A 72,089-nucleotide genomic window follows, 5' to 3' on the forward strand; every position below is an offset into this window, starting at 1 on the left:
AAGCGCTATATATATTCAATTTATTATTATTATTATTATTGTCGTTGTGCCATTTCAATATACAATCAAAGCACAACAACTAATACCATTAGACACTGACTTTTGTGGGGATGATAAAATATTGTAAAATCCACTCAATTCATCCAGCTCAATGAAATATTAGATTCATCATAGAAATTTGAACTTCTCCACTTGACAAAGTCTAAAGTGGTCATTGGATTCCCCTAAAATGTGCCATGTGGAGTTTTCTTGTGAACAAGGAAAAGTTATGCTTAAAATAATTAAAACTAAAAATTTGCAAAGCTGATTTTTTTTTAAACCAGCACTGTTTACATCCATGCTAGTAGTCTTCTTCTTCCCTGTCTTTGTTGGTGCATCACCACCACCTCTGGGTCAGAGACCATGGGCAAGGGTGTGCATTTGCGTCTTTGTGACAAACAAAACGTTAGTTTGACACACTCATTAAGAAAACTTAATAAAACATAAAAATATATAATCGTATTTGTGTTTCCAAAACCAACCAATGATTATGAATGCAACATAATAATAATAATAATAATAGTATTCCCTGTGAGTCAGAATACAGGTCTACTAACGTGATGTCTGATAAGAAGACTACATATACACACACACAGAAGGGGGTAGGGGTGGGAATCACCCAACGATACGATATTATCATCATCACTTATTTCACGATAGTATTGTGATTTTAAACATACTGCCAATATTCTGCAATATAATGCAATTTATTACCTTTTTCAAACTTCAAATTATGTCCCCAAAAGGAAAACTTTGTCAACATCTGTTTTTTCCTCTCACTTCAACTTTATTGTCCAGTCCATCTAGTGGATATATTATTAATATTATTATATTACTAAAAAGTTAAATTGTCATGTGCCTGAGGAAGACCCAGCAGGGTGGAAATGTTGCAGCACAATAAAAGTATGGGAAAATTAGCAGAGTGCGGGCATCTCGTTCTTTTCAGTTGTATCCAGCCCCTTTTTGCCCTGCACCTCACCAGTGGGAATGTGCACACTCCCACTACTGCTCCATGTGCAATTTATATAATAATAAAAGTTTGATACTTGGCATCCGTGAATCGATACTGTATTGCCACCGATAATATCCCAATACTATGCTTTATCAATATTCCCCCCCACCTCTAGAAGGGGGTGGACCACCCTGTATGTGCAGGCATGAGGAGCACAGCAGAGTGTATAAACATGGAAATGCATGTGTTCACCCACACCCATGTACAAATTGCATGGGCTTAAAAACATAAAAATACACATACTGTACACATAGAGTACACGCAGGCACACAAATAGACAGGCAAAACACAAGTGCACATATTCACGCTGGCACTGAGGAGTGACAGTGAAGTGTAAGCACAGTGATTATAGTCTTAGAAGATGAGAGGAGCGAGGCGGAGAAAGAAGTGGAGGAGTGTTGAAGGAGGGACAGAAGAGGGGGGAGGAAGGAGAACAAAATGCAAGGGTGATTAATATGCATAAAGCCTGGTTGCTGTCTTTCTGTTTAAAGAATAATACATTGCTGATTGCAACTGTTGTTTCACCAATCACCATAGCCCTGCGCTCTCTCTTTCTTTCACTCTATTGATTTTGGTTTTGAAAGAGGCTATGGACAAATAATAATAAAAAAACAACAGATGTATCTCTTTGCATTTTATCAGTAACTATGTTCACATATTTGTTAATCATTGGAGAAGAGGTGTCATGAATTGGCACTCCAAATACGGCTATTGTCCACAGAGGATCCCATGTTTACAGTTTCCTCACTAAACACTAAGCATATGCTTTCCCTCCAGCTGAACTCACCCTGACTGGCTTAATCCCGCGTTTTCAAAATTACCAACTGTGACACACGCTTGTGTTGAACACTCCCAGATATGTTATCCATCACACACTACAATGTCAAATGGTGGAAAACATGTCATAAGCACAAGCATCACATTTCATTCTGTCAGTGGCATCTGCTGACATTACTCTGAAAGTACAGAATTGGATCCGAGTAAGCGTGATGGTTGATCTTAGCTTAGTCTACCAGATGGCCAGACTGGGCCTTTGTTTTCTACGTGTCTGTAGGACTGCATGAAGGCTGCAGTCTTAAAATGTGTCTGGTGGTAATCTTTAAATTAGGAAAATTGTATAGTTTTATACTGCATCTGGATATAGCAGTCAACAATTGTACATTAGCCAGATTTTTTTAAAAGAGATTATTTAAAAAGTAAACCTGTTCAAAATGCCCCATCTCTTAAGGTAAAAAAAAAAAAGTTAGTCAGATACCAAGCCAATGCTTCTTATGAAGCAGGGGAAATAACAAATGAGAGGAGAGGGCAGGGAAATGAAGGAGGATGAGGAATGGACCTGAGTGGAAGGAGAGAGGAAGTGAAGATAAGAGGACAAGCAGGACGAGATAGGTTGCAGAGAAGAACATAAGCACTGAGTGTTCACAGAGTGAGATAACCCAAGGAAAGCAATCAGTCTGTAAGAATCTAAAAAAATGTGTTTAGGGAGCAGAGGAGAGGAATAAATTTGGGTTAATCATCACCAGTAAGGACTTAATTCTTAAGAAGGGAGGAGATGTCAAAAGACAGCCAGATATAACCATTGTTCAGAACATCTGACTTGCAACATATGCCCCCTGCCAATTGGGAAACGTTGAGAATGAACTACATTGTGGTAAGAGAAGTCAGGAGGTATCCTTCTATCTCCTGTACATTTTACAGTAATGGCAGGACAGAGGAACATAGTGCCATAATGCAGCCTCTTAATTTAAGATAAAGCTTGACCATTGGGAAGAAATTATACAGTATCTATCAAAATAAAATGTGATAGGATTCAGTCGACAAATGAGCAATAGATTAAGCAACCAAAAAAACTAAATTCTCTGAGCCTGTTCAAGGCATCGTTGTGTGTCATCAGCCAAATTAACCTTAAATATGCAGATAACGTAGCTCATGGAATTTTTATGTCATAAAAATGAAAAAAAATGCTTTAACATACAGGCAGACTGTGTACTGGTATTAGAAAAATATGGATAACTAACAAATCATGATTTACTGATATGTGTATTTACAACTAAATGGATTTGACTTTATAATAAGGCTCAATACTAAAGGTTTAATACGCACTCGACTGAGTTGACTACATCTGTCCTGGTTATTTGACATTGACACAAAGCTGGCTGGCCAAAACCAGGTCAGTTCACTGCTACTGCATTGCAGGTGAATCTCAAACACTACACACACGTACACACGCACACACGCACACACACACACACACACACACACACATACACACATATATACATATGTATATGTATATGTATATGTATATATATATATATATATGTATATATACACATACACACATACAAGCACAACTACTCTCATGATAAATTACAAGGCCATACAGCAACCTCCATGTCCAGAGATCACTGCCAACAAACAAGCTCTGTGATTGGCTGGAAGCCTTGCTCAACAGACCAGTCCTACATTTCCTATTGACATGTGTTGGCTTGGCATTAACCTTTTTGCAGCTGCAAGACTGTGGGATGATTTGAAGATGTTACACACAGAGGAGCCTGGCTGTGTGTTAGTACGTAATATTATCTGCAACGAACAATAAATCCTTACTCTTTTCTTGTAGCTGTAATTGATTATTGATAGAGTTCACTGTGCAGTTGACTGAGTGCATCACAGCCTCATCTCCACTGCTATGGCTGTCTGAATATTGGTTTGAAGAGTGAGTGTGTGTGTGTGTGTGTGTGTGTGTGTGTGTGTGTGTGTGTGTGTGTGTGTGTGTGTGTGTGTGTGTGTGTGTGTGTGTGTGTGTGTGTTTGTGTGTTTGTGTGTGCGTGCGTGTGTGTCAGAGAGAAAGAGAGAGTCAGATGAGAGTCCCGTGCTAAAGGCATGTAGGCGTAGAGGCGCATGGCCCTCAGCTGCCAAGTGCCTGGGGTGCCTTCTCTCGCATGACCCCTCCCTCCCCTTGGCTTCCATCTCCATCTGCCAGTCCGAAGCTAACGCTCCTCTTAAGTTGCTGCAAACAGGGCTCTAAGATCAACGCCCTACCTGCTGCCTGAGAAACAGCACAACAACAAAATGTAGTAAACCAAATCCCACTTCTAAAGTGGAGCAGCAAGCCATCATGACTGCAATAAAAAACCTGGCTGTAGCAGCCCATGTCAGATAGGTCATGGATAGCTATGAATAGGACCTGGAGTAGAAGTAGTATGCAGCAGCTCTGCCGGCTCTCACATTGGTCTGCTGTTTCATAGAACGTGGCTCATCCATTAGTAAGGAGCGCAGTGCAAGCCTCGCGCACCACCCAGTCAGGGCAGGTCAGATCAGTGCTCCTATCAAATGTAGAAGCAGGGAGATTATGCTGTGCCTCAGAAATATGGTGGAAAGCTGCAAACAGCTGCACTCCTTGATAAAGCTGCTAGAGTGAAATGTATAGGTTCAATGATAGCACAATGTATACATGAATTATTTATTCTATGTGTGTCTGTGTCTGGCATCAAGGCAACTGCTAGGATTAACGGTTAGCCTTCTACTAATAGCAACAGGATAACCTATCTCATTAAAAGCAGACATATAGGACAAGAATGACCTAACTGCTGCCCAGGATGATGGGACACAGCACTCAAATAACAATTTAGATTTTACAAATGGTTGTTTGTCATCTTTTTTTTACTCTTTTATTTCTTTGCTTTGGTATAAAGTAAAATTAAAATATAAGCGCTCACTGTCTTGTTTTTTCCCATAGGTTGTGGACGCACATACATTCATACACTGAAAATATTATGTGACAGTAGCACAAAAATAAAAACGTAACTTGCGACACATTCACCTAAAAAAGGTTAACTGATGGATTAATTTGGGAAAGCTGAACGATTTAAACCTGCAATAATTGATTTAATGGCATTGATACGGCAAACTTTTTAGCATACGTTGCTATGTACAAATCCAGTCATTACGGAGCAACTTTAGCATTCACGTGGGAGTCGTGTTTCTGCCCATTTGGCGAATGTAAGTCCAATATTAAGTCTCTTTTAGCTCTCTTTTTGGTCTCTACCAACTCCCCAAGGAAAATATCTGTCTCTTAAACTGCTACATTCACTCTGTCTGCAGTTTAATGTTAAACCTACACTGTGTAATTTTTTAAGTTGATTCTTAGCAAAAAACCTTTGTTATTTCACAAATATGTGCTCATTCATGTGTAATTAATTCCACCAACTAATCAAAGTATTCTCGTAGAATCTGCCATTTAGAATACATACGAGCGAGTCCCTCGAATGACAGCCGTCATGTTGCACCTCCGTCTTTAAAATACATTAGCCAAAGAGGGACATACTTCCGCCTTTCGCGCTTTTACACTCAGTGGCAATGTGACGAATGCCAGGGAGATTACTCGCCAGGGAAGCGAAAAAGAGAATTGAAACGACAACGCGACAGGCAAAGCAACAACACCAAAGTTAATATTGGATTGGCTAGAACAGCTGCGTGTAAACGATGGAGATACTAACTCCTTATTTCCACCAACTGCGGAATGTCTGCGGATTGGCTCCACTGCGTGTCGGCTGGTGCTCCGCCGTCCTTCAATAGCCACCAGGTCCGAATTAGTTGCGCAACGGCTGCGGCCATGACTGACAGCTGAAGTCACGAGGACCCACGAGATCTCACGAATTCACGTATGATCGCGCGATATAACAGGATGTAGTTTCTATAAACAGAACCACAAAACCAACAACAGTTTGTTTCCATCCATTATGACGTTTTCAAGGTGTAGTTCAGGGAAATATGATCCCCCATGAGCACGGTGTATTTCATTTAGAAAATTAACCGGATGTTTAATTTTGTTTCTGTGCTCGACTTCCTGTCCCGTACTATCTACCGTATGCTGAATTGCTGCGGAGCTCTCCGGCATCCGTCAAAAATAGAAGCTCTGCGTATCTGGGACGGAGTCGGAACGCAGCCGTTCCGCAGTCAGTGAAAATACACACACTGACTTTAATGGAAACCTAATGACTCCGCTGCCGTTCCGGAGCGGATCCGCAGACGTTCCGCAGTTGGTGGAAATTGGGGGTAAGAGTTAATTTCAGGTTCGGCCACCATAGGAGTTAAAACGCGCTCGGAAAGGGAAGGGCTAGAAAGTAATACTCAGTTGGGCGTCAATACAATTTCACTGCTAGATGGGAGAAATTCTTACACAATGTAGCTTTAAGCAGATAGTGTACAGTCAGTTTTTAGAGCTTTGTCCACTGAAAACAGCTGCCTGCTGAGGCCAATAAAAAAACCAAAAAAACAATAACAATGCAATGAGAGTGATGAGAGTGAACCAAAACAGTAAAGTTGAGGGCAGGACAGTTAAGCAATGAGTTGAAACTTGTTTGTAATTTCACTGTATTTTTTCTAAATAAAATTGAGTGAAGGTAGCAATGTTCTTTCTTTTTTTAGGTCTGCTGTAGCTGGAAATCATATGTTGAATACAATGCCAAAAGTGTGTTACAACATCACCTAATTTGTTTTATTAATTACACTGTTTCAAGTGTCTGCATTCTCTAGTCTAACATTTACAAACAACTTTGCTTGTGCAGTTTGTCTCCAGCATGTAAATCCTTGAAAACTTCCCTGTACCCCATCATATCATCACAACATCCAAGGCAGTATTTCATAAATGGTCTGCATACAGTACTGATTTCTTTAAAAAATGATTTCATAAGAAAGTATTACAGACACAAAAAAGGTTAATTGACAAACAATGCAGTCCTGATTGAGACTAACACTTATGAGGGACACAAGACAGATATGACCAGACATTGTAGGTTGATGCCCTCTGCTAATGCCTGTTAAAATGCCTGTTCCACCACACTCCACATTTTTGTGTTGTGTGTGTGTGTGTGTGTGTGTGTGTGTGTGTGTGTGTGTGTGTGTGTGTGTGTGTGTGTGTGTGTGTGTGTGTGTGTGCAGGGTAACAGTCAAGTGTTAAGTGCGGTGCCACCTGGCATGGCCTCGGGAGTAGGGCTCGTGTTACGAGGCTGGAGGGCAGCAGGAGATTTACACTGGGCAAGTGGTGGTGTGTAGAGCCACAGCGACCACTGTGGTGCCCGATTGGTCTTCATGGTCATGGCATTTAGCCTTGGCTTTGGCTTAAACCGTTACCAGCTGCACAGCATGTGACACTAATTAAGGTGTTCAAAAGATATTTTTGTTATTTAAAAACATTATTATATGATTATATAAAGTAAAACATTATATTACAACAGTGGTAGGAACTTAACTTCCTATCATCAAATCCACAAGCAATCACTATTAAAGAACTTAGTGTTTTTACAATATCCCTCTCTCCACAAAGTGATCATTTAATGGCAAAGTGCCATAAAAAGCAATAAAGATTAATTTTTGCTACAGGATGCTTCGGAGGACAAAATCTTTCAGTCACGTAATTTGGGAGACATTTAAATTTAATTCTATCGACTTTAACTTGATGAAATGAAAAGAGGGATTTTTCAAGAATATGACTTTTACCATCTTGCTTTGGTCGAATTTAGGGCTGTGACTACTTAACTAACAATCATTTTCATCACTGATTATTTTCTTGATTACTGTAATGGTTTAATCTATCCCCACCAGTTCCACCACACACTCTGCAGGAACTCCAACCAGCCAGTACAGGTTGTAAGAACACACTTACACAGAAACAAGAGCAATTGGGAGGTATCACTAATGGGAATTTGGATCCAAGGTAGGCATGGGCCGGTTACCGGTTTTAAGGTATACCACGGTATGAAAAAGTAACCGTTTCAAAACCATCACAAAAATATGATTGTATTATTTATTTGAACTTAATATGGTAATATTCTATATGTTGCTTAAAATAATGCTTTTTTTTTTTTTTTTACCCAGACATTTCAAAATAATACATTTTAGAGCTGTAATTGCAATACCGCAATACCGTGAAACCATGGTATTTTTGCTGAAGGTTATCATACCGTCAGAATCTAATACCGGCCCATGCCTAATCCAAGGTGGGCGATCCAACGTGAATACTTTGAGAGCCCCTTCGAAATGGGAACCTTTCATGCATGACACAAGATTAAAACCAATGAATCCATCAATCAGAATGATTAGTATAACTCAGAAACAGGGCAGTGTAAAAGGCTGCCAACGCAGTATAGTACTAGCTGTGATTCTACTTTTCAGTCACAAGCTTCTGTAACTGCTCCATTGTCCTCCTTTTCTCATACACACACACCCAATGTGATAAAAATGATGTCCTACGCAGCACCATCTGAGAGGGTGATTGCTGTTAGATATCACTTATATAACTGTCTACACTGTAGGTGGGGAGGTGACCACTGGGACAGAGAAACTATGAACAAATTAGTCATTCTTGTATGGTTACACATTGTACTTTTAGTAGGTTAAAATAATAGTAAAATGTAACTATGGTCTTGTTTTAGACCCAGTTTTACAAACCACAAGGTATACAGCACATTGGTCTAGCTTCCTGAAATATGGATGTGCTTACCTCTTGCAGATAACTTTTTGGTGTTGATTATTTTGGCGGCATACTCCTGTCCTGTACACAGCTTAACACATCTGCGCACCACTGAAAAGGCTCCCCTGTAAAAACACAGAAAAACAACATTGACTAAGCTTTGGCGCATTGCCATCAGTTGTAATAATATATCTGTGCTTCTCTAATTGCATTATTCATTATCATTTAATGGAATGGTATCATCAGCAGCACACCTGCAACATAATGACAAAGAGAGTGTTGAAGGAACTCAGCTCAACTTAATAACTAAGGTTTTGCAGAGAACATTTTCTGCACAGCATTTTTCCAGCCCCGACACAGATGAGACGGATGTCAACTGCTCATATGTTAACTACGGCTAGCTACATTACAATACTATACTGCTAGGATTTGTCTGCTTAGTAGCCTCCCACAAGGTTCCCCATACACAGTTATCATATTCTAAAGAACATGCACACATGTGGCGTGTAAGAGACAGGGCTAAAATGGGCTCTTAAACACAAACCCAGAATTAGATGGATCGTTCACCCTGAAAAACCTGTCATGATGCAAAAACGCTTGCATCAGGCAAAGGCAATTTTCGCCATTGCTGCCATGAGGCTTCACAGACTATAACTTAAAATTTTAAATAAAAATTTGGACTGGAAACACGGAATATCTGGATGCATTTGGCCATAAAAAATTTTCGGCAGCCTCAACTGGGGCTGAACAATACATTCAGATATTAGAGAGAATGATCATTTTCACATCATGATTCTCATTTTTATTAAAAAAATACATTAAAATGATTATGGTGTGTTTTTTGCGAGGACCTGTACCAAACAAAGATGTTTTCTTAAGTCCGTTGAATAGGATGTGTGTACGCCAGGACATCTTTGCAGCACGACAATATTTAATTTAATAACAAACACTGAGCCTTGGCCATGTTGCGATTTCAATAAAAATGTAATTCAGCCCTAGCCTCAACACAAAAAAGCATCAGTATTTCCCTTCAAAAACAGACTGCAGAGGAACCCTAACAGAAAACAATCTCCAAAGCACAAGCCCCACTCTTCAAAGAACTGGCTTCACAGCATTGGCCAGCCAGTTAGATCTGCCCCAGATCTGAGTCTTACTGCCACTGTTGACAGCGAAAGGTTGACTGGTGCCACTGGTCTGCCTCCACACTGAGGTAGTTACAGACAACGAACAAGGTCAGGGTCAAAGGTGAAAGTTGTGAGATCAGCTGACCTGAGACCTAGATGAGCAGACAGACGCTCAGGGAAATGTCTATGTGGAGACAAAACATCCAGCAGACCTGACACGAGATACGAACCAAATGTAAGAAACTCACTCACAAACAGTTGTGTATAAGCACTGCATGCGCGACACCAGCCACAGCCACACACACACACACAAACAAATTACTGACACCAAACTCCACAGCTGTGCCTGGAAAGTTCACACTGCGTGAGGTAAGTATCCATCGTCAAGGCTAAATATGCTTTAACACACATACACGGTTAAATGGGGTAACAGGTCATGAATCATTGCTTTTCAAAGTCTGGTTTGACACCAATAGAAATGGATACGGAGAGACTTAAATTGATCTCAAATTATTTTTGAAAAAAAATTGGTGCCTTCGGCAGTCAAGGATTTTGTAACCGGCTAACTCTGAGCTACTGGTGTGCTGCTAGTCTCTGCCCATGGTTTAAAAGACTTAAATCTATACTCTAAAGCTTTAAGGGCGTTTCTCAATCTGTGTTCTTCTATTGACTTGTGTTCTTGTGTCCCTGTAAAACGTCTTCTCGTGTTGCCAAAGTACTGTCCCAATACACAAGTTCGCATTTCACCAAGAACAGTTAAGATTCCCGGAAATGTTGCCGAGGATGCATTGGTTGGTAACTTGTATGAACTTGGCAGCACCCGTATCCCAACATTCATTTCGGCATTTAACGAGGGTCGGGTTTCCGGTACATAGACAGAACAACAACGGGACAATTTTAACAATTTTCTTATTCATCACTAAAATTCACTTCTGCGAATGTTTTAGATGAGAAATGAACGGTTTAGATTTCGAATATAGGCAGTCTTGCGAAAATCGTTGCCAAATTGACAATTTGCTTTGCTTGTTTTCGGAGTTGAGAAGCTCCATAAAGTGACGCGACAGCCAGCTTGCGCCTGCCGCAGGGATCACCTTCCACTCTTTTGAATAAGTAAGGGGTGTTTGAGCTAAACCATAAACAATCAAATTAAAGCTCAATAAGTTTTATTTTTCATTTTTATTGCAATAGTTTTAACTAGGGCTGGGCAATATGGAGGAAATCAAATATCACAGTATGTTTTACCAAATACCTTGATATCAATACCGCAACGATATTGTAGTGTTGACTAGTGGTGCTTTCACAAAATATTTACACAATGAGATTTTTGATAAATAATCATCAGTAATGTGGATATAATGACTAAGTGGGTAAAGGCAAATAATAGAACAGTTACAACAGTCTGGTAAATTCAGAAAATGACATCACTCTACTGTAATGCAGCCTTTAAAACCAGGAAAAGAGAACATGTATGCCATATAACGATATCCAGAATCTAAGACGATATCTAGTCTCATATCACAATATCGATATAAAATCAATATATTGCCCAGCTCTAGTTGTAACATTGTGAGGTTTTCTTGTCTGGAGATTGTTTAAATATAAAGTGGTTACATTGTTGTGTTTTTTATTTCTAGCTGTTATTTTGGAGCCCTGCAGGTAGCCTCTGTGCTGGGGGTGTTGCGCAAAACCAGCAAGAATGCATCGTCTCAAACTGTTCACAGTGTTTTCTGTGCTTGTGAACTTGCGAGTTCATTCTTCCAAGAACAACCAGCAAGAACGTTCTCCCCAAGAACACAAGTCCGTTCTTTGCATTCTTGAGATTGAGAAACGCCCTAAGTCTACCTTAAATGAAAAAAGGTTATCAAAAACACAGAAAAACAATGACGTTTTTCACAAGCTCTACTTGCTGTTTTTCTTTTTAGCAGCTGAGCAAGATAAGGACAGACTTTTGAGTGGTGCCCTTTTATGTGTTACGTTCTCAGTGAGTGACTGTGACAGGAAGTTACATTCAAGGCTGTGTGACTGTTCATTTCATTGTGAAAATCTTCCAGAACGCATGGTTTACAGGTTGTTTGTATTATAATTAAATATTTAGAATCACATTTTTGAGGCTTGCATTATGTAAGCATAAGAAGATACTAGGGCTGCACGATATGAGGAACACATCTACAGTATCTACATACTTTTTGTATCATTATTCTCATTTTCATGGAAAAATATTCAAATTAAAAATATTAAAATGATTGTTATTATGTGATTTTTGTGAGCATCTGTACCAAACAAAGATTTGTTTTTCTTTAGTATGTAGGATACAATTTGTAGGCTAGGAAATCTCTGCAGGACCACAATACTTAATTCAGAATGGTTTGACGCCTATTTTGCCTTTAACAAATATTGCGGCCCCCTGCGATTAGGATGTTGCACCAGTCCATATTGTGATTAGGATAAAATTGCGATTCATTGTGCAGCCCTAGAAGATACTGATATGTTGTATAAAGACAAAAAAAGTTTGAAATAAGCCCTTACCCGTGTTTCAGCCTACTTCAGCCCATTTACTATACAAACTATGTTATTAACATTGTTGCCAACCATTTTTCAAAGCATGCTGTGGTGTTTGTAGTTAAATATGGCAGAGATGGTTCGCAATAAAAGAGCGAAACATACTTAAGCAAAGGCACGAAGCTTAAATGTCACAAGCCCTGCTAAGAAAGTCACACCATTAGAGAGTGAGCATGGCAACAATTAGCTCTCGTCAGATGTTGGATTATTATTACAAAGTCAGAGAGAGCGTTATCATGAGGATGCCAAGCTATTCACACCTGCGCTCTTTCCTTCAAGCTTTATGTGACTGGTGAATAATGAGATTGGTCTATTGAATATGTTTTGCAGTGCAGGATGTACAGATTAGTCTCTCTCTCTCTCTCTCTCTCTCTCTCTCTCTCTCTCTCTCTTACACAGAGAGCTTCAAAGCCAGCGCTTCTGACTGGAGTGTATTGGGTGGAAGCTAAAATTTATTCATGAATACAGCCAGGCATACACATGTGATCAGTTGCATTCTTCACAATTTTCTTCAATCAAGAGTCAGTCATGAAGTCTGTCTTAGAGATGTATTGGAGTTAGGGATGCTAACAATATTTATTACTTATGGGATGAAACGAGCACGGCTGGGATCCACTGTGGTACATCAGTCTGGTCCCTGTGTCTACTACAGCAATCAGTTTGGTAAAAGGCCAACCATTTATGGTTGACCACAGCCAAATTTATTAGAGATGCACCGATAGACCGGCCGGTGACCAGAATTGGCCGGTTTTCACGTGCTCGGCCATGACCGGCGACCGGCAGGTCAGTCTGACATATGCCGGTCAATGCTACAATTAACTGACAACATAAGTTATATGAGTTACAGTTCTCAAGGACGTACGCACACACGGATGCGACAACACAGTCTCTTTTTCCTTTCTCTCAACTCAAAATGAAATCGGAATCGGCTAAAATCGGTATTGGCTGGTCTAACTCAATGAAAATCGGAATCGCGCCTAGAAAGTTGTAATCGGTGCATCTCTAAAATGTATCATACTGGGCTTTTTCCAAATATCTGGTTAAAGGGATACCCCACCAAAAACATCTGTTTTAAATATCAAACACCTCCTGTAGGCCTGAAAGGTGGCTCTGAATGTGAGTGAACTGAAATGGTGACCCAGTTTCATGACGAAAAAAACATTCATATAAACTTCTCAATTCATTACTCTGCCTAACTCACCTTTCTGCTATGTATTGTTATGTTCAGAATATTTAATATGTTCAGTATATAATGCTAAATGCATAGCCCTCGTCTGTTTCTAGGGCAGTGAGCTGTTTGTTGCTCATAATAACTAATGAGCAAACATAGTTGATTACAACTTTATCCTGTTTCAAGCTCACTACAGTTATTTTCTTCCATTTAGCAAGTTACAATCTTTTCAGAGCCATTTTTAAGCCAACAGGGGCTGAGTGCCCACGGATGGTCTGGCTGCCGTTTCAGAGGCTTTTCAACCCTACAAATAGGGGTGTGCAAAAAAAAATCGATTCACATTCAAATCGCGATTCAAGCTCTACCTATTCATTTGTTGTTTTTTTATTGTATGTCTACTGCAATCACATGGGAAAAGTAACCACATTTACATACTGTGAATCGTTTTTTGTTTTTTTTAAATCGAGAATCGTTTTAGAATCGAAAATCGATTTTGAATCGAATTGTGAGCCTAAAAATCGATCTTGAATCGAATCGTGACATTTTCTGAATCGTGCACCCCTACCTACAAATTATAAAATTCTAGAGCAACACTTAACGCAAGCAGTTTTAGGGCATGAATATGCAAAAAAATTACATAACAACAACTTTAAGTAATTATTAAAGTGAAATTAGTTAAATTTTTTTCTATTGAGAGCTTTAAACCGACAACGAATCAAGCAAAAAATGTATGTTCGTTCTCCAGCAGTTGTCGAAAAACTTGGGAATCACAGCACATCCCTGATTTAAACAGAAGTAGATAAGGAATGTTGAAGGGAAGTGCGTATACAGAAAAGAAACAAAGAAATAAACAAAAAACATGACTTCGTCATCATGCATTAAATATCTCTTGTATTGAGAAGCAAGTTTGGTGCCCGTACTGTCCTTTTTTGTTGATTTATCTTATGATATCACTATAATTATCCTAAACATTGTGTGGGAAGCTCTAACATTACTGAACTTGTTTTGTTGGTTTCCCTCTACTATAGTATTATTATAATGCCGTTACAGTTGTTAGTTTATTATGAACAGAGCGAGGCCTGAGTGAGTTTATGACATTCAAACTCCATCTTGCTACCTTTCTCCCGGGGCACTACAACAGATTTTGTCTGCAGAATAATTACAATTGTTTGACGACAACGATGGTAATATCAATAGTGAGTGACCATACAATTTAACAACAATTAGTTATATCTTTTTTATATATATATATATATATATATATATATATATATATATATATATATATATATATATATATATATGTTGCTGGAATATTTGCATGGTGTCCTTTAACTGATGACTGATATGGTTCTTTGTTAGGAAAAATTGTGTCTGTTTCAAGTCGTTAGATACCCTCTAACAAAGACAAGTACAGTTAATATAGCTTTATGAACCGAGATGGATGGGAGTTGTTTTGCCTGGTGCCAGTGCAGAATGTCATATCTTGTGTTATCTGCCACCACAATGCCGCAAAAGAGCTTCCTAATGAAGCGAGAGTTGTCACTCCATAATGTGCAATGTAGCTGTAGAGCTACTTGTGTTTATACAAAACGTGTACATCTAGAGGGCATTAATACAGAACTTTACACACACACACACACACACACACACACACATATATATATATAATATATATATATATATATATATATATATATATATATATATAATGTAAAGAAAAAAAGAGGTCAAAGGCAAGTAAGATATTCAAAAGACAACAACATAGTGGTTTTCAGCCTTTGCAGATGACAATTAATTCTTCAAGAGGACATAAAGATCACACCACTCAGAAACTGTCATGTGTGCAACCCAACCATAAAATAGGCTACCTAATTGTGATGCACAGTCACTGCATTCACCACATCTGTAGCTCTAGGAATCTCCGCTCTGTATAGGCCATACAACTGTTAGCCTACTTGTGGTGCAAATGGTTGCACCACAGAACATTTCTGACACCCCACGTTTTTCTGTATTTTAACGTGAAGCAAATGCACATCACGTAACTGCAAATATAGTCAATATTGATGCATATTACGTCAGTTTTGTGACTATATTGAAACATAAATGACAACATGTTCTGAAAAGAGCAATTAATCTTAACGTCAACAAATCTGTTGACAGACATGAACTTAAACAGAGAGAGAGGCAAAGAGAGAGAGAGGCAAGAGAGAGAGAGAAAAAAAAAAAAAAAAAAAAAAAAAACAGCGTATTTTGAGAGCTGTCATCCCAAAAAAGCACTCACACACAAACGCTGTCAGCACACACACACACACACACACACACACACACACACACACACACACACACTGTACTGCTGGCCTGCAGAGTCGCTCAGCTCTGCAATGCCTGTAAACCTGCCTTCCAAATTACTTTACAAATCAATACCAGAAGCAAGCAACCCGACACAAACACATTAAAAACAACTGGTACTCACTTCCCCAGCTCCTCGTATAGCTGATATTCGTCTGTGAATCGCGTACAGGTTGTCGTGGCCATGTCTCTCCCCTGTCTCTCGCTTCTTTTACTTTGTCAGTTCCGAAAAACAATGCGGTTATTTGCGCTAAATTTGCGTTTGAAATACAGGTCCGCCCAGCAGCTAGACGGCCGTTGGAGCGGTGGAATGCCTTTCTGGAGGCGCCTGTTGAAGGAGGGTTTGATATAGAAAGACGAAGCGACCAAAGTGGGTGTTCTCTCTCCGTCTGTCTCCGCTATCTGACAGCTACCGCGCTCAAAGAGACCCGAAATCAAGCCAGCTGGCCAAAGTAAAGAGACTTCCTGCTACGATTTCCAGAATAAAACGCAGCTTTACAACTATTAAAAACTTTAGTATGCACAATAATACATTGTGAAAATTGTTTGTGTTATTGTGTGTGCACCAAAAATATGTTTTGTTGTTGTTGGGACATTAACTTGCTATAATGTTCAGAAATTGCTATTTTTATCTGTCTGAATATACCTGTATTCACCCTCTGTCTGAAACGCTTCGTTTTTGCACTTGTCTGTGCTCTCGTGTCATTGCAGCCGGGTAATGGCTGTAATGGCACTGTAGTGGCCTTTCCACCAAAGCACGTGAAATCACAACTGTATGGAAGTCCTGATGGCGCGTTTAAAGGCACCATTTCTAAATACGGGCTGCATGTATTTCTCTGTGGATTGAGCGTTTTGATACTTTCACAGTATTGATGTAACACATCAACCTGCTTTATAATCAAGATATGGAAATCAAACTTTTTACAATATGGGAACTTTAAACAATGGTATGGCTTACCTGGTTTGTTGCCCTGGGAGTAGTTCAGCTAGGGGAAAGATCAGGAAAAAGACTTCCAAGACTGCTTGATTATAATTATTGAACACTTTTAGCAACATTTTAGCAAATCGTCTACAGGTCGCTGCCCCTGCATTTCACAATGTTGAGCTATATGAATATTTGACAAATAAATCATTGTACTCTGAATCTTGTGTAGCCTACATTTTCTTCAGGAAAATCGAGATCACCCTTCTGCGCAGACATTAACCATGTTGTTATTCATCAATGATTCATGATACTTTATTGTTGTTTTGGTAGAATATATGAATGTGTTGTGCATATAGGCTGGATATACATAAGTAACCTTATATACAGTGCGTTTTTTTTGTTTTGTTTTTTTTTTACATATCCGCCCTTTCTGACCGAGAACATCTGTGCAGTTTATATTGAAGGCAAAAATCAACCGTCTTCCGGTGGTGTGCTAATACGTCTGGCTAACTTGACACAGTCCGCTTGATTTTACTGTCTATGTATGGTTGCAGCCAATGCAGTTTCACTAATGGGCGGCGGAGAAGGAGTCGCTCTCTGCCGCCCACTGGTGGACAACGCGTGAAACGGCAAAGCGCGGAGCAGCAATCGAACACACCTCCCGCCTTGCACAGCGCGTATTTGCGAATAGGAGCAAATATGAGAGAGCTGGTTTGTGCCTTCAAAACATGCCGCCATGTGTGTTGTAAATGCATGTGTATATTTGGATATAAACTGGACGATGTGTTATGCTTCACGGTTTAATCCACAAAACGTTACAGAAAGATTTATATTAACCCTGAAATTACAATTCAGACATCACAGCAATGGACTGGTTTTTGAAGCTATGGATATAGCTCTGTAGATAATAAAGTAAAATCTGGGACGCAGAGACATAATTCATTGTAGCAATATTATAGAAATACATTAGTTGTTAATGAAGACAACGCATTTGGCTTTCATTGCATGATAAATATAGAGTTGCATGTGACAATGACTGTATATATTACAGTCTATGCATGTTAACTGCATTTAGTGCATCGCAAATTTCAGTTTGTAAAAGGTGTTTCACAATGCTTTTTTTTTAACTATTTAAAAGTAAACTCAGGGCTATAGCAAAAATAAAAATATTGAAATCACCTTGCAACTTGTTTACTAGCCACCAACCAAACTCTGTAAAACTCACTTAATTTTAAACTTTTTTTATTTAACTTCTCACATAATTGTCTAAATGTCGTTCCCAAGCTTACATTACACTTCTTTACAGGTAGTCTATGTAGTGCTGCAAAGTATACTGTAAATCACTTTTTATTTAAATGTAGGCTATGCCATTTTTGTCAAATGTGTTATTTTAGTTAGTATCAAAATATCTCCTTTAAACAACTCACCATGTTTAATATGTGTGTAATTGTAGGCTGCAAACTCCTCTTTGTGTCATTAAACCTCCAAAATGTACCTGAATACAACACCTGGTGAAAAAGAAATGTATATCTTTGCTTCAAGATAAAGTGTGAAATATGGAGCGCTTGCAGTTTAACTTGCACTCCAGCAATCCACATCCTCTCAGTAAGTGTGAACCCAGAACACTGGACTGCATCCAAAATGCAATTCACCAAAGTAGGACGGCCTAAACGCTGCCAATAAAAAGCACATACTGTGTATTAAGTGGTTAGCAAATTTCTGGGAGGAAACACAAAGAATTTGAATGTTCTGTGTTGGTCTCTTTCTTCAGAGTGGCAATAAAGCTGTGATGTAGTGCTGGATTCAAAAACTGGACAAAAGACATCATGTCACTTCCACTTGGTCGTTATTGAGGGGTGTCTAACTGCGTGTCAATCACTGCTCATGCACAGACATTCATTCTCCCTTGTGGGGAGTTTTGGGTTTTAGCAGCAAGTGGGGAGGGACTGAGAAGTTTTCGATGTTCAAATTTTTTGGCTAAGTCCTGGATCTTCGCAGTCCTACCTACAGCACCTTTAATTATCTCAGAAACTCTGTGTAGCACTTTTGTCAAAAACAACACATTTACTTACAAGAACATCCATTGACATTTCAGGCAATATTTTTTTGATGCATCAACAATGAACTACAACCAACCTTTATGAGGGTTTCTTTTTCACCCTACACACGTTTAACAGCAGCCCCACAGGCTCATTTCAACTATTTGAAAGAGTATTAACTGGTTTGAACAGTGTGAGGTGTTTGTTTTTAGCCGTTCTAGCAATGTTGCTCCAAGGATGGCAAAATGCTGGTCAGTCAGTCCAACACTTTCGTCTAGATTGAAATATTTCAACAATTATTGGATGGATGAAGAACATTTTCATTCAGACATTCATGGTTCCCAGAGGACGAACCCTAATGGTGATTCCTTGACTTTACCTGTAGCGCCAACATAAAATCCACATTTGTGGTTTTGAGTGAAATATCTCAACAACTGGCTGGATTACCATGACATTTGGCACAGACATACGTTGACAGACATATGTTCCCCAAAGGACAACTTTGGTGTTCCCATAACATTTTATCTAGAGCCATCAACTGGTCAAAATATCAGTTTGGATGACGTCTAAGACACAATTGCACTGCTCCGCCATTAAAAAAAAAGTGCCATTGATGTTCATGAAACACTGACAAATCTCCAGAGTTTAACTATACTGAAGAAACTTCAGTCAAGTTTCAATTAAAGCCTTTATTTTTTATATATATATATACACACACACACACAAATAGATAATTGCCATGACACAGGAATAAATTAACATAATAAACACATTTTTAGAACAGCACGGATCACATTCAACACAGCACACATCACACATATCATATCACAGCAGTCTTAAAATACTCCCATGCACCGCCTGATTCTCTGACAACAGGTCTTTGATGTTTCCACATTATAATAATGTCTATTGATACTTCTGTTCCCATCCTTCTGTTTTCTTTCTTTTTTTTGAGGCAAATATGCTACAGTGTCATCTTTAGAATAGAAGTTAATGCACCCAGAGAGGTCGGAAAATTTGTGTGCGCGTTTAAAGTCACTGCACAAGCCGGACAGAGTTGACGTGGAGATGGTAGAGGAAGTCTGCGTAGGACGCCCCTCCGTTGGGACTCTTGTCCTCCACCAGGAGGCGCTGCAGGGTCTCCTCGCAGGTGTCGCCCTGCTTCACCAGCCACAGCTGAGACAGAAAAAAAAAAGAAAGACTTATCAGTGGCTACGAGTGGTGTTATCATCGGTCAACACCCACGGTGAGTAATTTATCCTCATATGACTTTGGTGTGGATGTGACAAGAGGAGGTTACACGTCCCGCTTCTCAAAGTGCACAGCCTTCCTCAGCGACTTTACTTCTCTTTTTTGGGAGTCCCATCATGAATCTGTACAAGCATGACTTGAATATGTTGCATGGAAATGCCAAAACACCATGTCTGCACCAGAACATTTTCAACTGTTCACTTTCATTCATAAGACAGTAGCCACATGCAAGCCACATGATAAAACATTTGGCACCTCAAACAAATGGACAAAAACTGAAAAAGTGGCACGCTAATGGTCCCGCTAGGAGCATATGTCGGTGCTCAACTTTGTTGTGTTAAGCATCATTTGACTGTTGAGAAAAAAAAAAAAACTGTCCAACTTGAAATGAACACTAGGAGGATGAGGTCAACATTATTTTTTCTTTTACCGTTTCCCCAGGTGGCAGCTCAACTTTACACTAAATCTGACATGACATGATGAACGCAGCATTAGGAGAAGCACCTGACAAGGCAACCGAGGAGATATTAATCAACTTCACATCAAATTGAGACAGGAACTGTGTTGTACTGGTGCTTATTTTAGCATAATTTTAGTTTATTTATTTAGTATTTTTATTTATGAGCTTAGAATTTTAAAGTCTTCTGTCTTGGACTGACTTTTTTTATTGACTAGTGGATGTGTTAAACACAATTTCGTTTCTATGTCATGTATAAAAATGACGAATCTTCAGCAGCTCACCTTGCGGGCACAGGGTGCCTGGGAGCTCAGGGTGTTGATGAGGGAGCGAACACTGATGGACAGAGGGCTTTCAAGAGCTGGCAGCTTGGTCTGAAGAGAAACACAAAACATCAGAAATGGACAGGAATCCTTCCTATGTTGCAGTGTGCTTCATGGACTGTCAGAAAAGCAATATTTTTTTTTGTCTTTAGTGCCATAGAGAGCCGAAGTCACGCCCTTCTACTTCCGTTCCACGGGACCTGTCTTTCATATGAACGGGAGTGAATGGGGAAAGACAAATTATTTTTTGATCCCGTTTGAATTGAGCCATGAATTACAAATATGATGTTCATCAGTTTAATAGATAATTTCGCAAGTCAGGAAAGTCTCAGTTTATTGTTAAACTGTTGCAGTATAAGACTGTGAAAATAAATGATTAGAAAGACTACACACTTCAAAGTTGCATGGATGACATCTCGCTGAAGCTACTATGTCTGTGTGTATCGTACCGGGGATGTAACGTTACTCTTAAATGAGCAGAGGATCTCGCTTGTTCTTTTGCTTATCTGCTGAAAACACTTCAGTGGATAAAACACAGCAGGTAAGATAACATTACATGTGTTGTGGAACAGAGCTAAGCTAGCTAGCTAGCTAGCGAGCAAGTTGAGCATCAAGCTCGGTGACGTAAATTGTGTGAGACGAGAGATGTAGTTCACTGAGCGGTTTCACACTAAACTAAGTGGTCATATGACAAACCTACGGCTAACTGAGACTTTCTGCGGTTGAAAAATGATCTTTTAAATTGATGAACATCATATTTGTAATCCATGGCTCAATTCAAACGGGATCAAAAAATGATTTGCCTCTCCCCGTTCACTACCGTTCATATTTTTTCCGAATTAAGGTCCCGTGAGGTCCACCGGAAGGGGAGGGACTTCGCCTCTCTATTTGGGTTTAAAAAAAACTGCAAGATCCACCACACTACTGTTTTCTTTTTTAAACAGCATTTTAAAACAGACAAAAACGATCTTGGTCCACACAAGTGTTCTGAAAACAGATATCTCATGACCATTTGCATACACTGGGCACGCACGTGATGGTGTGAAAAGAAAGCAGATTGTCTTCATGGTTGAAAATCATGAAAATACAGAAAATTCTTTCACAGTGGTGAAAAATAAGACCAGGGATTTATTCGCGACAACGAGGCTTTTCAAGGTATGTAAGCCTACCTAACTTTAATCAATTAGACTGAGTGACGTGCGTCGTCATTTCCAAAGGTCTCCGCTTCTGCCCGTCCAGACTACAACGAGTTCTCAAACTTAAACGGGGTCGACAGTGTAGTAGTGTAGACGTAAAGCGTAAACGTAGCAAAACCCAGCATTTTTAAAGAAAAACGTGTGCTCAGTGCGGGCAGGCATCACCAGTCTTCTTCATATCAAACTAGTTATTTTATTTTTTTTATCATCACCTTCACCCATGCCCAACTCCTTGCTTTCCTGTTGTGAGTTTCTCTTAAAATTACTTCACACTTTATAAAATACTGTTTCTAGCTGGCATTTAACAGGTTTATGTGCTTTTTTTGTTATTGTTGCCACAAGCATCTACTGATGTGTGAAGGTATGTTTTTTTTTATAACTGAATGGTTCAAACCAACACCCTACATCCGTCTAATCTCTTACCTCTCCAGAGGGCAGGGAGGAGAAGCAGCTGGTGTTGAAGAGCTCGACCAGGGTGCATGTTGGGACTTGGTTGCCCACCCAGAGCAGCAGGGTGAGGGGTGAATGAACCAAATACAGACATCTGGGCTCCAGGCTGGCAGCACAGCAGCGCAGTGCCTCCTCTGGGTTTGGAGAGCTGGAGCTGTCCACTGACAGCGCCTGCAGGGGACACATTGATGTGTGTCAATGTGTGAAAGCTACAAAGGCAAAAACTAAAGTAATGCCAAGATTGCAGAAAGTGACAATGTTAATATCTTCAGAGAGAAATTACTCAAATACTCCATCCACAAACTGGTCAGTGGAAATACCGGTCACAGGCATTGCTTAAGAAACGTTGTTTTGCCATTGAAAAAGAACTGCTCTGACATCAGCAGCCGGGTCTGTGCAGTTTGCCTGTTTCTGAAATATGTTTTTAAAATGAAAAGAAAGTTTCTTTTTCAATTGGCCACATGTTCACTGGATGAAATGCCATAAGATCCATACTTGATTTAAAATGACACTAAACATAGCACAGTATAAAAATAAAAACAAGACATTTCTCAGATGTAACTAATAATGGTTTACAACCATTTAAAAGCTCAAAAAGCGACAATAACACACATCAAGAATCAGCCCAGTGTGTCTCTCAAACAGTATGAACCTGATGCTCTTCCTATTAAGAACCATTTTAAAGTAGTAGCTGACAGTCAGCTAAAACTAGTTTTAATAATTGATGCTAGAGTGCCTAAAATATGAGATACTGGGATCTCTACATTAAATGCCAAGAGTCAATATTCTGTCCCTAAGCTCTGTAGTGCAGAATTTTAGCCTGATACATCAGCCTCACTCTGATCCGGACCAACTCTGTGGTGTTGATGCCACTGACCAGAGGCAGCAGCAGAGGGTAGAAGTGTGTGGAGGTGCAGCAGGTGTCCATGCTGAGCACCCGGCAGCGCTGCTGCAGCCGCTGGTGGATGGAGCTCCTCAGGCCCGGCAGCAGCACCTCGCTCTTCCTCAGACTGTTGATGTAAACAGGAAGTGCTCGCAGGTACTGAGGGAGGACCAGCTACACACACACACACACACGCACGCACGATCAAAAATATTTAAATGAACTCATGCCGTAGTTCTGCACAGTGAATATGAAGACGGGGATATAGAAGAAAAAGATGATGCCTGAGGGTAAAAACTTGGTTTGTAATGTGAAAACTAATAGAGGTGTAGGGCTGCAAAGAAAACTAAATAAATAAATAAATGAAGGATTAAAGTTAAGACCAAACATTTGTCATTCAGATTTTTCTCTACAATAACTGAAACAACATTAACACTTTTTAGACATTGAGAACAATGCATTCTCATTGTTTTAAGTGTAAAAAGAACCTTTTATACTTCCAGAAAAACTTGAAACTATGAAGTGTATTTTATGTTTCCAAACCTCACCTGTCCAGCAGACACAGAAGCGGAGCAGCAGTGTTTGCGGTAGGACGCCAACGCTTCGGTTACCTCCATCTGCAGCTCCTCCCTCAGCTCCTGTAGAGGGCGCTCCAACACGGCACAGTAAACTGCACAGAAAACACCAAAACACAAATGAATGTTTGTCTGATGTGACATTTTTAAGAATTACTGTTAGGAATTACTGTAAACAAATCATACCATGGCTATACCATAACTAAGAAGGCAGCTTCTAATACTTGTATACTTCTAATTCTTATTTTGCAGTATTTTACAGTAAGACCGGTGGGACCGGCCCGTTCTGGGAAACGGCAAGGATTGGTGGATTATGTGTATAGAGCAACGGCTTATACATTGTCCCATACTAGCAGCCTAAAATGTTGGATTTTATCTGCTTTTATATTTTGAATTGCTTTTAACTGCTCTTTAATGTTTAATTTCTTATACTGCACTGTAACTTCTATTCTCGTATATTATCTGTTTTTAATTTTTCTCTTTAATGTTTTATGTAAAGCACTTTGAGTTGCCCTGTTGCTGAAATGTGCTATACAAATAAAGCTGCCTTGCCTTGCCTTACAGAGTACATACAAGGTTGAAATGAAATAAGTTCACTAATTACAACAAAGTGTGAATTTCAAATCAATAGGGTTTCGGATTGAGATGAGATCACCAATTACAACAAAGTGTGAATTTCAACTGGTTGACATGAGATCACTAATCAAAATCTAATTACAAAAGTGTGAATTCAACCAAAAGGGTTTTGCGAAGTTTTTCCTTTCCAAATAGAGAAACAAAGACTTATAGTGGCCACTATATTTTAAAATAAAACTACTTTTTCCACGCCAGAATGGGTGTCAAACAGAGTAAGACATACGTCCCAGTGGGACCAATAGTGGAATGTAAAAGGAGAGTAAAAGTAATCTCGTATTTTATCTGCTTTTATATGTTTAACTGTTTTTAACTGCTCTTCAATGTTTAATATATTATACTGCACTGTAACTTTTATTCTCGTATTTAAAAATTTTTTTTTATCGTTTTTATGTAAAGCACTTTGAATTACCCTGTTGTTGAAATGTGCTATACAAATAAAGCTGCCTTGCCTTGCCTACATGCATTGCATTCTACATTATATTTACTATTCAGATTTAGAGGTGAATCTACTGGGCTGTTGTATAACTAAACAGCAAGGTTTTAAATTGTGAAAAATCTTCTAATATTTATAGAAATGTTGTGCACTTGTTTTTAAGAATGAACATAATAACAATATCTCAGATATGAGGGAATCTATAAACTTCTCTAATGTTGATCATGGTCTCATTTGTTTACGGATTGCATAATAAAGGCATCAATATTAATTTCACATTGGCAAATTAATGCTGAACAGGGCTGGATTTATCACTTCAATTACATAATATTGATACTTTGCAAACTTGTGCCCATATAATAAACACAGAGGACAGTTTATTAATTTCCAAGCATTCATGCTATTTTGCCTACATATCAATTTGCTAATTACAACAATGAATGCTGCTGTTAGTAAGCGTTGCATTTTATTTTTATTTATTTGTTTACAGTATAATGAATATATAACTTATATGCACTTATATCCAGTACAAGATCCTCACCTTTTTTGCAGTAGAAGGTGAGTAGTGTTTGGGCCTGGTACTGACGGAAAGTGTCCTGTAGGTGGCGAGAGCATCGCAGGGTCAGAGTGTGAACCCTGGTCCTCCTGTCTCCTGTCTGGGTGCTGTAAGACAATACCGTCTGACAAACAGGAGGGGAGAGAGGAGGATTATTCTGTAGTCAAACTGCAAAATGAAGTGCCTTTATAGAGTATCAACAGATTGCAGTCTGCACTGAGTGACTGTTTTATTAAGGTCTGATAAAAGTAAAAAGTCTGTGTTGGCAGAGATGTTGTCTCGTTTATAAAATGATATATCGAAATGTATCAAAATGATGTAGCAATTCAATTACATCTCAACTAACAGACGGATTTGGATGACAAAAAGACAACAAAAGTGACAGGTGTTTTTTAACCCATTTCTGATCTAAATTGATGACCATGAACATACAGTAAACCCACCTGTATGGCTACGCCTCTCGTCTCATCCAGAGCTCTGCTGTGTGCGAGCTCCATAGCCAGCGTTGTCCTCCAATCAAGAGTCGCCATGGGGACCTGGCTGGGGCTTGGCCCAGGGATGAAAAGTCCATAACAGCCGGACACACGCATATCTGGTGAAAAAGGTCATATCATATAGTGGAATCACTGGAATGCGTGCGTAATAAAAAAATAAATAAAACCTTAACCCTTGTGTTGTCTTCCCGTCCACCATGAACTTGTTGTCCTTCCGGGTCAAAATTGAAAATGAACTTTATCTTATGCTTTTTCTGACGTTTTATTAGCTTTTTCCGATTTATTCACGGTCAATAAACCTAATTCAACGTCAGTTTTTTGTTTAAAAAAAAAAAATGCAGAAATTATGAATTATTTTGACTAATCGTTAAGATCAGAAGATGTTGAGTAAATCACAGACTGGTATATGTCAAAGTTTGATCAGGATACTGTTTTAAAACCATTAAACTTTTTTTCAAATGCTATAAAATTTAATAAAACACCCAAAATTCAATGAAAGTAATCATGAATTTTACCTGCGAAGAATGTTGTATGGGTTCCATACAACATACATACATGCATCCATGTTATTTTTGGTCAATCTGGTTAAAAGAAACCTATATTTCTGATAGAAAAAACTTTTAAAACGGGTCAAATTTGACCCAAGGACAACACAAGGGTTAATACATATGTTGTGGGACTGCCCTCAAAACCAAAGATCTTTGGTTTGGTAAGACAAAGCAATCAATGATACACGCTAATATAACCATTCCACTAATGCCGCAAAAAAATGTATTCTGGGGGATCTGCATAACTTCAGTAAAGTATCATCAAAAGTAAAAACATATTTCTTTCACTATGTATGGTCACAAAGACGGTAATTGTTAACAACTGGATTGCTGATAATACACCGACACAGAAAGAATAGGTTACTCAAGCATAAAAATGATTAACTTAGAAAAGATTTCCTTTAAACAAGATAATGAGATGGAATATGCTGAAACATGGACACCAGTTGAAGCATTCTTACAGTCACTATAAGAGAAAAAAGTGGAAAATTGATGAAAATTGAAAAGGCAAATATGATTTTGTATGAGGGTGCACAGGTAATAAGGGTATGGTTTTGAATTGTAAATGTGTTGTAGTGTTTGTTTGGTTTGATATCCAGTATGCAATGTATGTAGGTATGTAATTTATTTAGCTGAAATAAAATAATTAATAAAAAAAACCTCTCACCTTTGCTGACAAAAATCCTGAGCTCAGCCTTGTAGCCGGTGTCCGTGTCTACAATACTCTTTAGATCAGTGCGGAAACGCTCTCTGTCCAATTCTCCCTGTAGTGGGAATTACAAAAAAATACCAGTCTCAAATGGAACTTCCTCATCTCCTCATTTAACCAACAGTGATCATTTCACCAAAATACAACTAAAAACACTACGTGTGCATTGCTCAATCTGGCGCTTCAAAGTGCTAATAGCTGAATATTTTGCCATATGTTTGGTATAGGTAAACAGCGCATTTTTACTTTGTGCTAAGTTAACTGGCTGCTGGCTGTAGCCTTACATTTAGCAGACAATAATGAAAGTGGTCTTCTCATCCAACTCTAGGCAAGAAAGCGAATAAACATATTTCCCAAAACGTCAAACTATTTAACAAAAGATCACAACAGATTTTTTCTCTTTGTGTAGTTAATTGTGTGCCAATGGGAGGAGCTGTTATATGTGATATACCTGGAGGTGGCTGTAGGTGTACAGAGCTCCACCTGTTAGATATGGTATGTGCCCTGGCCAAGCCCCGCCCACGTCCTGCTGGGAGAGGACAAACATGTGAACGCCGCAGCCCTGACTGACGCACTCCTTGGCCAATGAGATGGTTGGCTCTGACGGCTGGAAGATGGACTGGGAAGAACAAAGGAGGAGGGAATTAATGCAAACATGCAACCATGAAACCCTCTTCATACTTGCACACAATTCTTCTGTTGCTTTATCCTCACACACCGCCAACTGTGTGTGTGCGTGTGTTACGTACCTTTGATTTGTTGGAGCCAAAGAACCCTGAGGATGAGTTTGTGTGTTCCATCTCTATTAGAGGGGCAGTATGGAAGATCAGCAGCTTGCCGGGACAAGTCAGGGCCTAAAAACAAAGAAAATCATATCATGATGCTGACAATAGTGAAGTTGATGAGAGAGGATGCCGTTAATGTGGTAACATCTCTCAACACTAATCAGTTTACAAAATAATCAGGATTATTATTATTATCCTTGTGCAGCCACAATAAATACAGGATATACTTTCAATAAACAGTTAATAAAATTCATCAAACCCCATCTGAGCTTACTGACCTGCAGTACCGCTAGCCCTGTTTTGACAGGCAGTTCCATGGGAACTCCACTCGAGTCATCACACTCTGAACTAAACTGAGGAATAAGCTGCAACACACTAGACACACACAAAACAGAGAGATTGATGTATGCCACTTTCATTTGCAGGGAAATATTTATTTTATGGGCACAGACAACATTTTCTGTGTTTCGGTGTTTAGTGACCATACTAAACACCTCCTTTATATATGGGCAAAAGATGTCAACCAACAGTACAAAGTCACTAGCTTCATAAAAATCAGCCCATGAACTATCCCCTTTTTATATAATTAAATCCACAATGGCTGGTTTTAACAGTTCAGTTAAGATGTTGGTGTTTCAAAATGTACAGTATAAAGTGTCCTCATCTACTACACCACTGCCCAGTTTGCTGATCGGTACTATCGGAACTAAAATCTAAAAGACAAAACTGAGCTTGGCAGATTTAGGCTGGCTTTGTAAAGCTCATACATGAACATGAAATTACAATATTACTTATAAGAGTGATGTATGAAACTATGTTTGTTTGGTTATTTATTTGATTAGGACAATGCACATTAATGAACATTTCTGTAAATGCGCCAGTCTTAGCCAGTCGGCAAATTTTCAACTGTAGTTGCCTAGCATGCATGTCTTTATGGTGGGAAACGGGAGCACCCGAAGGAAACCCACACAAGCACGGGGAGAACATGCAAACTCCACACAGAAAGACCTGAGACTGCCCGGGTTCAAACCCAGAACCTTCTTGCTGTGAGGTAGAAGTGCTAACCACTGAGCCACCGTGCTATGAGGAGACTCACGTGCACAATGTAGTACTTCTACTATTTTAGTTCAGCATACAGACTCAAAATGCAAAACTTATCCGACAAAATGCAACGGTCAACACATGTGTTACCTGTCGATACTGTCTATACAGTCTTTCAGGGACACCAGAAGCCCCTCCCTCACAGGTAGCTGCAGGTCGTCTGTCTCTGTGATGACCAGCATGTGTGGGCGGGACAGGGCGGGGCTGAGATCGTACAGGTGGATCCTACTGTCGTACGTCATCAAACCAACGCGGACGTCTGACGAGGCATCACCATCCTCCCTAAACAAAGAAGATACATTTTTAACCCTTGTGTTGTCCTCGGGTCAAATTGACCCATTTTCAAAGTTTCTATATTAGAAATGTGGGTATTGGGTTAACAATAATAAAATCACAATAATTGCAAAAAAAGAGCGACAAAAATGTCGGGAAAAGCGACAAAAATGTCGGGAAAAGCGACAAGTGTCAAAAAAAGATGATCATTTTACATTTTGACCCAAAAAAAACTAAAAGTTGAATGGACGACGGGAAGACAATACAAGGGCTAAAGACTGCTGACTGGAAACCAGAGCATGGATTACTGTCCCCATTTTCCCAGTAAACCTGCATTGGGATACTAATGTGCAGGCTGTGAAAGGTCTGTGTGCGTGTGTGTGTGTGTGTGTGTGTGTGTGTGTGTGTGTGTGTGTGTGTGTGTGTGTGTGTGTGTGTGTGTGTTTATGTATAGTAGTTAGGAGGTAAAGTGTTTTACCTCTTCAGGGAGGTGAGCAAAGTAAGTATTTGTTGTGTTGCAAACGCCAAATGTCCTCCTCTCACCGCTGACGCAGACACATCTATGGCTAGAAGCAGCGCAGCAGGTTCACCCTGAGAGAAAGTACAACAGTTTACACATACATGGCATCTTTCTCCACAAAAACAAATAAATGTCACTTATTCCCCAGTTACAGTATGCACACTTGTCCTTCCCTAAGATTATTTTTTTAATTAAATTTGGTCTACAGAATGTCAGAAAAGAGCAAAAACAAGTTCCCAAGTTCCCAGAGCCCTGTGTGACATGTCAAAATATAATACTTGTTTCCTCTATCAACAGCCCAAAATGAACACCCAAATAAAACAGAAAAGCAACACATCCTCACATTTGAGAAGCAAATAATTGTTATTACTGCTTGATAAATGTCCTATTAATGAATTAATAATTGAATGATATCAGGTTGCAGAAATCCTCACAAATAGGGGTGTCCCATTTAAAACTAATGGTCCAAAGTTTTTCTATTTTGGATGTTTTCGCATTCTGTATTAGGAAGTGAAACATTCTTCATACACATTATCCAGACTGCCGCTTCCCATCACACACAGATGCACACGTTTGACAAATCCCATATTAAACAGCGGGTAACGATAACTAAAAACCAGCAACCAAAACTAAGAATGTGAAACTAACCTTCTGCGAATGAAGTATCTCATATGACCCCATACTGAGTTCAGGTCTCTTGTCTTTATCCACCCGAACCCCCTCCACCCCTTTGGTGGGCTGGTAGTGTTGCCACGGCACTGAGACACAAAAGAGGAGAGAAAAACGGATGCTGCATGCAAAGGAAGCAACAAACTCAGGAAAGTACCTTCAAGGGAAGGTGCAGCAGTTCAACACATTGAAAACGGCTTTGATCACTGAAGTAGAATGGACTTTTTTTGACCAGGAAATGATATTACCGTAACTGTACTGGAAGCACAGCTACAGTATCTTATAGGAATAACGCTGAACTTTAACTAGAGTTTGGGCATGATCATTACCTACATATATTGATGCTCAATGTTAAATCTTACCTTCACTGAGTTTACCACAGAAGGGGCAGTAAAACCTCTGACCACAGTCCTGCCAGCCCATCGCAGGGCACATGGAGGCTCCGCAACCACCACAACCCGTAAGACACTCTGGCTCGTTGCACACTGGCAGGGGCTTCTAGAGGCAACAAACACGGACACATTCACATTGTCTATATCTCCACAGAAACCGTACTCTACGCGGGTTAATTGTAGCATTACAAAATGGCTTCAACTCCATGCAAACATCTCTCCTAGATATTGTGTGTTTTACTACTACTAACTACTAAGTCCTTGTTTCGTTATTGCCGTTATTTTTCCTAACGTATTTTTAATAGATAATAGAATCAGGCAAAGTAGCTAAAATCTGACCTCTCCAGCATTTTGTTTTGCCAGTGGGGTGAGCAGAGCTCCCAGCGGCAGCCGGCTGAGCAGGGCAGTCGGACCGTCACAGGGCACACAGTACGAGGCGGAGCGGATGGCGAACGGACTCACGTTACCTAAAGGTTTAGCAGAGACCAGGTCAGGAATGACATCAAGGTTGGCTTGAAGTACAGTGAAACTCAAAATGGTGACAGGAAGAGCTAGAGGGGGGAAACTGACACATTAACAAATCAAATTATTATTTTTGAGTTTTACCACAGCACAGAAAAAAAAAACCCGTAATCTGACTATAAGACACTAATTGAACAATTTCAGTGCAGACAGGAGTTGTCATAATCCTTTCCTCGGTCTGAACCATACAGTAGACTGTGGGTCCAAACAGTAATCTTACAAACTAATCTTGATCTTTAGAAAAAAGCAGCTACATTACAAATTTTGCTGTGAAACATAACATGGGTGTTTTCCAAGATAGGTCTCCATTTCTCTCACATTAAATATGCTTGTGTCAGATGTGGTCGTCTTGTTTTACCCATGTCTGTTTTACCTCTGTCGATAATGCATGTCATAATTTTTCACAGTGCTAAAAGTGCATTCATGTGCAAGAAATACAAATTGCTTACATTTCAGCCATATTGGCGCAATGTTAAGTATGTCACCAGGACCCATAGCACTGGATGAGTGTGCATCTCTGTGACACAGATACAGACAGTGTTGTGTGCGTTTACCCTTGTCCTCTACGATACAGGAGGTAGTTGCCAGAGGAGGAAGACGGGAAAAAGGCTCGGAGACGAAGACCTTGCCCTCCCACTCTGCCCTGTCCTCGGCAATCACCTTCACCTGAGGCAGACCGAGAGTGACAAAGGTGTAACCTTTTCAATCAGCAAGAGGATGGTAACGTTTCACTATATATTTAGAGGCAGGGTCTATCATAACATATCTATATTCATACAATAGACATAATGTAGGTCATCTCTTTGTTTAAAGAAACACAGTATATTAGTAGTTTTCTAGTATTTCTAGTTAAAAATGCCAAGCTGCATATTAGAAATCACTAATACAAGTACTGGACCGTTACTTTCCACACATCGTTGGCACACGTCAATTGATTCTATATTGTTATGCTTGGTGATGCCGTGAATGTGTGTCACACCTAAGGGTAAAAGCCTGAAACAAGCTGAGCAGGAAATAGTCTTTTATTGTCAGGGGAGCTGCAGATGTCAGCCAAGAGAATATGTGAAGAGAGAGAATACCGACAGAACTAAGGAACATCACATCTATCAAATCCTTCTCCAAATCCATAAAACATTGGTTATTAACTAATCATATATGCTGCCATAATACAGAATAATGTGTTTGTCTTTATCGCTATAGTAGTGTCTCTGTGTGTGCTTATATGTTGTTGATGCTTTCTAATGTGTGTCTATGCGCGTTTACCTGTGTCTACTGTGTATGATGCTTGTGGTGTGTTTTTCTCATGCCATCAACCTGCCAGTTGTCATGATCTGGTATAGTGGTTGTTTCATTTTACTTGTCTGTGCTTATGTCTTTCTTGTTGTATGTGTATTTGTTGTATTGTTGTACCGTATCTATTGTTTTAAGCCATCAACCTGCTAGGGACTGCAGATGAAAATCTGGCCACATTTACATGTTGGACTCTGTACTCATGTTGATTAATGTGCTTTGTCCCTTTTAAAAAAAGAAATCTGAATCTGAGAATGAAAGAACTTACAACACTGGGCAGGAGCTCTGGGTCCAGGCCATAACGAGACTCCGAGTTAGGAGACTAAAGAGAGAGAGAGAATGTATTCTATACATTATTTTAGCACACGGACACGTTTTTGGTAAGATTTTGTTGTCCCAGAATGTATATTCAATACGATATGCAGCAATATTCAGTCTAGAAAGACAGCCTTTGACTCTGTAAATAGATAAAAATGCATGTTAATGCAGGCTAAAAGGAAAATATCTACAAATCAAATTGACACTGTTACCTTAGATACATTGTCATGCACTAAATAAACAAGAATACATAACTGAACAATTGTAAGTGTAATTGCAAGGTACATGGTCAGTTACTGTTTTAACAGCTTTCAAAGTTTAGAGTGAATCTCTATAAGAGCTGAAATAATTAACAGATTGACAGAAAATAAATCAACAATTTTGTTAATTTTAATCTATATAACAATAAAAAAATTAAAAAACAAAATCATTCTCTGATTCTAGCTTCTCTTGTGTGGGGATTAGCTGTGTTTGTATCTTCTTTTTTTGTGTGTAAACTGAATATCTTCAGGTTTTGGACTCTTGTTTGAGCAAAACAACACATTTGAGGATTTCAACTTGGAACCTGGGAAACCGTGATTAGCATGTCTCTTTATTTTATAACACTTATAATTCGATCAATTGAGAAAAAGGAGTTTTAAAACTGTTTCTGTATTTTCCCCACCTGTGGCGTGATGTTCCTGTCCTGTCCTCCCGCATTGGGTACAAACTCGTTTATTGCTCCTTAGGAGAAAACAGAGAAGTTACACAATGGAGGAGAGATCCTATATTATTATTAGAGTATTATATTCTGAACTAAGTGGGCTGTTTTCATTCAGACTGCAACACTTGTTTGAGAGAGTTAAAGCTGTACTTTGATGGCTGTAGTATACACCCTGGATGATGGGGCTAACCCGTGGGAGGCTCTGCAACATACATACAAGCATGTCATGTACACATTCCAAATGAACTTACCTTTTGAGTGTGCTGCAGGTGTCCACTGAGGCTGTTGTTGGATGGGAGAGGTGGGCGAGGCATGATTGTGTGTGTATCCAACAGAGGACTCAACATTTGGACTCTCAAATGCAGGCTGAGGTGTACACTGTGGACTCCGGTTTACACCAAATGATGGAGGGCTAATTGGCAGATGTTTTTGATGCGGTGACTGAGGTCCAATTAGTGAACCCTGCTGTGTGCACGGAGACTGGAAAGGGGAAGATATTCCTTGGTAAGGGCTGTAAGGAGAGTAAAATGGCATTTGTTGGAGCTTGCAAGGTGGCATCCCTTCCCTCATAAGAGGGAGAGAACAAGGAGGTATGTTTCTTCCTTGACTTGCAGCTGAAGCCACGGCTGAAACATGAGCATCAGGAATGATTCGATGCTCACTCTGGTCAGCATTATCAGCATACAGCGTGCTTCTGTATGAAAAGGTGGTGGAGTCGCTCTGGCAGCTGTGGTCGGATGCCTGCAGGTGCTCATAGCAAGGTCTCTGGTCAGAAGGCGAGCTCAGACTAAGGTGCTGAAAGCTGGGCAGAGGGTTGCAGGAGGGTCCTTGAGGTGAAGCTGGGGACCAGCCGTTCTGGCCCGCCCACGGCTGACAGGGTGTCTGGCTCTGTTTGGCTGTGGGGACATCCATCATTCTCCATAACCATCACTGATAGGTGTGTTTCTCATTGGAGGCGGGATCCAGCTGGGCAACACAATCGTGCAAAATTGATGATCAGGGACAGGTAACATAACCTACATCCATGGGACAGGGTCGTGATGTGATTCTCAGCTGTCTCCTCAGACAGGCCAACATGTCTCACTGACAGTTAATGCAGATAGCTTTAGGCTAACGTTACTTGCCGCTAATAACAAGCACAATTTAGCAGATTAACCGTTAGCTACATCTTTGCAAACAATGTAGCAGTTGACCTAGCTCTGTCATACCACAACGTATGATTTAAAAAAAAACATAAATAGCTTATTTGAGGAATGGGCTAACGATATTCTAGCTAATAAGCCCTACAACACAGATGTGCTCTCGTTGATGCCTGGATGCTGGATAACAATCTTACTTTAAGTAATTAAATATTAGATACCTTTGGACATCAACGGAAACAGGAGGCTTTGCGTGCGTTCTTTCCTGCCTTTAACGTTAGCTTATTTATTCCCCCATCTGCGGCGGAAGCGATACACTTCATAGAGGTTAAAATTATTTTTTTGCTCCTATTTCCATCATATTAAAATTAAATTCCATGACAAGAAACTGCTGAATGATGATGAACTCTTAGATGTATTAAAAGAACTTCACGATTTTAGCCACACACAACCGGCTACATTCATAAACCTGCCTTTGGTGTAACGTTAGCGTCAAGTTAGCAACAATCACAACAAGGCATTTCCGTGTTTTTCCCTTTCAAAATACAAGCCTGTGAAACTTAGGTACAAGCAATACTTAATTAGAATTAAAAATATATAAATCAAAAAGCTATAAACTATCATAGCAGTAAATGAATTATCCTGAGTTTCTTCAATGGGTGCATGTATGCATTTTTGGACGATTGAAGAATAAGCACAATTTTGAGGTATTGTACTTAGTTATTCCTTTCATGCTACCTTATAGTGGGCTACTAATATTTCAGAAAATAAATTGTGTAACTTTAACTCCACTACAGCTATAGTTTAGAAAACCTGAGTTCATGAAATAATACACTGTTAAGGATTACTACCTAACTACCCTACATACTTTACTACCACATGCTTCACTTTGTCAAGGTACAGTTATTTTTAAAGTCTATGAGTAGGCCTACACCATAAAAAAAATGCTGTAAAGTGTTGCTAATACTTGTCGGACTTCTTCCACCACTGCTTATAAGAATGCTATTCATACACACAAGGACAAAGACACACTTGGCCTGACAGGGAGGCACGAACCAATGAAAAAGCCAGTGTCCATTTTATGAGTGCAATACAGTTAACTTGTGTTTTTGTTCATAATAAACCGCTAGAATATTATTCTTGGCACTTTATTGTTTGCAAGCTGTTATACAAAGTTGAACAAGACACATTATACCAAAGAGAATAAAAAAAAATAAAAAATACAGTACACCAGATAACGTGGTCACAGAAGTTAACTTAAAGCTCCGAAAACATACTACAGTAATTAGTCATCAGCCAGTTAGACACATTATTTGTCAGTACGCATGAGCCATCTCTGTCTAAATTAAATAAAAAAAAAACACCATAGTGAAAGATAGAGAATCATAATCCACAAAAATAAAAAAATGATTATCAATTTATTCTTGGGCATCCTAATGGATGTAAATGCTCACAATGTTGCATAAGAGACACAGATGGAGAATAATAGTCTTGCATTGCTAGACCTTCCTCCACGTGCTGCAGAGGAGGGTCTGGCTAGTCCACACAACATTCTGGGATGGGAGAAAAACATGCTCTGGTTCATTGACAAATTCTTTAAACCAATCACAATCGTCTTAAGCGGTGCTAAGCGCCGCACGCAGGTACGGTGCCTCTGCAAAATAGCCTCGGTGAAGGAACTTGTTTTGGTGGAACGTGTACACGTAGGAAGGTGACCTCTGGAATTAAACGGAACCTCGGGCGGCACCGGAACAATCCCGTAAAAAAAAAAAAAAAAAAGTCTTTGCTATTAACTAGATGGAGACCGACTGACTGAAAGACAAAGAGTAACCGAGAATGGTGAAGAATAAGAAAACGGAAGAGGGAAGAGTTACACAAAATAGATTTTGCCATATGAAAAAACATCCCATTTACATGTCCAACATGTCCAGACCTGTGCTGTGGTTCCACTTGCCCAGGCCCGTTAACTGTTTGTGGCGGTTGCTTTGGAAGTTCCGCTTTGTCTTTTTAGGGCAGTGATCCTGTTCCTGACGTAGTCCTTTACACCTTTCCATGAACGGCTCCTCAGTGCTTCAGGCTCAGCCTCAAGACACTGAATGCAGTCGCTCTTCTGAGGCACCTTGTGTCCTTCAATTAATGCCATCATGTGTCTTTCAACAGCAAGAATCTCTGCTTCCTCCCATTTTTGTTTTCCATTATTTTGGGAGCCTGCGTGGTAAAAGAGAAATGAGTGAAGTTCTGCCATCACTAAATGACTCCAGAACACTAAAGATTCCTTAAAATTACAAGTAGACAGATTTTAATCATCACAGGCACTCTTTGTACTGTTGTTCACATTTGTTGTCAAAGACTCCAAATCCTCACCGCCCATATTTTCTTCAAATTTACGCTTGGACAACGAGGTGGACAATAAATAAGAACTCTCAGAGATACTTTGCCTCGGCCGCCCTTTGATCGTTTTGTGATTAAAGAATTTTAGCCCACAATTTAAAAAAACAAGTGGACAGAATGACGATGTGGTCAACATTACCTTTTTTGCCCGAGTTGACAGATTTTAGTGGCACAGTCACGTTGGCGCGTGTTGTTGCTCCATGTGTTTGCTCATGATGAAGATCTGATGCAGAAATGGAGAAATAAATAAATAAATATATCAAACTAGATAAAACTGATAGATAAAACTGTGTGGCTACCCAAATACCGAGTTAAAAAGTTTTCTTTCTCATCTACAGCGAACACTTCAGGCTTTTCACACAACACCTTACCACAGACTGACCTCCTTTCTAAATCTCATTTAATCCTGCATAAAACTATGTAAAACTTTACTGGTATTTTGGCTTATGCAATTGTAAATCATTTAAAAAAAAAAAAAATCTTACCATCAGAGTCCATTTCAACATCATCCAGCTGCATGCTGCTGTCCTGTCGGAGGCTTCGGACTTGATTATTAGGGCCTAAAATTTGGTCGGCCTCTTTTTCATCCAGGTTAATCAGCTGTAGCATTGTTGTGTAATGCTTCTGTATCTTTGCGACTGTCAGGGCTTCAGGGTCTTTAGCTCCACATGCTTTGATGTATGTTCGTATGCAAGCTGCCCCATTGTAGGCAGACAGTGAATGTGGTCGGCCAAACAGGAAGGGATTCTTACTGGGGACTCCACATGCCTCGCGGAGCTGTACGAGAAGCTCTAAAGCGGACACGAATGACGGTTTTAGTAAAACAGGGACCATTCGTCCACATGGCCCTCGTATGTCAACTCTAGCGAAGAACCCGCACATGTTTTTTTCCAAATCTGAGGCGGATAGGTCCATGCCATCATGCAAGTTTGACTTTTTACGGGACATAAAAGCCTTGAGTTGCACCGACGACACCTCTCCGGGTTTTCTCCTGTTAAAAAGTATCGTCCGAGTGAGTATTACCCTGGCCAGAGCAGCATAGTTTTCTGCAGAATGGCTGTCTCGGAGGTTTTTTTCGGCAAGAGGATGAACATTCTCCATGTGGAAATTCAGTAGCTTTACATCTTGAGCAAATGGCACCTTCTTCACAGTGTTCAACTTTGTTTCCCTGAGTGTTTTTAATGCGCCTGCAGAAATGAGCTTGTTCCATTCTTTCTGGTACACAGAGAGGAAGTTTCGTGCAGACTCTGCCAGGCTTGCATCACCACACTGCAATGCGTTACCCTCAACAACACTGCAGATCTTCTGTAGGGAGTAGCCAAGCTTGATGGCAAGGGAAGGAATGCTGTGCGTTTTCTTTTCTGGATTGTAGCCTGCCAAGACATTCACTGCAGACACCACGTGTGGGAAGCTTGACGGGAGAAAGAAGTCCTGTAGTTTCTCCAGAGGGGTTATTTTTCGAGCTTCGAGTACAAGTCTTGCTACCTGCCGAAGATTTTGCCTTATATAATCGTGCTTCTTCGGATCAGAGCCGTGCTTGTTAAACAGGAGCTCGCCAAACTGCAAAATAACCTCGTCCTCCATGATAGCTTGTGTCACATCATCGTATGACATTTTTGACAGAACCTCCTTAAAACCATCACTTATGCCAAGGTCTCCTGAAGTTTCAAGCACACTGTGAAATGTCATACTCTTTCTTCTGATCACGGATTCACTTTCATTCTTATCTCTCTCTGGGCACAGCTTCATGTGTCTGTGCAAAGCTGTCTTTAGAAAAAGACCTTGACAATAAAGACAATGAACAAAGTCTCTGGCTTTTTGAGTTTTACTCGGCCTTTTCCTGACAGCAAGTTGGCCCTTCCCTGTTTTCAAGACATCTTTATTATGAGCAAAGTTTCCTTGATTTATTAGCCTGTTCCATATCTTTTGTCTTTCTCTGGAAAGTTTGGGATACTGGAATGCAGCTGCAACCTCTGCTTTGTCACTGTGGATACTCTCAAGATGCCGCGACATTTTAGATATTGACTTGGAGCAAAACAAACAATAGTTCCTCCTGTCATAAACACGGTGTGCTTTAGAACCTGAAGTGGGCAACACTAAAGTTTCGGAAGACTTCTTCCAGTTAGTTGCACGTATCCGTTTTAGAGGACTGACTCCTTTGTCCTTAAACAAAGAACTTTCTGATTTAGCCCTCGTTTTCCCTGGCAGAGGAGGTTTTTCATCCTTAGGAGTCGAGGGTCTGCTGTGACTGGATTCATCTGAAGAGCCCCCGTCAGGGAAATCAGAGAGGTCACCATCTCTGTTGGGCAAGTAATCGGGATCACTGCCGTCCTCTGACTCGACTGAGGCATTTTCTATTTTCTGAAAAAAATAAAATTGAATGTAGAAATAAGGTCACGAACAATCTGTGTTCTAAACTAAGACATAAACAACTAAATACTTACCACAGTACCACACCTAATTTGAGAAAGAGATCATTTTAAAAAGATGTGCAATTCATCTTCGTTTGACTTCAAAATTTTTAATTCAGTAATGGTGTTAAGTTTGTACTCAGGCATTTGATGGAGTTCAACATCACAACTATTAATGAGTATTCTTATACTAACAGAATACAACTGCTCTGACGCTATGGAACTGGAAACCAGGTTCAGAAGTTCAATGTTTACGTAACTAATGTTGAAATTGTCAACATTCCCAAAATGTCCTTGCTCTGCTAAAATCTATAATCATATCTGGCGGCCTTCATATTCTCCAAAAAAAAAAAAAAACCTACTACCAGAGTTTGAAGGCTAAACATTAAACACATTAATTTTCAGGTAATTACCTCCGATTCTGCTGCTGACATAGGATCGTCTGGTGTATCACAGGTCTCACTTTGTTCATCATAGGAGGCAGGTGATGAGGGATGCGACTGTGACTGAAAAAACAACAAAATGAAAATAAGACAAGTAATTCTATAAAAAAAATGTAACAGTTGTGCAACAGTTGTACCTTGAGTATCATTTAATAATAGCCTATAATTTACAAACTAAAGGAACATTCATGCATGCATGGTCAATCATTTGATGTGGAGCTACCTTGGACTTTGCTGCAGACTGCTGAACCTGCTGTGCATCACTTGTCGCAGTTTCTTCACATTGAGATGAATGATCCACTGATTGAGACTAAACGTGAAAACAACATACATGCAATTATATTTATTCGTGCATCTAAATTAAATCAAAGGGTTGAGAAAGAGATCATTTAAAAATCACACCCTACCTGAGTAGCTGTGTGTGGAGACTGCCCTTTACGGCTGTCCTCTGGAGGTATTGATTCCAGCTTCAGTGGGGGACAAAGCGAAATAAAAAAATAGTGTTTAGGAATTACAGGGATTTAAGAAATGTACATTTAAAAAGAAGACTAAATAATATTGACCTTAACTTGAAAAAAAAAAAACTTACAAGTGTATCCAACTCTGCCAATTGTTGAAGTAGTTGTGAACGCTGATGTAAAAGCACCAAACGTCTCTCATTGCAGGCCTTAAAGCAGATCAAAATGAAAGAGTTAAAAAGGTATAATCGAAAGGTAATGGCCTCCTGTAAAACCCCACTGCTCTATAACTCTTTGGGAAATGGCCACATGATAGCATGTGGCTAATGGGCAACATTCATTTAGTATTGTTCAAAGTGACTTATAATGATATATATTATATATCAACCTCTCTAGGCACCGCTGGATGTCATCAAACATGTAAAAACATTTACAACACTTTCGTTGTATTTGTGATGGTATGTACAAATAAAAGACCACCAAACAGCAAAACTTTCTTCTGCAATAAGTTTCCGTGTTGTTAATTGTCTCACCGGTAGACTAATGTTCCCCTCTTTCAGTGGCTCCTTGTCAGGATGAGAAGCTGCATCAGGGACAGACTTGTTCACAGCTCCTGAGGAAAAAAAGACAAGTAAATTAGACAATGTGAGAGGAAGTTGGAGGCTTCATCCCACAGTACCGTGATCTGAACTGCACCACTTGTTCCAACATGTGACTAATCTGTAGGATATTTAAATTTCGGCTTTCTTTTTTGAGTGATGAGGTGTTTCTGTTTCTGTAACACCCCTGCTTGACAAAAAGCTGTTCATATTGCATTATAACTTTTAATTAATCACCACAAACAATTTCTAACTCAGGTAAGTTGCATTTTGTTGGCCAATGGTTTAAATCTTATAAGCAACTGAACGCCTAATTGTGAATTTTTTCACTACTGAATTTTGTTGTATATTGTATGTTGAAGCACTATATGTATAGCACTAAAATAATTTACTTTAAAAACCAACCATCTGAATGTGCTGTCAAGTTCAAGTTGTGCAATTTGAAAAAAATGATTTGCAGTACTGTTGTGGTCCACAAATTTACATCTTCAGATATTAAAAAAAGGACAAGTTTAAGTACTTAATACTCTGGTTTAGATAAATCAAACCCAACATGTTACCACAACTAAGAGGCTTTCATCTTCCAATAAAAGACGAATAGGTAACAAAGCTTACCGCTGCAGTGTGATGAAGGTATCCACTGACGCTGCTCCTGAGGGGGGGATGAGGCATGGCTGTGAGTGCATCCAGCAACACGAGCAAACTCCACATACGCTCCTTCAAAAGTAGCTTGAGATGCACTTACAAGTTGTCCACATGATGGCAGGCTAATGGGCAGATTTTGCAGTCTGTTTGGTAAACCCTGATCGGTTAATGGACGTTGAAATGACACTTTGTAAGGGTTGTGTGGCAAGGGAAGTTGTAGATTTTGGGAGCTACAAGGCTGTGGAGCGTGGTTTGTTTGGTGAAGAGATGGTGGGGGTATATGTTTTTCTTGGTTTGCATTCAGCAGCATTGATGACGTGTGAGGACTTTGCTGGGCGAAGGAAATAATGTGAGAGGCACTCGGGATGGCAAACTGTGTGGTGGATGACGGATTGTTGCAAATCTGAGAGTCTTTGTACATAGCAGAGTGATGAGTGTCGTTTCTGGACGATACGGTGCTGAGGTCGCTCATACAGCTCTGATTGGACGCCTGCAGGTGGTCGTAGGAGGGTCTCTGGTTAGAGGACGAGCCCAGGCTGACATGCTGAGAGCCAGGCAGTGGGTTGAGGTGGGGTCCTTGAGTTGAAGCAGTTGACCAGCCATTCTGGCCCGCCCACGACTGACAGGGTTTGTGGTTCTTATTTGATGTCAGGTTATCCATCATTCTCCATAACCATCACTTTGTTGCTTGTGGTCTTTTATTTCCTTGGAGACAGGGCCTAGCAGAGCAAAACATGCACACTTAATCACCAGATTCACATCAATAAATTAGCTTTCACTGTTTGACAATTTATTAATTGTAGCTTCTCATTTTCGAGGGAGTTCTGTTGCTCTATTTAGTGGAGAACAGTATGTATACTTTAAACTGATACCAATAGAATATAGTGCAAGAGTCAATGTAATTTAATAATATAATTATGACATTATGATAGTGAGGGAATGACACATAGTATGGTGCAGTAATATAGATCATACTATATAGTATATTACGACGATATAAGAAAATATAGCTAATAGAATATAGCAAACAAACAAAAGAAGTATAGCTAAGTAAAGTAATGCTATTTAACATATATTCATATTTAAAAAAATTCAACAGCAAAATGTTCCGTAAGCTGCTCAATCTAACTTAGACAAATAACGTTAATGTTAGCCCCTATAAATATTATTGGCAGCCTGATTTAGTCAACTAACCTAACAGTTTAGCTATGTTACTGTAGAAGGTCTAGGGTTAACGTTAGTGCTACTAACTTACATGTTGTTTTTTTAGTAGTTTGGGTTAACCTTTTTAGGATAATTTATAAATGGTAACGTAACTTTAACTAACTTGCGTATTTGCTCAAAATAACATTTATACTTACAGTAGGGGATGGCCAGATATAACTAAATCGTTGTAGTTATATGCACGTCGACCAAATGTAGCTACGTAGCTAAGCTTAGCTAGCTAGTAGTGTGGTACCATTTCTTCTTTAGTTTAGCTAGCTAGCAAACGTTGCATTGATAAGCTAAATATAACTGTTTGCATGATTGGTGGTAAAATTCCGGATATTCGGAGAACTGACTAACGTTAGTCCAAAACGAGCACGCTGAAAAAAGTATGTATCTGCATGAAATACTTATAATTTTAGGTACAAAGAAGCATAGGTAATGACTAGCTAACTAGCTAGCTATATCACGAGAGTACCACATAACCGGAAAAGCACAGACAGTTGTTGTTGTTGTTGATGATTACGTCACGGCTCTTCGCTGTGACTTCCGCTTGGCTTTTCAGAATAAGGTCGTCATTTTCTTTTGTAAAGTCACATGACTAATTAACCTACTGTAGCCTATATAAATAAACCTAAATCAAAGTATTTGAGGTGGTTTGTGTGTGTGTGTGTGTGTGTGTGTGTGTGTGTGTGTGTGTGTGTGTGTGTGTGTGTGTGTGTTTCAAAATTAGAAATAGCCACAAATCACTAAAAGATGGTTGGACTTTACCCTCCTACACCTTCACCGCATCATTATAATCTGATATAAAACAAACAAGCAGAAGCATTGCAGTTGTTGTTGATATGCTTTGTAATTTGAAGTTGTAACAGTGTGTTGATATAAGTCTGTTAGACAGCCTCACTGAAGAGAGGCTGTATGCTACTGAGGGTTGTATACACAGAGATGTAGTGATGATAATTAATATGTTCACTAAAGTTTTGCTTCTTAAAACAAGGTGAGTCTGTCAGCCTGTCACAGCGTGAATTATTGGGAATAAATGCTGCCATTTCATTTAGTCACCAGGAGATGGTGTCTCTTCATTCAGTACAGTACAAATTTATTTTACATTATCATTAGCCAAGCAAAATACAAGAAAAATGTTGTCTTGTTATGTCTTTTGTTTCTTGTCTACTTCATAAAGCATTACATGTATAAAGTTCATTAAAACACCATAAATAGGGTGTTTTTTTCTTTTGTCCTCCAGTAAAGACTTAACATTTCAACAGGCTAAATGACACTAAACCAGTTTCACACCTTTTATTTTTAGCCAACAGGAAACATTGGATCTACAAAGATAAGAAAGTAGAATATCTTCAGCTGCAAACTTAAAACATATTTATTTGTCTTATTGTGGTTTCAGCTTCTAAAATAAAATCCCAGGAGGATGCATTAAAACTCCCCTGAAAATACTTTTATATCAGTTTATTTACTGTATATTTGTGTAGCACTTACTCTTCCTGGAGTTCAGACAGAACATACAAAACAACAATGACATGGTACTTATTTAAACATGAAAGCTATACAACTAAAATGTAATTCAGGCATGCACAGAAGTTGTTATTACAAATTACCTTTCAGTCATGACAACTCTTCTGTCTGTTAAGGTAAAATTACCTGTAAACGACTGTGAACTTTGGCTTTAACCCTTGTGTTGACTTTGGATCAAATTGACCTGTTTTCAATTTTTTTTTTATATCATAAAATATGGGACGTAGAAATAATGTGTAGAAGAAAAATTTTACAGTTTAAAACATTGGAAAAAGCAAAAACAAACTGTGAAAAAAAGGCGTCAAAAACCTTGAAAAAAAACACCTTTTCCAAGGTTGACGGGAAGACAACACAAGGGTTAACCAACATGTTGCACAACAGCCAGTGTAAGTGTGTTAAGACTTGTCAGTTACACAGCAATGCTGTATAACGTGCAGATCTGCTGCCAACCCAGAGACAAAAGCTGCACGGACTGTGAATCTAATGTATTACACCTTTCCACTGTAAGTACAAAATTGATTATTGTCATTGAATCAATGCTGTCACTCAACTTTATTAACAGCAAAGTGTAAACTAAGCTTGTTGAGGAAATATGGTTTGTCTTATAAAATATAATTTCAGGTTAAAAGTTGTAACAGTTGTATGCTAGTATGAACTGAACTCTTTCCTTAATCTTTCATCGTGCCGGACATCTAACAGTTCCTTTCAATCAAAATCTTCTGATGTGATTAAAAACATAAAGTTATTGCTGAGGTTTCCGAGAGTTTCCAAATGTGTTCAGTTGCTTAAGAGAGGCCAGTCATCACGATCTAATCTGTCGCACTAGCACTCTGCTTTCAGGTGAATGCTTTATGAATAGCAGGTAAAACCGACAGGAGGTACAACCATCTTCAAATCTCTGTTTATCTGTGTTTTTTGTCACCAACAGTGCCTTCCAGGCAGCGCTGCCTGGAAAGAATCATTGGGAGGCACTGGTTATGGTTATGGTTAGGGTTAGGGTTAGGTGCCTTGAAGGCACCGGTCGCAGCGCTGCCTGGAAGGAGCAGTTGGGGGCAAAAAACACCATTGAGCCAAATCTCTCTTCTCTCATATGCTCTATGTGACTATTTTAACAATGAACTTTAAACTCTTTTGGATCAGAAAACTTCTATTAAGAAGAGGAGGAAATCTACAGTAACATTGTTACCATTGTACCTCCTCCTTGTTTTTATGATTTCAGTATCACTTTAGAGATGAGCGGGTTGAGACTTGTGACACTGGCTGCACTGCTCTGCTCTCTTGCAACTGCTGATGGAGGGAATGTCCTTGTTTTCCCTGTGGAGGGAAGCCACTGGGTCAACATGAAGGTCCTCATCCAGGAGCTCCATTCCAGAGGTCACCACATCACAGTGATCCGGCCCAAAACCAGCATGTTCATCAAGGCAGAGTCCCTTCCCTACCAGACAATCAGCCTGAACACGGGTAATGAATTTGATGCAAACATCATGAATTTCACGACAAGAATGCTGCAGCTCCGGCGGGAGTTCCACACTTCAACTGCAGCGTATTTCAAAGCTGGAAAGGAGTTGATGATGATGATGCATCATGCACACAAACTTGTGGTTGATCAAATGCAAGAGATATTTGAGGATGCTAAACTGATGCAATTATTCCAAGAAGCCAAGTATGATGTTGTTCTGACTGACCCCTGCTTCGGTGGAGGGGTCCTTCTGGCTCATCGGTTGGGTCTGCCTCTGGTCTTCAACGTACGATGGACGATCATGGAAGATGGACATCACACAGTTGCCCCATCACCGCTTTCATATGTTCCCATACCAGGCCTTAAATCAACTGATAAGATGACTTTTTGGCAAAGGGTGTTAAATGTTTTACTTGCCTTAGTGGTACGTAATAACCACATGACAATCAAAGAATCTTATTACACACCATTTGTCCACCGTCACTTTGGTCCTGACGTCCACTATGATGAGCTCGTTCAGGCAGCGGATGTTTGGTTGATGAGAACCGACTTTACCTTTGAGTTCCCTCGTCCCACCATGCCCAATGTTGTCTACATGGGCGGGTTTCAGTGTAAACCCTCCAAGCCTCTTCCTCAACATCTGGAAGACTTTGTCCAGAGCTCTGCAGAGCATGGAGTCATAATTATGAGCTTGGGGACCTTGGTGGGGACTCTTCCTGAGGATATAGCAGAAAGTGTGGCTGCTACTTTTGCCCAATTACCTCAGAAGGTCATCTGGAGGCATACTGGGAAGAGACCGTCCACCCTGGGCAACAACACCTTGCTGCTGGACTGGCTGCCCCAAAATGACCTCTTAGGACACCCAAAGACCAGAGTATTTGTGGCCCACGGAGGCACCAACGGACTTCAAGAGGCCATCTACCACGGAGTTCCCATCGTCGGCCTTCCTCTGATGTTTGACCAGGATGATAACCTGTTCAGGATGAGAGTGAGGGGCGTTGCAAAGGTGCTGGAAATTGGCACACTGAACAAAGACAACTTCCTGGAGGCATTGAAGGCGGTGCTTTATGAGCCTTTCTACAGGGAGAACGTGCAGCAGCTCTCCAGGCTGCACAGAGACCAGCCCATGAAGCCTCTGGACCGAGCCATGTTCTGGATCGAGTTTGTCATGAGACACAAGGGTGCTGCTCACTTAAGGACTAACTCTTATAAAATGTCCTGGATTCAGTACCACTCCATCGATGTTATCGCACTGTTGCTAGTGTCGGTTATGATGATGTCACTGATTTGCATTTTAACAGTGAAATGCCTGTGGTGTAAAGTGTTTGGTGGGAGGAAAGCAAAATTGGACTAATACAAATACTTATGTTGCTCTGCATGTAGTACTTCTGTTATGTTTTTTTTAGCTGTACAGTTTTTTCTCCAACGCCAGCAGAAAAGGAAAGAACGGGAGAAGCAGAGAAGGAACAATGAAAATGAAAGTTGCACAAAATGAAACATGTTTAAATTTAGTGTTAATCTGTATCTTGAACAACTGAGGTTTGATGATGATGGCGCAGCAGCACAGAATAAATGTCGGCCTCTTACGTCAAGAGCTGAAAAGACTCGTGTCCAAGATATCATTTAATTTGAAAAATGTCTTTGAGATGATTTGACTAAATTGAAGCAACAACAACATCAACAGCCACAGCAGTGATTCCCTGGAGTTGACATACGGTGGACAAATGGTGTATTTGTCTGTCTTTTGCTATGTTTTATATTATTGTGCTAGGGACCGTTTTTTGTTGTTGTGTCCTGAGTAAAGAATAAAGAAAGAAAGAAAGAAAGAAAGGTATGTCTGACAGAACAGAATGGGATTTCTGTGACGGATATGTATTGAAAGAAGAATCTATCAGAAACTGCTAAGAGGTGCTACTATTGATCAACCTGTGCAGCAAACAATAATAAGCATGTCAATAAGTGACAGAAATAAAAAATTGAGTGTTCAGAATGAGCAGGCTGTGGACTTTATCTCCATCTTGTGGCATTTACGGGAAGTAAAATGTGTCCACGCAATCACCTACTGTATACATATTGTACATTGAATAATGTTGACGACATTGTGAACATGTCCTTGAAAATGGCATCAAGTAGGTTATGGAATTAATCAAATGTAACAGTTAACATATTTCTTAAACAATGTTGCGTTTTTGAAAGGCTTATCCATCTCTACACCCTTCATACATTGTGTTAGCATTACAGTCCTGCTGACTGACTCGACTTGTTTAAAGAAACAGATCTTTAGTAAAAAATCTTAATTCTCCTTAAGAGCAAATCATTTTAGGCCCCCATCACTACATCTCTGTGTATACAACCCTAAGTACTCCCTCTCTGAGGCTGCTGTCTATAACAGACATGAGTATCAACACACTGTTACAACTTAAAATTACAAAGCATATCAACAACTGCAATGCTTCTGCTTGTTTTTTTTTTTTGAGATTATAATGATGCAGTAAAGCTGAACGATCTTTGTTTCTAATTTTGAGAACACACACTTACAGTATATGCTTTACTCTTTACATATGAGGTTGATTCAGGTTTCTGTATATACAGTCAGTTAATTAGAAAATATAATTTAATTTAATTGGGCTGTCCATTAATGTTAACACATGTAAAGTTGAAATAGTTTTAGTGAGGAATTTGTTGTTTTGGAAATAAAGGAATCAAGATTTAACAATTAAGATTAAATAACATATTGGTTGTATAGTTGCTTTATGTGATTTGTTGTTTTTATTTTTGTTATAGTCACATGAATATTTGACACATGTATGTAAAGAAACTGGATACAACCTCTTACACACATTTCTGAATAAAATATGCTAGGGATTTAATTACACATCATGTGAAGCATAATCCATTTGATGTACATTTTTATAAAGATGTAGATGATTAAATAACAAAAACATATTAAACTAAATTGTACTGCTGGTATTTTCTTTATGTTGGTCAGAAATTGGACATTTATAATTGATGTTACTGACCATGTAAACACAACATGTTGATTAAGCTTTACACAACTTTCAAGAAAGCTTCATCACTCATGAATATGCTGATGACATCCATTTATAGATTTTTGCTTAACAAAATATAACTAAATCTTTAATAGATTAAGATCTTTCAAAAATGAAGTTCAGATTAAAACAATGATTTATGTGTAAATGTTTTAACAGTAAGTTGCATGAAAACTTTACATTATTAATTTCAGACAGTAGAGACAATTTTTGAGAATAAATCCATTCTGCCGAAGAACAAAAGAACAAATAACAATCGATCACAGCCAGAATGTGTTTTATTACACTGAGCCACTGAGACTCTGAGTGTAAAGTGTAAAACGCTGAAATTAAAACATGAACACACAACTGAAACAACTCATCAGGAGATCCAGAAATCTTACAAACTAAAACTGATGTTTGATGGTGATAAAAGTTCACACAACTGGAAACAAAGTATTTGGTAGAGTGGATACAGCATATGTTATATTGTGGTCTATTTAAACACAATATGCTGATAACCCAGTTAATTAATAAATTATAATCCATAAAGTTGAATTGATTAAAACCTGCGCAAAAGTTTAAAACCACATGATATAATCTATATATAATCTATTTTGAGTATTTCTTAGGGACAGTGTGATGATGAGTTCAGAGTGTAATAAACCTGAAACGGTACCAAATTTACCAAATGGTAAAAGCTGGGACAATACATTTACATCCCTGAACATCACAGAGAAATCTCAGTTTGACAGATTTTGATATCAGCATTTTTAGCTTTTCCAATATGAAAATATGGGAAGAGTTTCTCAATGAAAATGTCTCTGTGAGTGTAGATGTAAGTCTTGTCTTCAGGGTTGTAGAAGGACACCTCCCCCCGGTCATAGTCCAGCTGGACTCTGATCCTCTGGAGACTCTTCTTCACTCTGACAGTCTTACTATCTCCATAGTGTATTTTCCACTGCGATGAAATAAACACCAGATTCCATATTCTGGTGAGACACATATCTCACCGTTCCTGTCCACTGACTCTTTAGCCAAACCCAATGTCCAGACTGGATGGTCTCTCACCTCCACCTTGTATTTTATTTTTATTGACTATTTTTACCATGTTTTTATTGTCTATGCATATTGTAAAGCACTTTGTGACTTTGTCTGTGAAAAGCGCTGTATAAATAAAATTTACTTACTTACCTCCCAGCTGTGTTTTCCTGAGCTGAACCCCTCAGAGCCCAGAAGCATGGTATATTTGGTGCATCTCTCTGGACTGTCAGGAAGCTGCTGCTTGGTGTCTCCCTGTCTCACACTGGTCAGATCATCAGACAGATAAAGCCAGGGGTTTGCAGTGTTTGGGTCCAGAATGACAGGACTGAAGTGGACCTCGTCCCTCATCTTCTCCCAGACTCTGAAGGACAGGTTGCCCAGATGTTTGGCCACATCTGTCAGCGCTCCTGAGACCAGCTGTGGATCTGACAGCGAGCACTGGACTCTGGCTCTGGTCTGAGTGGGTTTATAACTGCTGAGGAACGGCACGTTGTGTTTCTGCAGCTCTTCTTCAACAGCAGAGATACTGTCTGACAGAGAGGAGATCTGCTCCTGAATCATCTTCATCTCTCTGCTGATAGTCTTCCCCTCCTGCTCCTCTTCCTCCCTCAGAGCTGCCAGTCTGGACTCCTTTTCCTCTTTCAGGAACTGGTGAAGCTTGTTGAACTCTGCTCTGATCTGCCTCTCTGTGGACAACAGCTGCTTCTTGGAGTGTTGAATCACTTCATCGTATGTTTTCTCCACTTGTTTGTATCTGCCCCTCTTGTCCTGTAGAGACTTCAAGTCAGATTTCAGCTGCTCCTTCAGCTCACTGACTGCTAGTTCTATAGGAACCACCTTGTGACCGTGCTGGAGAGAAAACTCACAGAGAGGACACACAGCTCTATCTTCATCCTCACAGAACAATTTAGGATCTTCTTGATGTTTTCTACACACCACTTTCACCTTCTTATCTCCTTTTTCTAAAGATCCAGCTTTTTGTCTCCCGGCAAAGAAGTCAGCCAGTCCTTCAGTGCAAAGTCCACTGCCAGGTCTTCTTTTGAGGATCTTTTTTTTTTTTTTTTTTTTACAAATGGGACAGTTCTTGTTTTTAGCTTGTTCCCAGAACTTGTGTATGCTCATGTATGCAGTTTGAACAGAATCTGTGGTTGATGCTCAGAGACACAGGGTCTCTGAAAGTCTCTGAACACACATGGCAGTTCAGGAAACTTTCAAGAAGGTCTTTCTCAGCCATTTGATAATGAAGTTTTTGTTCCCAGCGGAGCTCTGATATCCTGTAATGGCGTCTCAGCTCTGTCCAACAATGTCAAAATCTACTTTCATTAGTGTAATTTTATTAACAGGAAATGCTGCCATATCATTATGTCACCAGCAGATGGTGTCAGGATGTCTGTCAGAGTCAAAGACATTTTTAATCATTATGGGACAATGACTTTGTACAGATGTTGGAAGAAAAACACAAATGATAAAATGGGTAAAAAAAAAATCAGTCTTGTTTTTTCACTAAATATAGAATGAACATTATCATTAAATGCCACAAACATGGAGAGTATTGTAGTGTTTTGGTCTAACTCGGAGTGAAAATTTCAACCGGCTGACTGACACCAAACCAGTTTAACATCTTTTTATTTTATTTATCTTTCAACCAACTGGAACATTTAACAGGAAACATGTTATGCTGACACTTCAGGATGATTTTGTCTCTATAGCACTCTCTTAACGTGCACTTAGGAATCAAAGTTGTTATTCAGTTTTCCTTTTATTTGCTTATCTTATATTCTCCTATTCATCACAAATCAAAGCAACCAAATGTATGTGCCTTTTGTTTTGTGAATATTTTCTAGAAACATGAGAGCAAAATCAATAACATTAGTAGTTTTGTTCAACATTGTGTTACAGCAAATGTGCAAATAACAATCATGAGTCTAAATAGTCTCTAAAACTAACTGTGAGATACAGTACATCTCCATCATAAACATTAAACAAGTTGCACAACTCTTCTTTAAACCTATTGTGTATTTTTTTAAGGTTGATTCTTAGCAAAAACACCTTTGTTCTTTCACAAATATGTGCTCATTCATGTGTAATTACTTCCACCAACTAATCAAAGTATTCTCGTAAGCGTAGAATCTGCCATTTAGAATCAATCAGAATACATACGAACGAGCCGCTCGAATGACAGCCGCCATATTGCGCCTCCATCTTTAAAATAGCCAAAGAAGGACATACAGTACAGGCCAAAAGTTTGGACACACCTTCTCATTCAATGTGTTTCTTTATTTTCATGACTATTTCCATTGTAGATTCTCACTGAAGGCATCAAAACTATGAATGAACACATATGGAATTATGTACTTAACAAAAAAGTGTGAAATAACTGAAAACATGCGTTATATTTTAGATTCTTCAAAGTAGCCACCCTTTGCTTTTTTTGATAACTCTGCAAACCCTTGGTGTTCTCTCAATGAGCTTCATGAGGTAGTCACCTGAAATGGTTTTCACTTCACAGGTGTGCTTTGTCAGGGTTAATTAGTGGAATTTTTTCCCTTATTAATAAAAAAGCAAAGGGTGGCTACTTCGAAGAATCTAAAATATAATACATGTTTTCAGTTATTTCACACTTTTTTGTTAAGTACATACTTCCATATGTGTTCATTCATAGTTTTGATGCCTTCAGTGAGAATCTACAATGTCAATAGTCATGAAAATAAAAAGGAAACGCAATGAATGAGAAGGTGTGTCCAAACTTTTGGCCTGTACTGTACCTCCACCTTTCGCCCTTTTACACTCAGTGGCAACGTGACGAATGCCAGGGGGAGATTACTCGCCAGGGAAGCGAAAAAGAGATTTAAAACGGCAAACGACGGCAAAGCAACAAGACCAAAGTTAATATTGGAGTGGCTAGAAGCAAGGGGGTAAGCTTCGCTTCAGAACTCGAACCTCCTATGGCGCCATTTTGATGCTACCAAACGATCACCCGCCGTTAGCATTCCATTGACTGCCATTCATTTTGACATCACTTTGACAGCGAATAACTTTACATCTGAAGCGTTTAAAGACTCTATTTGTCCATTGTTTATTTCTAAAGAAACACGACAATGTATAAAAGGCTCCATTACCTTGTACATCACGTTATGGCTCCGTAGCAGAAGTTTTTGTAAAAATAGGCTAACGATTGTGTCATAACCACGCGACTTACTGTCGCACAGTAGAGGAATTACCGTATAGTACAGGAGAAGCTCGCAGGCAGTTTCGACTTACATTAGCTGTTTAGGTTTAATTACTAATGTTAACTAGCATTTTAGTTAGCAATAATTAGCCTGTGCCCATGTTATCTCCTTACATATACCTACGCTCTCCGTCTCTGCAAGATTCAGACTGATCGAGATTTCTCTTGGCACAGCTACCAGAAGACTTCCAACTTTCAGACAGGTTGTTCACATCACATTTACATCGTCTCTCTCAGTTGGAGGCTGCGCAGTAACGCTCAGCCATCACTGGAAAAGTGCTTCTAATAGAAAGGAGATTGGCATCAGAGGAGCGGAGGCTGCAGGGAAAAAATGCATTCACTTCCCAGCACCTTATACACAGTATATGCAACTTTTAAAAAAAAGAGTATTGTGGCCGCTATATGTGCATGTGCAGGTTAATACTTGCAGTAAAGATGGACTACACTGAACGTGTGTGCTCCAACAGCAGAACCAGACAGCCTAACGTCAGAGTTACGGCCTTCTTATTTCGCACTTGACCACAAATGGAGCTCCCGGTCTACGTAACACTTATCCCAAGCGCTCCCCGAGGAACTCTGAATAACTGAACACACAAGCAGAGGATTTACACTGAGCGGGAAGGTACTGTATAGCAGATGTGAACAGAGACTGTGTGTGTTTTCACTAGCTGGAGAGAGCCAGAGCTGTAAGAAAGAGAAAGAGAGGAGGGGTGATGAATGAATATTTGATTGGCTCATCTCCAGCCCTGTGTGCTGTAATATTGATGCGGTCCAGAGGCCTTGAGGCTGGCTCTCCACAGCTCCAAGGTACATTAAAACACAGCTAGCATACCTGAGCTCTCCCTGACCTCCCAGCAGAGAAGACCTGTGTGGTATTATAATGTGTCTGTATGTGTGCATACAGTACAAGTACGTGTTTAGATATGTACCTGATTACCTCTACCTGAGGTTTTCTCGCAATATTTAAAAGTCTCATTAAATGAAAAAATCCTATTTTTCTGTGTTGTTGCCTTGAACACTTGACTATGTTGTCTCATGTTCCAGTCATACCATGGCAACAGAGAGCGCATGTTTCTGATTGGCTGGCAGGTGCCTGTTAATATTGTATGTTAGGACTTATCTAACACACTTCTGGTCAATATTGGTTTAACCTGCAGTTTAAATAAGTGCACAAGGTATATTAAACTGCAGGTTACCTTAGCAACAGCACCTCTGTTTAGTGCTCAAGTCTCACCGGTGAAACAAGACCTAACCATGAGTTAAACTAACCGCAAACAAACTTAAAAAAATGGATGATTATGATTTATACACACCCTTTCCTTTTGTGGTAGTGGAAATGGTAAGATAGGCTATTGTGCATCAATTCCATTTTTATTTCTATGTCAAAGCATCATTTAAATGGGACATACCACGTAGGATTGCCTGCATAAAAACACCAATAGCTACCAAAGACAATTGCTGCAAACAATGCATATCCCCAAGCAAAATAAGCATAATAATAGTGGCAAACAATATAAAAGCTCCAACACATTTTGATTAGTGTCCATGCGTTGTCCAGATAATCTGAAATTAAAAAAACGCCATAGTCTTCCAACAAAAAAATGAATCACAACCTATTTTAATCCCATTGATAATGGTTCCGGCTCTACTCTCGATATCAGCCTTTGCATGTAAAGATTAGTTGTTGTTTTTCCCCTGCTGTGCATTCTGTATTTGGGGCCATATGTAAAAAAAATCTAATTAATAGAATGTGATGATGAATTTGAAAAACCTTCAGCTTCACATTACCAGCACTTACATGGATCACGGGACGCTTTTATTTTTCAACAACCTTGTTTCCATTTCCCAAAGTACCATGGTTGTGCTACAAGTTATTAAATTTAATTGAATCAATATTAACATTTTTTATAGAAACCAAATCAAGTACCTTAGATGCCCTGTTTAATTTAGGCCCTTTGCGTGGAACTGTGATGGTAGCTGCAGATGCCCTCTGGATTTATGAAATGGAACACACATGTCCAATCTGCATCTGACTGCTCTCACAGGACAGAAGGTAAATGTGAGAGAAGGCTTGTTGCTCAAGCCTGGTGTACATGATTTAGTACCCCAGGAATCCCGCCATAACTCATTTCATCTGGAGCGAACTGAAAACCTTGAACACTGACTCTTCCTTCCACCTCTGCACACACAGCGTGTGCGCACAATTTATGTTTCCCAGTCTTTGGTCAATAAAATCCAAGTCTATATTCACGACGTTCCACTTCCGAGATTGCTCCGCACTCTTTTCGGCCGGATGGCCGCTACTTTCTGCTTTCTTTGTGTTGGAATTTTAAACTCTGGTCGATTCATGAGGACTATGGTTAACTGCTCCTCAGATCTCTGCAGGGTAAATCCAGACAGCTAGCTAGACTATCTGTCCAATCTGAGTTTTCTGTTGCACGACTAAAACAACTTTTGAACGTACACTTTCCAGCAAAACAAGGCCCGAGGCTATTTTGCAGAGGCAGCATGGCTCTTTCCGGTGCTTAGTGCCGCCCAGGGAATGTTTTTCTCCTATCTCAGAATGCAGTGTGGACTAGCCAGACCTTCCTCCGCAGCGGTGTGAGGAAGGTCTGGCAATGCGAAACTAATAAAATCCTAATCCAGTTTTTTTTATTTAAAAGACCACCTGACGATCATAAGAGTAAAAACTTTTACTTTCTGTTTACTTGTGATTAAAGCCTGTTATCTGTAGGGGGTGCCATTTTATTAATCTGTGCTGACAGTGCTGTGCTACCCTGTGTCATACTCTGCACTATGTTTTATTTAATTTCCTACGTTAAGCCTGTGCTGCATTATGATATTAAGCTATATCATCTTACCATCAGCATTAAAGTTTGATGTAAAGTCCCTCTCCCTCTGCTCCCTCACAGAGCTCATCAACAGGGGTCAGAAGTTCAAAGATGAGTTAATATTGTTGACTGGGGACGCATCTGGATCTGTTGAAGGATTTTAAGTCTGTGCCATATTTTTTGTGCATAACACCTGATTATGGGTGAAAAGGTCTGGCTCGCAGTCGACGCCCCCAGTTGATCACAAAGCTGTTGGATGAGGTCAGAGTTCTGTGCAGGCCAGTCAAGTTCTTGCACATCCATACTGGAAAAGGAAATTGTTTTCCATAATCTCTTGCCAAAAAAGTACATTCCTGTCAAAAATATAATTCTGTTGCATTAACATTTACCTTAAAGGGTTGAGCCCAAATCACCAAAAGCAGCCCCAGACCAAAGATTACACAAATGTTTGCAGACTGGGGTGTCCACATACTTTTGGCCATAAATAAAAATAAATGAATAGAAGTTTGAAATGAATCAAATAATGTGTAATAGAAATAAATTAATGCTCTCATGATATAATAAGATAACATGAAAACAAAACATTGCTACATCTACAAGATACAGTATGAAATCAACCTAAAAACAGTACAGTTCAGAAAATGGTTGCCATTCATGTCGAAAATAAATGGCTAAAACATGCTAAATCCCTGGTGAATTTTTTTAAGTGGTGAGCTAGAAAATGAAACTCAAAAGGAGTCCTCCATCATTGACAGTGGAGTGGGCTGTTGTAAAAGAATGGAAGAGAGAAAGAAAGAAAGCAAAGGAAAGAGAAGAGGTTGTCTTTGGGGATTTTCAGGTCATAGTCACAGAGGATGATAGTTTATTCTTTTTTAACATGGTTGAATTATTCAACAGCTTCAGAAATGTTTCATTTTTTCAGAAGAGCGCTGGGACACGCAAACCAAGGCCACCGGAAAAACACTAGCTTTAGATTAGTAACTCTTAGTAACACACACACACACACACACACACACACACACACACACACACACACACACACACACACACACACACACACACACACACACACACACACACACACACACAAGCTGATAACATATAAAACAAATGATCCTAAGGGAATATCTAATAATTTTTTTTCATCTAAACAAATGAGGAAAGTTTGGGAAATAATGAAATAATATGTGTTTCTATGTGTGTGTACATTGTGTTTGTTTGTGTGAATACAGCTTGGTAGACAGATGTGTAAAACCAACAACATTGAGTTTAACACAGCAGGGACGAGACAGGTAGCGCTACCTGACAACACTGATCTGCAAAAGACACCTGGAGCTGCCTGTCACATGCAGGCACACACACGCCACACACACACACACACACACACACACACACACACACACACACACACACACACACACAGACACACACACGCACACACTCGCATGCACACACACACAGAGAGAGGCCCCTTAATAATTCCTCAAGGAAGGAACCTCGTTTGTTTCACCATGGAGACGGATGAGGTGGAAAAAGACACTTGAGGATGCTCATGTGTGCGAAACAAGGCAACCTGTCCACACACACACACACACACACACACACACACACACACACACACACACACACACACACACACACACACACACACACACACACACACACACACACACACACAGACATATATACAAACACACAAGCTGATCACATATGGCACCATGTACTTCTATAAAACAGATGACCTAGGTGAGGCTTCTTGTCCACCTCGCTGTTCGCTTTAAAATTTTGCTAAACTGAACTTCATGAAACAAATAGAGTCAAGAAATTTAGCTAATATGAACACACAAGCAAACAAACACACACACGCACGCACCACTACTCTCCTGAACGTCTGGAGGAAAGGCCGGACCGACAGCTCCTCTGGACGGCTGGGTTTGTGTCACCAGCTGTCTTGGATGCATTAGCCACCCAGACCGGACCGTCCCCCCGGCTGCAATGGCAGCCTTGCCTCAGTCCCCTGACGAGCTACACATCATTAGCCACCATCTTGGCCCTGACGCTTGCTGTGTCCCTCAGAACCAGAGGGGGGTCACGGACAGACTTGAAAGTGAAAGTGTGCTGTTGTGATTTTTCATTCGCAAAACCGAAATTGTTTGGGATAACAGAACTGGATAATGAAGCAGTAACTGCCACCACTTGGTTCACAACTTCTGTGCTGACTGAAATAGCTCAACAATTATTTGATGGATTGTCTTAAAACTTTGAGCACACATTCATGTTCCCCAAAGGATGAGTCCTAACAACTTTGGTGGACCTCTGACATTTTCTCTAGCACCTCCATGAGGTCAACGTGTCATTTTCAGTTAAATATCTCAACAACTATTGAATAAATCACCATTTGGTACAGATAATCATGTTCCCCTCAGGATGAATTGTAGTGGCTCTGTAGACGGTGAACATTATACCTAACATTAGCATGTTAGCATTGTCATTGTCAGCATTTTGGCATTCTGACAAAAGCATTTATGTTAGAGCACTGCTGTGTAATCTCTCAGAGACACTAGCATGGCTGTAGTCTTGTCGTTTTATTTAATTATTTTAAATTGTCTTCCATTGCTCTTTTATGTGATTAGTTGTGAACTCTGACTCAGATATTTCTTCCAGAAAAGAAAGTTAAATAACATGAATAAACAACGAGAGGAAGCTTGGTGTTGAATGTGAGAGGCACCTAGATGAACAATAAACTGAGTGCTTGCATAGCAGAGTCGTATGCTGGGTCAGAAAGTTGTCTCTTCCAAAGCCCCGGAGAGCTTCATTTAGCCCCTGATAATGTTGTTATGCCGGCTGAGCTAATGCAGCATCCTGTCATGTTGTTGTGTGTCCGTTTCCCTCAGGAACTATTTGTGTGTGTGTGTGAAGAGGTGCAGAGGAAGGGGAGGAGGGTTATTACAGTGCATTAAGAGAGAGATTATACTGACGATGCTGACATCAACATGTTAGCTAATTGACATGGGGGATCTACTGTACATGCTGTTTACCAAATCCTCTTTGGGCTCAGACTGAATAAAACACTTACTGGGTGAATGAGTCTCTACAAGCACATACTCATGGAAAATTGCACACAAGGATTAGAGGATGTCATGGCTCTGATGACCCACAACTGAAGAGATTCTCAGGAAGTATGAATTGATGTCAGTTATGTCTGATTAGAAAATAGTAAAACTTATATTTCCTGTTTTAATTTTGGTGTTAGTGTAAGATGCCCACAGAAAGTGCAGATGTATAAAATGGTTTGTACTCCAGTTAGAAACGAAGTAGAGGTCTTGCTGCGAGGAGGGCGTGACTCAGCGTCAGCGGGTGTCACAGCAGCCTTCACCTGGGTGGAGCTCAATAAATAACTTTGATGAGTGATTTGGGCCGCAAGGAGCAACAAGTTGTCAGTCGATTTGTGGGTCGCATACTCAAGGCCAAGGCTCACAGCAGCTGTATCGCTGTTGCAATACGACTCATGTAAAATTCATAATGTCAAGTCCAACTAACGATCTCTTCTCCGCCCTGTCCTTCATATCTCCTCTCCTCTCCTCTCCTCTCCTCTCCTCTCCTCTCCTCTCCTCTCCTCTCCTCCTTACTCTTCTTGTTTCCTCTCCCTTCTTTGTTTTTTTTTGTCAGAAATACATCCTCTTCTTTGGTTTCCACCCCACGTTGCTCTTTTCCTTCTTTCCACTCCTCATTTTTTCCTCTATTGTCTCCTCTCCTCTCCTTGTTTCCTCGCCCCTCCTCTTTTTGCCTCTTGCCTTGCCCCTCTTCTTTCTCTTCTTGTTTGCTCTTCTCTAATTTCCTCTCCTCTCCCATCTTTGATTTTGTTTTCCTCTCTTCTCATTTCCTTTCTCCTCAACATGTTTTCACGTGTTTCCTCATCTTCACACTTTGCCTCCTTTATTCTTCTTTTGTCGTTTCCTCGGATGTTGCTTCTCCCTGTTTTCTCTCCTCTCTGCTCTTCACCTTATTTAATTTCTTCTCCTTTCCTCTTTTGTCTGCTCTCTACATCTTGTTTCCTCATCATTCATCTTTTTGCCTCCTCCTCTACCCTTTTTATTCATCTTCTTGTTTCTTCTCCTTCTTGTTTCCTCTTTTATCTCCTCTCCTCCTCTCTCCTCATTTCTTCTCTCTTTTTTTGTTTCCTATTTTTTCTCCTATCTACTTGTTTCCTCGTCTCTCGTCATTTTTTCTCCTGTCATCCAGACACAAAGGCTCAGAGGAACGTCACAGTGGAGCATCTCCAAGCTCAGGGCTCCAGACACAGCACACCCACATCACTGTGCTGGGGCACAGGGAGAGTCCGATGGAGAGAATTAACAATGAACAAAACCAACAACAATAATATGAGCAATCTTGCTGAAGCAGGAAAACTCATTAAGGTTTTCCCTTTATGAGCGGTGGAGTTTCATTTTTTAAGTACTCCTAATGAATAAAAGTCAACCAAAGAAGCAGCTTTACATACATTTTTGTCTGTTGAAAATTGCATAATTTTGTTACGTAACAATTGTATAATTTTAAATATGAAATACTAAAAACTTTGTTTTGCAAATGTTTTCAGAAAATAGAATAGAATAGAATGCCTTTTATTGTCATTATACCCATGTACAACGAGATTAAAAGAAACTCTTTTTCCAGTGTCAACATGTACGTAAGGGGTTGGGTGTGTTTTGTAGATAATAGCCTACTACCAGGGGCGCCAAAGCTAAATATATTTTACAGTACAAGTACAGGGAAATATTTAACATTTGTTAACTAATTGTTATTAAAATAAAAAAAGAGTAAAGATAACTTTTCCCTTGAGGATGTCACAGAGCATCCTGTCATCAGTCTCGTTTCCAGCTTCGGTAGCGAGTGATCCTTGTGCACAAGTTTTGATTGATCCAAACATTTTTAGTCCAAACTGTTGAATACCGTATCCAACTTGGACACAAATCTAAAGCTCATCATTCAGTCCAGAGAATGGGGAATGGAATAAAGTCATTTGTTCTTCTGTGTGCTTGGTATCTCAGGGAGAAATAAAAATAACTTGCAATGGCTGCCTATTTTATCTGAAATCTATGTACAAATAACATTTGACCAGAAACACAGACCAGAAAACATATTGGTGCTGATAGATACTGACACAACAATCTGTGTGAATGTAGCACCAAAAGAAAAAGGTTGAGATGATGTTCTCCACAGCAATTACCTTTTACCTGAGGAGGTAAACACATATCTGTCTAAATAGCCCTGAGTCTTCACTGGCAGAGGAAGCAGATTTTTTCTTTTCTTTTTTTTTTTTTATCTCTGGGAATTTTCACATTTTTAAACAAAAAAGCCATCATAAGTCCAAAATGTGTGAGGTTTAAACATGTGTTCACCAAAAACCAAGCACTTATATTTTCCCTGTAATCCTAAATAATGTTTTCAATCAGTCTCTCCACATATACAGTATATGAACCATTTTATGGTTTCTTTCAACCTATCCTTTTTTATGGCCATCCGGATGTTGCTGCTTCCTGTTTTTCACTGTGATGTATGTGTTTGTAATTCAGACCTATTTAAACAGATTATGACCTATTTAAACCGATTATACGATGAAACTCATCTTTTAAAAGGTCTAAAAAAGGGCAGATGGGACCATATCTGACCTTTACCATGAGGTTTGCTGTAACTTTTATGAGCTGCATATTTGTAATGCTAACAAGGTTGTTGTGGTTGAAGGTCCAATGACATAACATTTTTTAATATAAAGAAATTGTTCTCTTCCAGGATCTAAGGGTAGAGGGTGTCCTACAGTATTGTAAATTTGCGGTTTGGGATTTTAAGCAACATAAATTAAATGTATTTGATTTAACATAAAGTAAATAAGAACTATGATTAAATATCTCTTCGGAGGAATGAATGTGGACAGCGTTTTGAGATACATGATACATTGTGGAGTAAAGAGACGTCAACTTAAGCACGCAAATTGCCTTTTGTGTTGTCTATAATGTTTATTTTTTTATTTTATTTAACCTTTATTTATCCAGGTAAACTGTTTGAGAACAACTTCTCATTTACAAACATGACCTGGCCAAGAGGCTACAGAAATAAATGGTAACATACTCTACAACTATACATATACATGTCATACACATAACACACAGAACAAGCAATTCAAAAATAAAAAATAGACAGCAAAGAGAAAAAATAAAATAAAATGCTTAAGTATATGTGTATAAATATGGTTCATGTTTATCAGCAGGAACAGAAATCAACTATGTTGTTTTGTAGGTTAAGCTTAAAGGTGGAAATTGGGATTAGAGACGTAAGTTTCAGAGTATTTTGTAGTGTGTTCCAATCATGTACTGCTGCAAAGCGGAAAGCATTGCGTCCAAAGGTAGTAGAAGTAGGGGGGGTGCTAAACTTAATGAAATTACTTGATCTTGTGTGATAGGTGTTATGAGCAACATGAAAAAAAGATGACAGATAGAGAGGTGTCTTGCCCAGGATTGTCTTGTAAATGAAGCAAAACCAATGATGGAGCCGCCGTGTATGAAGGGAGGGCCAGCCCACCAATTTATACAGTTCACAGTGATGAGTATGAAAAGGTACATTAGTGAAGAAACGGATGCCTGAATGATAGAGTGTATCAAGTTTTTTTAGGGCTGTATTTGGTGCTATTCTGTAAATAGTATCGCCATAGTCTAAAATTGGCAATACTGTCATCTTAACAAGGATGCATTTGGTAGCATGAGTAAAGGAAGCTTTATTGCGGAAAAGAAAAGCTAGTCTAGCTTTGACTTTAGTTTGAAGGTTCTTGATATGTGTAATAAATGACAAAGATGAATCCAACCAGATACCCAGGTATATATATGTTTCGACATACTCTATAGCCATACCGTTCATGCAGGTGATTGTCAATGGAGTCTCAGTAACAGGTTTTCGGCTAAAAATTATACATTTTGTCTTACTAGTGTTAATACAGAGGTGAAGATTGTCAAAGAACTGTTCTATCAATGTGAAACTTAGTTTAAGATTGGAAGCTGCAGAGGTGAGAGAAGAACCAACTGAGTACAAAATGGTATCATCTGCATAAAGGTGAATTTGTGAGGTGCCAGCAGCTCTGGCTATGACATTAATGTAATGTCACTGCTGAAATGTGGAAAAGCTTGTGTGCTGAAGTAGACTTTATAATCCATATTTTTTATTGTTTTCATTCACTCCATAGCTTCCTCTTACTGTAATTGGTGTGACATATGTGTGGGTTTTAAGACAGAGCCTGGAAGTGTTTTGTGCCAAAAGTGTTGGGAAACCCTAAAAACGCAAAACATCAAAATCAATGTTCCTCTTCTGTGGTGTTAATAAACCACATGAATGATGTCTCATGGCACAATGTAGAATGTGAGGAGCAGAAACAGTCCTTAAATGGTCAAAGCTCAGAAATACAATTATTACAACAAGGCAAGGCAATGAGGCTATAACTATGAAGTTATAACTTGTCATTCAAATGTTGCAAATGCTTTAAGAATGTTTCCATCATCTAATGTAATTAAAAGGTGCCCTGTGGAGTTTTTTCTCGTAAACAAACAAAAGTTATATTTGTTTTTTGCAACAAACAAACTGTGTGTATCCTTGAAGTGTAGCAAATGCATTTCTTTCTTCAGAAAACAGTTGCAAAGTCTACTTTTTTAACATTTAGAAAAATTAATTGTTACTTGTCACCACATTTATTTGCTAAGAGTTTTATTTTCCTGCCTTTTGCTGGTACATTGCACTACATTTGCATACATTACAGCTACTTGTAGATTAGTGGAATAGTGTGAAACCATTGGCAGGAATGTGTATTGCATCGTGCATGTGCATTTTTTTTTTTAAAGAATAAAGAAAATGGGGACCCACCCACTGATAAAAACATTGCACTAGTGGTCAAAACTCTACAGGGCACCTTTAACACAGGCACATCAGTGTCCATGTAAAAAATAAAAAACGATAAATTACCCAGTAACTCCAATACCGTACATACATGTATTATTCATTTAAAAATGTAGATGTATTTATCTGCACTGATCCCCTGATCCACCTGGACGCCATTTTATTTTTAACAGCAGCTTTGGTGGAGGGGGGTGACGTGCAACCGAAGCTCTCGTCTTGACTCAACAACAGTGATGCTGCTAAAACAAACACCCTTGAAACCATTTTTTTTTTTTTTATTGTTTGGGCTTTCTGGTGAAGCGCAGTCAGTGCAGTCAGTCAGTGAGCGGCAGCATGCATGAATGCTTTGACTACAGTAGCAGAAGCCGAGACACCGAAACCACAAGGCGTATTCGAGAAATCCATCAGTTTTTATCAATTTTCTTTTTCCTATATGCTAACGTCTCCATCCTCACGAGCGCAAAAAAAACCCGTTGTCTCTACATTTTGGTGTTCAACGCACAAACTGATAGTGCTCCTAAAGACAATCTGGCAAAAGATTGAACGTTGAAAGCGTTAGGATGTCTACTACAGAAGGTGATGTTCTGAAGAAACTGGTCCAGAGACCGTGACACCAAATGGACTTAATGATGACTACAGTTTAAAATGTTTTCTAGTTTAAGTCTTTTTGAAATATGTCATTTTATTGACAACCAACCTATAGGTTCAACAGCCAGAAAATGTGTGTTGTAGAACTTCATGTTAGATTGTATGTGATGTTGTTTGAATAAGCTGTGCTTTCCCTGTATTCTTTGAAAAATGGGATGGAATAATTTGGTTGGTTGTTGAATAATTAGGCCCCAACTCCCAGATGTAGTGACTCTGCCCTCATATGTATAACACTAAATGGAACCTCATTATTTTAAACTCAGAAGGCTTTGTGCCAAAACGTGTCAGCGTTAATATATTGTGATGTGAGCCTATTAAATAAGTGCAATGACAGTATTTTGTCCTCCTTAACTTGGGAACCTGAGATGTGCTACCTTTTCTTCACTTTTTGGAACATGCCTATTGGTTAAAGCTATAGTTTCTGTCTCCCCTATGAGGAATTCTAAGTAATGACTACAACACTGTCGGTGCATCCACATGATACAGCCTTCCGTGATCGCGCACACATTTTCTGAAAAGCAATAACAACCTCAAACTAAGGCATACATTAAACATACATAAACATTGCCTTAAGTTGTGCAACTTAACTTTCAGAACTACAAGTTTCAACCTGAGACTGATCTGTATATAGTATACAGATTTGCTTTTTTATTAGTAAGGGAAAAAATTCCACTAATTAACCCTGACAAAGCACACCTGTGAAGTGAAAACCATTTCAGGTGACTACCTCATGAAGCTCATTGAGAGAACACCAAGGGTTTGCAGAGTTATCAAAAAAAGCAAAGGGTGGCTACTTTGAAGAATCTAAAATATAACACGTTTTCAGTTATTTCACACTTTTTTGTTAAGTACATAATTCCATATGTGTTCATTCATAGTTTTGATGCCTTCAGTGAGAATCTACAATGTAAATAGTCATGAAAATAAAGAAACACATTGAATGAGAAGGTGTGTCCAAACTTTTGGCCTGTACTATATAACACATTAAAGGAAAGAGAAAAGCCAAAAAGCATAATATGAGCACTTTAATTAGCTGTTGTTGCAACTCATTTGTAACGGACGTTCATTAATACCAAAAAGTTACGCACTAAAGCTTTAAACATGAAATGAGCAGAAGTCAGATTAATTAGATGAAATCATGAAAAAGATGGACAACAACTAACAAGAGCAGGAGAAATGAATTCCCCAGTTGGTGACGCGTTGTTGACAACCAACACATTCTCACACCCAACTCGTAAAATAAGGACGTTCGGTCAGGAGCCTTTCTCATTCTTATTTGACGTTAAAAGTCTCCTTTAGCGTCTCATGTAAACGTGCTTGGTCGCCACTATTGCCGTCCCTTTTTTGTCCCTTTTGACGCGCTTGGTCGGGACGGGTGAACGGAATCGCGGAGGTTTAGGAGAAAAACAACGGGTAAAGGACGCCTCAAAAGCCGGGAAACACACCGCGGGTGAAGCGCGACAATAACGGAATCGCGGAGGTTGGGTTTAGGAGAAAAACAACGGGGAAAGGACGCCTCAAAAGCCGGGAAACACACGCCGTAGACGGGGGAAACAAAAGAAAAACAACGGGGAAAGGACGCCTCAAAAGCCGGGAAACACACGCCGTAGACGGGGGAAACAAAACACCACACGCGGGGCGCGAACCCGAGTCTCCTGAGTGAAAGTCCGGTGTTTCACCCATCCACCACCCCAACCACCGTCCTTATGCAGCAATTTCCCATTACATACCACTCGCTAAATCTCATCCAACTGCGGCTCTCCCCAGTACGTTACACAAATACCCGAAGGGTGCCTTTTTCGTCGCATCAGACGCTGAAGGACACTGACCAAACGTACTTATTTTACGAGTTCGGAATGAGAACGGGTTGTGACAACTGACGTTTGATGGAGGCGACTTTGGTTCACTGAACATATTTTAATGACAATAAACTGTTTATTGTGGACAAATGCCTCTGCCAAGAAACATACACAGACATAATATGTTTCAAATTATTCATAAATAGGCCCATATATAAAAAAACAACACATTATCCGTGTCTTTTCCCGTTCGTTGCCCTCCAGGTAACACAAACAAACACCTGGCGATGTGCTGTTTGGATGCTCGTATAAGAAAACAGCAGCAAATCTTTTATTGTGGCCTCCATGTTTTCACACACCTGATGCTCTCGGCTACGGCCAACCGTTGGTGGCAGTCATGCAAAAAGTTGTTATGCCAAACGCCAATATAACAGAAGAAGAAGAACACGCATCCCGACCATGTGAACGCTGCCAGTCGGAAAAACAACGTAACCAGGGGGGCGGTGCCTATTATTCCGAGGTGGCATGAACGCAGCATAAGACCCTACAGTGGATAGTGAAAGCTGCTAGGCGGATCATTGTTGTCCCACTCCCCTCACTCCTGGACATTTACCACACCCACCTCACCCACAAAGCAACCAGCACTGTGGGTGACCTCAGCTCACCCACCCTTCATATTATTTGTACATACTACTTACTTTTTTTTTATCTTTATTTGTATATATTTTTTAATCTTTTATATTATACTTGTTGTATGTGTCCTTATTGCACCGTGGGTCAGAGAGAAAAGTATTTTCAATTGCTCTGTATGTCTGGCACATATTGCAGAATTGACAATAAAGTTGACTTGACTTTTACTCACTAACATTTTGAGTTTTCACCGGCATCCTTTTTGTCTCTTATCTCTCGCTCCTCCTCCACTTGTGTCTTTCCTTATTTAGGTCTCACTAACTTACGCTCACCGCCAGGCTGCCAAAACGTAGCCTGTGATGTCTGTTTATATACATGTATGTGTATCCAGGCGGCTGATCGGCTACAGTCCCACCGCAGGCCTTCATGCTCAGTTCTGAATCGCTGCTTGAATCAGATTTTTATTTGGATGACAGTTCATTTCTATTCTAGGACGTAGCACATCTCGCCTACCAACATGCACTGACAGCGATGTCAAAAAGACACGTGTGTGTGTGTGCGCAGAGTCGGTGTAACAAAAGGTGTCACAGATGATTTTGTAAGTACACTTATACAGCTTGTTTTCATACATATTTTTGGATAAAGAACAAAATATTTGACTGGGCTGAGGTGTCTAATACATATTCATACCAGTCACACACATATACTGATCTGTTTACACATGAAGACAAAGAAATTAAATCTTCAGCATTTAATAATTTTTGACTGATGGTGGGAGTTTGGAGGTTTGTAAAGTGTCCGCTGACCTGACGCCCCAGCCCACTTCAACACACAACATGCAAAAACATATTTTCTTCCAAAAATGTTACTCTTCCGAGAAGCCATTTACAGTACATCCTGCTAACATGGTAAGTAATTGATCTGAGACTCTGACGGCGGATTTCCACCAACTGCGGAACGGCTGCGGATGGGCTCCGCTATGTGTCGGCTCCGTGCTCCGCCGTCCTTCAATACCCACCAGGTCCGTATTTGTTGCGGAACGGCTGCGGCCATGACTGACAGCTGAAGTCACTAGGACCCACGAGATCTCACGAATTCACGTATGATCGCGCGATATAACAGGATGTAGTTTCAATAAATAGAACCACAAAACCAACAACAGTTTGTTTCCATTCCGACTCCATTATGACGTTTTCAAGGTGTAGTGAAGGGAAATATGATCCGCCATGAGCACGGTGTATTTTATTTTGAAAATTAACCGGATGTTTTATTTTGCTTCTGTGCTAAACTTCCTGTCCCATACTATCTGCCCTGTGCTGAATTGCTGCGGAGCTCTCCGGCATCCGGCAAAAATAGAAGCTCTGCGTATCTGCTCCGCAGGGCTGCGGATTGCTGGAGCTGGGACGCAGTCGGAACGCAGCCGTTACGCAGTCGATGAAAATACACACATGAGGTTTTATTTAAAATCTATCAAGTCAGTAGTTGGCTAGTCTGGATCAATGGAAGTACATTCCCAGGATAATTGCCTGACATCCGGCGCATCCCTCACCTTCTGCTCTGTGTGTTGTCGTTCTTAAAATCCCTTCGCTTTGGGAAACAACAACAAACTTCGAGCTAACAAGCTACATGCTGAAAATGGCAAGTTAGGAAAAAAATTTGGATTGTGAAATAAGGCATCCCTGCTTGGCTTTTCAGGGAATGACTGTGAAGATTTACAAAGAATATGTTTATGACATTTACTATGTAACTGGAACATTTTGGAACCGATTTGCGGGATAGCTGTGGATGAAGACACGTCAAACGGGTAAGAGCAAATAACGTTTAACCATTTATCTAGCTAATTTAAATAGCTCAAGTTACTGTATTGTGTGAACAGTTACCTTCATTGTGATTGGTCTAAAGAAATGCAAACAACCCACAGCGCATTTTTCTACTATCCTGGAATGTATGTGTGGTGTATCCAGACCTTACTCCACAGCGCTGTGGAGATAGGTCTGGCAATGTGAGACTAGCAGTTGGTTAAAAATTCACTTTCAATTCATTCACAATTTCAAAAGGTCAATCTAAGGCCGGTTACATACTGGATGCGTTGCGCGAGCGTATCAGCTGCGTGGCGTGTCCGTTTATATTTCGGCTCCCATGTTAACAGGTTAGAGCTTACACACTGCCTGCGTGACATGCAGGCTCGAGCCGCGCCAAAAACGCGTGCCTGCTTGAAATAGAACCGACGCCTATTTTTCATGCGACACGCAAGCGTGTTGGAAGTGTTTCCAGGCAAAATAGAATAGGAAAAGATGTTTATATGTTGTTTAGACACAAATATATATTAATAAATGACATGTTGATGTTTGAAAGCCTCTAGGTTTTGATATAAATGCAGATATAAATGTAATTTTCTAATATTGCACCTGTCAATACAGAACGGAATACTCTGTAGCCTATTTTGCCGTCAATACTGCCAACGTTGTCTTTGCTGTAACCAAATCAGTATATATTTATGTTTAACATGGTATTTCATTTTATCAATGGGAAACATACATGTGTCCAGACAAGGCTAGCAGCAGCAGCGCCGCGTCAGACACGTTTCTGGTGTGTAAAGACATGGAAAAGTCCATGCAGCTGACACGCAACAGAAACGCCACGCTCATGCCACGCAGCAAGTGTGTAACCGGCCTAAGGCACAGGGACAAGGGGACAATTGCAAAATAAAGAAGAAAAGTTGTCAATGAGCACTTGGCACCAAACCTCAAACATGTAAGGAAGCCATTTTCACCATCTTCAATGATCAAAAATCATCCCACACAAAGGGCGTTTCCCAATATGTGTTCTTCTATTGACTTGTGTGCTTGTGTCCCTGTGAAACGTCATCTCGTGTTGCCAAAGTACTGTCCCAATACACAAGTTCGCATTTCGCCAAGAACAGTTAAAATTCCCGGATGTGTTCTTGACACGCCCATTTACCGAGGATACATCGGTTGGTAACTTGTATGAACTTCGCAGCACCTGTATCCTAACATTAATTTCGGCATTCAATGATGGTTGGATTTCCAGTACATAGACAGCCCAAAAACGACAATTTGCTCCAAAGTTTTCTGAGTTTTCGGAGCTCCATAAAATGACGCGGCCGCCAGCTTGCGCCTGCCGGGGCTGCTTGCTCGGCTTTAGACCGGTCCCGTAAATAAGAGGCTTTTATTTCGCCGTTTCGGATCGTTTGTTTAAATATCACAACACATGTGGTTAACTGTGTTTTCGGAGTTAAACTCAACAAGCACACACACACACACACACACACACACACACACACACACACACACACACAGCGCAGCAGGCAGAGGAGAGATATACCATAGATAGACTGTATATTATTAGTCTATTGGATATACTCGTCTCTTTTCGGGAGTCTTGTTTAAATTATGCCATAGGCTATAGCCTACATTATATTTTGTATCTAGTTTATATTTTTGGTGTATTTGTTTTCTGATTTATTAGAAGTTGAGTTTCAGTCTGTATGATAAATGAACAGTTGTACATAAAGTGGTAACATGCTATGACATGTTATGTAGACTAAAGGGGAGACACCAACCTTTATAATTTGAATTTCTAATTTCCATCTCCCTGGGCATATACATATGTGCACTACAATAATATAGAAATGATAATTCCACATAACACTAATAGGACACACCAGTGCATATGCCTATTTATTTGTTTAATTTAAAATGACTTAAACTTATATGCTAATAATAGTAGGGATCACGTTCCACTCTTTTGAATAAGTAAGGGGTGTTTGAGCTAAACCATAAACAATAAAATTAAAGCTCAATTAGTTTTTTTTTGGAGCATTGCAGGTAGCCTCTGTGCTGGGAGTGTTGAGCAATAACAGGAAGAACGCATTGTCTCAAACTGTTAACAGCGTTTTCTGTGCTTGTGAACTTGCGAGTTCATTCTTCCAAGAACAACCAGAACGTTCTCCCCAAGAACACAAGTCCATACTTTGCATTCTTGGTATTGAGAAACGCCCAAGGTCTCTCTTACCCCTTTTCCACCAAGGCAGAGCTGGTGTGCTGGTTCGGAGCCAGAGCCTAGTTTCAAATCGGTTCTTTGTTTTTCGACCACCAAAGCACCAGCTCCGAACCAGTAAAAGTGGTTCTTAAGTAGCACCAAATCATTGCTGGGCCAGAAGTAAGAACCGCTTACGTCAGCGGCTGGGGGCGGGGTTATCGTGACCAACAAGACGAACAGAAACTTGTGACCGCCATTTTTGAATTAGCAGATAAACACGATGGATGCAATTAAACGAAAACAGCAGTGGTCAGAGGAGGAAACAAGCTGCTTTCTTGCACTATAAAGGCGAGCCGCGCGGACACGTTGGATCCGCCGAGTTTGGATGCCGATGTAGGTCCGCAAAGCCATGAACATCAATAGCAAAGCAACGTCCGCCACTGTTGTGTTTGGCGCCGCCACGCTAACATTGCTGGGAAAGATGAGACGTATACAGTGACGTGGCTCTGTGCTGGCTCTTTAGCCTGTGGAAAAGCAAACCAGTTCTTTGGAGGCTTGTCAGTCGAACCAACTCTGAACCGGCACTAGCTCTAGCTCTGAACCAGCACCTGGTTCTTGTTGGTGGAAAAGGGGTGTGTCTGTCTTAGTTCTGTTCACTTTACTGGATTCTTTGCAAACCAAAAACCTGTGAGTTTGGAATAAGATCACAGCCTCTCCTTGGATGTCTTCTCTACAGTCGCTGCTCTCTTAATTATCATCCCAGACACAAAGACTGCACACAAAGGCCGCAAAGGTTTGATGTCCCAGCTGGCAACTGTTGGCTAATTAACCTCCGTTCTAGTCCGGCCTGTTGCAGCTCCACGACTCATCAGTGGCTAATGA

At 39.8% G+C, this 72,089-nt stretch overlaps 4 protein-coding genes and 1 pseudogene across 52 annotated transcripts in view; 1 reads left to right on the forward strand and 4 right to left on the reverse strand.

The window, feature by feature from the left end:
• camk2b1 (calcium/calmodulin-dependent protein kinase (CaM kinase) II beta 1) overlaps positions 1 to 16,149 on the reverse strand; it is a 78,383-nt gene extending 62,234 nt beyond the window's left edge. For 46 of the 49 annotated variants that reach the window (XM_039802234.1, XM_039802231.1, XM_039802253.1 and 43 more), the window contains exons 1-2: positions 15,856 to 16,149; positions 8,556 to 8,650 (exon numbers count right to left, since the gene is read on the reverse strand). In XM_039802234.1, the coding sequence (XP_039658168.1) occupies positions 8,556 to 8,650; positions 15,856 to 15,917 (157 nt within the window). In that variant the 5' untranslated portion in view covers positions 15,918 to 16,149. The remainder of the gene's footprint in view (positions 1 to 8,555; positions 8,651 to 15,855) is intronic. The other 3 variants (XM_039802256.1, XM_039802254.1, XM_039802255.1) reach the window with 1 other exon arrangement.
• A 3,237-nt stretch (positions 16,150 to 19,386) lies between these two features.
• si:dkey-13n15.2 (protein transport protein Sec24C) lies at positions 19,387 to 35,403 on the reverse strand. Its single transcript, XM_039802260.1, has 21 exons — positions 35,140 to 35,403; positions 34,031 to 34,745; positions 33,741 to 33,799; positions 33,027 to 33,080; positions 32,023 to 32,134; positions 31,286 to 31,413; positions 30,917 to 31,052; positions 30,534 to 30,643; positions 29,844 to 29,956; positions 29,183 to 29,374; positions 28,270 to 28,366; positions 27,956 to 28,060; positions 27,658 to 27,825; positions 27,165 to 27,261; positions 25,899 to 26,047; positions 25,441 to 25,579; positions 23,804 to 23,925; positions 23,250 to 23,429; positions 22,346 to 22,543; positions 20,688 to 20,777; positions 19,387 to 19,871 (listed from the first exon to the last, which is right to left on the reverse strand). The coding sequence occupies exons 2-21, from the start codon at positions 34,692 to 34,694 to the stop codon at positions 19,731 to 19,733; spliced, it is 3,054 nt and encodes a 1,017-aa protein (XP_039658194.1). The 5' UTR covers positions 34,695 to 34,745; positions 35,140 to 35,403; the 3' UTR covers positions 19,387 to 19,730.
• A 647-nt stretch (positions 35,404 to 36,050) lies between these two features.
• On the reverse strand, positions 36,051 to 43,575 carry LOC120561204. Its single transcript, XM_039804206.1, has 10 exons — positions 43,227 to 43,575; positions 41,836 to 42,584; positions 41,155 to 41,234; positions 40,753 to 40,830; positions 40,571 to 40,630; positions 40,387 to 40,473; positions 40,134 to 40,226; positions 37,795 to 39,670; positions 37,449 to 37,532; positions 36,051 to 37,126 (listed from the first exon to the last, which is right to left on the reverse strand). Exons 2-10 carry the CDS (start codon positions 42,527 to 42,529, stop codon positions 36,882 to 36,884), a joined length of 3,297 nt encoding a protein of 1,098 aa, XP_039660140.1. The 5' UTR covers positions 42,530 to 42,584; positions 43,227 to 43,575; the 3' UTR covers positions 36,051 to 36,881.
• Positions 43,576 to 45,019: 1,444 nt separating this feature from the next.
• On the forward strand, positions 45,020 to 48,792 carry LOC120559964 (UDP-glucuronosyltransferase 2A1-like). The gene is made up of 2 exons (XM_039802031.1): positions 45,020 to 45,104; positions 45,821 to 48,792. Exons 1-2 carry the CDS (start codon positions 45,085 to 45,087, stop codon positions 47,412 to 47,414), a joined length of 1,614 nt encoding a protein of 537 aa, XP_039657965.1. The 5' UTR covers positions 45,020 to 45,084; the 3' UTR covers positions 47,415 to 48,792.
• A 540-nt stretch (positions 48,793 to 49,332) lies between these two features.
• On the reverse strand, positions 49,333 to 51,398 carry LOC120559966 (annotated as a pseudogene).
• Between the last annotated feature and the right edge of the window lie 20,691 nt (positions 51,399 to 72,089).

Source organism: Perca fluviatilis, chromosome 6 (assembly GCF_010015445.1).
Source record: "Perca fluviatilis chromosome 6, GENO_Pfluv_1.0, whole genome shotgun sequence".
In the NCBI taxonomy this organism is placed as follows: Eukaryota; Metazoa; Chordata; class Actinopteri; order Perciformes; family Percidae; genus Perca; species Perca fluviatilis.

Bases quoted from the DNA above. Each gene is read 5' to 3' on its own strand.
- si:dkey-13n15.2 (XM_039802260.1), bottom strand. From the start codon at position 34,694: ATGATGGATGTCCCCACAGCCAAACAGAGCCAGACACCCTGTCAGCCG. The intron at 29,957-30,533 runs GTTAGTTTCACA...ACTTTCTCTCAG, and splicing joins AGATACTTCATTCGCAGAAG to GGTGAACCTGCTGCGCTGCT. The intron at 28,367-29,182 runs GTAACACATGTG...GTGTGTGTCTAG, and splicing joins TGTATAGACAGTATCGACAG to TGTGTTGCAGCTTATTCCTC.
- LOC120561204 (XM_039804206.1), bottom strand. From the start codon at position 42,529: ATGATGGATAACCTGACATCAAATAAGAACCACAAACCCTGTCAGTCG. The intron at 40,831-41,154 runs GTGAGACAATTA...ATCTGCTTTAAG, and splicing joins AGGGGAACATTAGTCTACCG to GCCTGCAATGAGAGACGTTT. The intron at 37,533-37,794 runs GTAAGATTTTTT...TTTCTGCATCAG, and splicing joins TGTTGAAATGGACTCTGATG to ATCTTCATCATGAGCAAACA.
- LOC120559964 (XM_039802031.1), top strand. From the start codon at position 45,085: ATGTATTACACCTTTCCACT. The intron at 45,105-45,820 runs GTAAGTACAAAA...TTATGATTTCAG, and splicing joins ATGTATTACACCTTTCCACT to TATCACTTTAGAGATGAGCG.